Source organism: Panthera uncia (assembly GCF_023721935.1).
Source record: "Panthera uncia isolate 11264 chromosome B2 unlocalized genomic scaffold, Puncia_PCG_1.0 HiC_scaffold_24, whole genome shotgun sequence".
Lineage (NCBI taxonomy): Eukaryota > Metazoa > Chordata > Mammalia > Carnivora > Felidae > Panthera > Panthera uncia.
The window spans coordinates 64,784,919-64,857,007 of NW_026057580.1; the positions used below are offsets into that span (position 1 = coordinate 64,784,919).

Genomic DNA, 72,089 nt, shown 5'->3' on the forward strand with positions numbered 1-72,089 from the left:
TGTGAAATCAGACTAGCAAGCAGGTTTTGTAGGTTCTGTTGAAATAATAATCAGACTCTGTTTCTGAAACAGGAAATTCTATAACAGTATCAGATTGAGTATTCATCTGTATACTATTAACGTATATAATTTATTAATCATCCTTGCTGGGATTTTCATCCACCTCCTAATTGTCCTGACTCCCAATCATTGCAATATCCATGTATTTGGGACTTCCAAACACCACAAAACTGAAGTGTCAAGATGCTAATCTGTGAATGCTTCACTCACCCTTCCCAGATCCTTTTCCCCTTTGCTTCTTCCTAATTACAGCCAACAATGATTCAATCAAAAGAGGAAAGTTATTTTACCTACACAAATTGGTGCCAATTTGCTCTGAAGAGAAGGCCAACGTATGACACATACAACATGTGTTCAGCTGCCAACTGAGAGGGGACGGCAAGCCAGGTGGGAGAGGGCACGTTGAGTGGGTGTGAGATGGGTGGAAGGTAGAACAGGGGAAAGGGCTGGGGAGGCCCAGATAGCAGGAGCACTGCCATGAGCCTGTGGAACACAGATCCAGAGAGTAGCTGTGCTCCTGAGCAGGAGATGCCAAGATCTAGCTGAGAGTCTAGAGAGTGCAGAAGACAAAGATTAGCATCCAGAGGTCTGTGCAGTAGAAGTGCCTGGGACGGCAGGTTATTTGGTTCACTCTGATCTATGCCACGTTACTGAGCCAGTGTCACTACAAAGGCAAGAATATAATGTAAATTTTCTCGGGATGTTTTGGTCTTCATTTGTCAGCAAGATATAAAGCGTAAGGAAATTAGACTTAGGACTTCTCAATTTATAAGGACAAAACCATCTGTCTGAGAATTTGTACCTGTCTGGTTATTCCCCAAGACCACACCTAGAAGAAAAGAATGCAAAGCTGACAATATCAGCCACATGTCAATGTGGGGGGTGAACAGTAAATGTGTCGCTGGAGAACTTTGAGACCTCTAAAACAAGCAAGGTGATTAGGGTGTGGCCCGAGGGAAGCACGTCCAGAATGCGACTGTAATTAAGAAAGTTGATACTAAATATTGGTATAAAGAAAGTCTCCAGAAAGATTAACACAACAGAAGGAAAATTGCGTGCAAAGGGTCTGGGAAAGTAATAATAAAAATAATAATAACAATAGCTAATCATGTCTTGAGTGTAGTACTATGTGCCAGGCATTATTCTAAGTGTTCAGCATATGTTAACTCACCAATCTTTTCAATCCCCTTAGAGGTCAGCACTGTTATTATTCTCCCCATTTACAGATGAGGAAGCTAAGATTATGTATCAAGAAGGCTAAGGGGATATTCTTGTATTCTAGTGCCATACAAAGGAAAACACTAGATTATTGAGCACAGATTTTCTGCTCATTCAAGAGGTACAGTCTGCTGTTAGGCAGGGATAGTACAGGGGATTTATCACAGCTTACATGACATGTCCAGAAGGCCATCTACCTTCCATTTCTCTGATTCTGTTTCTTCCTAGAAATTATCTGAATAGAAATTCTGCTTTCCTGGGACCCTGATTAGTGAGCAGAACACCCTGGGCACCAGAAAGGACTATTTACCAACACTAACTGGTAAGTTAATATTTCAGCTTATACATCAGTCTCTTGTGAGTTTCATTAACCTAAGTTAACCCCAGAAAGTCTTCAAAGATGGAACAATGACTGAACTTCCAAGCTAAGGAACTGGGCCAAAGTGGCCTCATCTCAGAAGGTCTTATCTAGTAGGTCACTATTTCTATTCTATCTAAAGCAATGAAATACTAAGATTAATTTGCCAAATTTAGTATTAATTCAGCTCTATTCTTTCTTTGCTCACAGTTTTGGTCCATCTCAAACCTGCCTTTTCTCTGGATCTTTATAGTAATAAGTCTGTTTCTTCAGGAATGCCTGCCTATTCACTACCAACGATGAAAGGAAACCCTGTTCCCAGGTTAAGAGAAAAGTCACAGAGGGCTGTGTCTAAGAATTAGATGAACAAGCAAATAAAGGGAAATAATGGGAATTTAAGGAGCCATAAACACAGAGGAGTGTTCTGCAAATTTTTGTTTTGAGCATCTAGAACGTAGATTTATCACCAGTTTCCAAGAGCTTATTTTAACTGAAGATAGATTCAACATACAGCATACCTCCATGGCCCAAGCCATGTGCTGGGATCTATGAACATAAAAATAAAAGCAAGCTAGACCTAAAATCTACATTCTATAGACCTCAAAAAGTTCCCGTACTATAGAAAGGTTATTTCTCTTTCTTGTTCCCACAAGACTAGGAAGATGTCGTAAACAATCCATAAATTCTTCCTGAGTTGACTTGAACTTTGGTAATTTCAGTTCAGTGAGATAACCAAAGAGTTTGCAGACACACTCAACCACCTGATTCTCTAATGCATTATTTCTCCATTTATTTTGTCACCAAGTGCTAACACAAACAAACAAACAAACAAACAAACAAACAAACAAAGGTTTGGTAAGGTAATAAAGGACAAAGAAGGGAAAAAATATCCGAGAGACTTCTCTTCTGCCACATAAATGTTTTCTGCCTTAGTCTTTTGCATCTGAAAACTAGGCATGTGCAGTTACCTGCTAATAGAAAGTCTAAAGCAATTCAGGTGTTAGTGAATGCTTTTCATCTCATTACCTTTTCCTTCCTGTTTGTGTTGAACCACACAGCCTGAAACTCATTTTTTCAGAAGCTCCTAATTTTTTTTTTTTATTATTAGTCTTCAGCAGAGTTTCATTGATCATCTACCAGGAGCCAGGTACTGCCTTTAGATCTTTTAATAACAATATTTCCTACAATGTTAAGAGCATGCATTTTGGAATCCAGAGCCCCAGTCTCACCAATTAGTAGTTCTGTGAGTTTCTCATTTCTCATTTATAAAACACATTATGATCATAATAATCTCTGTCCTGACTACCTTCATGAGAGTACCATATGAATTGCTTTTGATAGATGGTAAACTATTTGTACTTCAAGATAACATTGCCGAAAGCATCTTTAAAAAAAACAAACAAACAAAAGGGAGCACCTGGGTGGCTCAGTCAGTTAAGTGTCCGACTTCAGCTCAGGTCATGATCTTGCAGTTCGTGAGTTCAAGCACCACGTTGGGCTCTGTGCTGACAGCTCAGAGCCTGGAGCCTGCTTCAGATTCTGTGTCTCCCTCTCTCTGAACCCCCCTCTTGCTCTCTTGTGCTCGCTCACTCGCTCTCTCTCTCTCACTCAAAAATAAATAAACATTAAAAAATAAAATAAAATAAAAACAAAAAACAGACAAATCACAGACATCATTATACATTCCTTTCCAGCACAGAAGCAAGGGTGACCTACGGCTTCTCAGGAGCTGAGACTTAGAGAACTTGTTGCTACATGCTGCCCTACTCCTTTGCAATGTCCTGGTCCCTGGAAAGTCTTTGTTAGAATGGGGTTGTATTATTAGAAAATGTGCTTCAAGGTAGCCAACTGCTGAAGAAACTTAGGAAGAATTGACACTTGAAAATCTCAGAGAACTTTATAACTTTGGGGAAATTCTCAAGGTTCAGATCAAACTTGGTTGCATTAAAAACCACATACTTGGGACACCTGGGTGGCTCTGTCGCTTAAGCATCCAACTCTTGATTTCAGCTCAGGCCATGATCTCACAGTTCATGAGCTGGAACTCTGCAGCATGGCATGGTGCTGACACAGAGCCTGCTTGGGATTCTCTCCCTGCCCTTCCCCATGCTCACACTCCCTCCCTCTCTCAATACATAAATACTGTTTAAAAAATTATTTTTTAAAAAATAGAAAGCACATCCTCACCACCAGGGCCATACTGTGAGCAAGTTTTATGAGCCCTGGGAAATTTTGCCTTCAGGTGAAACTTCAGAAAAAAAAAAAAAAAATTACATTTTATTACTATCTTGGCCAAAAGATGAATGTAATCCAGGCAAGATTCATTATTATATATTCACTATCATTAAACTACCTGTTTCTTTTAAAAGAAATTAAAACATTTCATGAGCCCTAAAACTACTATGGGCTCTAGGCACTGGGCCAGCTGTGTCAAAGGGACAAATCAGTCCCACTCACTGATGCAGATGTCCATTTTTGGACCCCTTCCCCCTTTCCAGCCACATCTCCCCCTGCTCTGCCCTCATTCACTCTATTCCAGTCCACCTGGCTCTCCTACCCCTCTATCATGCTCAGCAGAGTCCCATCACAGTCTCCGAGCTCCAGGATTTTGCAACTCATTCAGTTCTCAGCACACATGTCACCACCTCAGAGAGGCCTTCCCTGATCACCCTGACCATCCCAGCCACTCCCCCATCCCACTACCCTACTGCAGTGGTGATACAATATGCAAAATTTCATTTGTTTATTGTTGGCCTCTCATGCTAACATGATATAAGGAATATAAATTATATGAAGGCAGGGATTTGGTCTTAGTCATTGTCATATTACCAGTGCATCACCTACAGTAGGCTCTCAATAAACATTTATGGAATTAATAAGTGAGCGGAAAATCTACAGAAATTTCTCAGCACACTCAAAGAATATGGGTACAAAATAGTGCCTGTCATTTTATTCTTCCATTTTTATAAACAAGTCTCGCGCAGACTAAGACAAACATCTCGAGGAGTTAGTGCCCACTTTTGGAGGAAGGAGAGAGAGAAGAAGGCATGCACTTCTGCACATATAACCAGACAGACTCACATGAGAGAACAGGAAATTCTCATAGCTAAGCTCTCAGTGTCCTTTAAGAAAGTTCATTCAGCAAGCATCCATTAGATGCCTGCTATGGATCAGCCACCATCTAAGAACCGAATTATGTCTACCCTCAAAGGATACGATGAAAAGGCAATTGAATGGGAAGTTGAAGACTAGAAATCACCTTGAATGGGCATATATTCCACTCCCTAACTTTAGGCAGGACATGGGACACTGTAAAGACTCTGAGAAGAGTGGTTTTAGAGACTGGAGGGAACATTTGTTGTTGCCAGCATGCTTCCTTTGGTAATAGCACACCTATTATCTTTTGAGGAATTATCTTTCTCCGTTATGTGTGAATTTGGTGGGATTTTCATTCAAGGTTCCCAGCACTCTTCTTTGAGAGGAGTGGTCATGTGACTCAAAAAGAGCCAATCCGACTTTCTCCAGAGGCTTGAATCAGCAAAGTGACACGGGGGAGTGGGGAGAATGGGGGAGTATCCCAGTAGTGGGTTAGTTCCTACTTCCAAGAACCCAGAAATGCCCTAGTATCCTTCTTTCCTGAGCCTGGTTCTCCAATGTTCCTTGATTGTGCAAACTTCCTGTTAACCACTCTTCCATTTAAGGAAGCCAGAGCCATTCCTGTGAAGCATCCTGACTGATGCAGTGGAAGACGTGCTAGGCTGAAGTCATTAGACTGGGTCTCTAGATGCCACTAATGCAAATGGCCAACCTCTTTGTGACCTCAGCTTCCTGTGACCTCAAAGAGAGATCGTTCCTACTCAGTAAGTATCCCAAGGTTATTGGAATGTTAAAATGAGCTAGTAAGTGAGCTGGTCTATGTGTCGGGTAGGTCCCCTAGAAAGCAGATGCTGAGCCAGAGTTAGGAATGCAAGTGGTTTATTTGGGGATACCACCTCTGCAATATAAACGGGGTAAGAAGCAGAGCCAGGCAGAGTCTTTAGACCGCAATGTGTAAATCTTGTCACAACTTGATGATGATGGAAACCTACATATGCATAAACAACAAGGAATCCCTTGGGGGAAAGGAGTCCAGACCCCAATCTTTTCCCTTTCAAGGTTCAAAATTATTAGTATTTCTTTGATGAGCTGCTATAATCTCCACTGGACCACAAAGGGGAACTCACCCTAAGGGAGGGGACTCTATCCCAGGCTCACTACTTCATCTGTGGGCGTTTGAGGACAGGGTGATTCTAGCATGGCTTGAGCTACTTTTGCCGAGAGCAGAGTCTCAATTTCCAAGGCCCTGATCAGTGAATGATCTAGATACCAAATAACAGAATGTTAAATTTTCTTAATTTTTAAAAGTATATCATAAGGAATATGGTCCATAGTTTTGTAATAGCGTTGTATGGTGACGGCTGGTGACAACACTTATCGTGGTGAGCATTCAGGAACATAGAGAATTGCTGAATCAGTATCACCTAAAACTAATATAACATTATATGTCAACTATATTTCAATAATAAATTTTTTAATGTTTTTAATTCAACAAAAAAATCTTTCCAGCACCAATTCCTTTCCACCCTCAGATATGCAGAGACAACTAAAGTTAAGGACAAAATAAATTAAGAGACTAAAACACATTTAAATATTTTACCTAAAGAAAAAATAGTTTTTAAATATTACGTTAGTTTAAACCGATTTAAAGTTGATTTGCTTATGTGCTGTCGATAAAACTATTATATTTATTCCTAAAAGAAGCAAAGATCCTGGGTAGGAAGAGAAAATTGGAAGGTTATCTCCTGGCCCATGTGAACCAGGTATCACAAGAGAAAATACTGAAAAAGAGCCATGCTTCTTTTTAAAACATGATTTGTAGAGTGACAAAATAAAGGGGCAGGGGCTAGGGAAGAGAGGCATTCTTTTTCTTTCCCAAATTGCCCTAGTGTTGACATTAGGAAGATTAACATTTGATTCTGAGTGACCTTAGAATCCACTTATTTGTCATCTTGGAAACAATAGGTTAACAGTTTTCAAAATAACAGAACAATATAAACAAACAGCTGCTTTGACTAATCTGGGATCTACTGTTGCCATGAAGTCACCTCCAGGACATTTTCAAAAAAGGGGGGGTGGGGGTTAATCTCCTGACAGCATGAAAGGCCATGCCTGCAAACTGACTGGTGTGTAAAAGGAAGCCATCATTCACACTAATGGGTCCTTCATCTTGTTCTCCCTGTATTCATAGCTGCCCTAGAGCTGAAACGTGAGGCTTCTTAAACCCAGGGATAGGCAAAAGAATTTCATCACCTTTCCTGGGCACTCAATGTAGGCTTCTTCCTAAGTAGATTTTCTTCAGGTTTTCAACACAGACTACCATAATCACTAAAATAAAGCGTTGAGTTCCTAAACCCCTGAAAAGTGTTGACATGGACACACCTCCAATGAATAGAGTGTTAAATCCTCTTCCCCACATCTCTACCTCCCCACGTACACGCCCAGCAATAGCCATGAGTGGTGCGATTGACACAGTCCATATCTTATTCAAAGCGCTAGTCTCAGTTTGTTTTTTCTTTCCCCACCCCCCCCCCACCACAGACATATGTACACAACTTGAATCATGTCCCAAAGTGGAACCAATAGAGTAAGATGCTCAACATTTTTATGTTTCTACTATTATTTCTCAAGTTTGGAAAATTTCAAGTTTTCATGAATTTTCCCTGGAGAAGAAAAATTCTCCATCACCACAGACAGGTTTCATAATCACTCCAAGGAAATGACAAGTTCTTCTTGAGAACAATTCTTTTTGCTTTCTGAAATTTGAGGTGAGAAATTGCATTTATTTCTTACCCAGCCACAAAAACGGATGATGTCATTCTTATATACCACAAGAACCGGGAGGTATGCTCTCATTTCCCACACAAATTATCAAATTATGCATAGTATTAGGGAGAAAAATGACAGTAAGGGTAGGAGCCATGTTACAGTTACTGTTTATGCAGAACCATATATATCCCTACATTTCTCCCTTTGGTATTTTCTTCCTAAAAGCGTTAAGAGAATATTTGGGGCTTTTTTTCCCCCTTGTATCATTTCCCCTCAGTTGGGAGCTGCTAGCTTGTTATCTAGATTGGTAACAAACAAAAGCAATCTGCTTTCTGAAAATAAAGATTCCACCAAGATCTTCAATTGCATTTGTAACTGGGATGGGTCCACAGAGATACCATGAAAAACTGTACCAGTAGTGTAATAAAATATTTGCCTAAAGGGCCCTTGATTTTTTTAATCAATTAAGCCTTTTAGAAACTTCAAGACTTTATATAGAATTATTGAATCAGGGGGGCCTGCCTGGCACAGTCAATAGAGCATGCCACGCTTGATCTTGGGGTCATAAGTTGAAGCCCCACGTTGAGCATAGAGATTACTTAAAAATAAAATCTTGTAGGGCCGCCTGGATGGCTCAGTGGGTTAAGCGTCCAGCTTTGGCTCAGGTCATGATCTCACAGTTCGTGGGTTCGGTTCATGGTTTCGAGCCCCGCATCAGGCTCTGTGCTGACAGCTCAGAGCCTGGAGCCTGCTTCAGATTCTGTCTCCCTCTATCTCTGCCCCTCCCCCACTCACTCTGTCTCCCTCTGTCTCAAAAATAAATAAACATTAAAAAAAAATAATTAAAAAAACAAAAAAATAAAATAAATAAAATCTTTTAAGAAATTGTTGAATCATTACATTGTACACCTGAAACTAATATAACACTGTATGTTAATTATACTTCAATTAAAATAAAAGAACTTAGAGACATTATAGCCCAGCCAGACGTCTCTCTGCCAATATAAGGAAACTGAGCACCAAAATGTTGAGCTAATTTTTTCCAAGATCACGTGGCTAATTAGAGTTGGAACTGCAACCTCAATCTTCTAAATCTATCCTTACTGTGTAATTGTAATGGCAATTGAGAAATTTATATTTATAAAGTGGAATTTAAGATAGATTTTTATATTCAAAGAAATGATCAACTACTATTTTCCATTTTTAATCCTATCATCTTTTGTCTTCAGTATTAGCATGTCTATAACACTATCCAGAGTCTGTCTTCACCTTTACTGCAGAGCAAATAAATCTGAGAAATAAATTTAACTGGTATTAGACTCAAGGAAGAATCTGAAAGAAAGGGTAATTGAATATGGGCTCAACTAGGGGGGCAATAAAGCACTAAAAATTACAGACCCCTCAAGTATGTGAAGCCTAACTCTTCACCATTTCAGTGTAGATTGCACCTATAGACTTGCTTTCAAAGAGCAAAATACAGGAGGGTAAGTAATTTTACATTGGAGAAACCTGGAAAACATCACCTCACTCTGTTATCATGCTATCATGTACTGCTAATATAATGTAATGAGAATGACACTTCTTCTCTGTGGTCTTCCTCCCAAAAACCCATAACACCTGTATAATCATGAGAAAACATAAGACAAACCAAACTGAGGGCCATCCTACAAAATAACAAAACAACTCTTCAAAACTGTCAAGGTCATCAAAAACAAGGAAAATTTGGGGCGCCTGGGTGGCTCAGTCGGTTGAGCGTCCGACTTTGGCTCAGGTCATGATCTCTTGATCTGTGAGTTCGAGCCCCGTGTCAGGCTCTGTGCTGACAGCTCAGAGCCTGGAGCCTGCTTCACATTCTGTGTCTCCATCTCTCTCTGTGCCTCCCCCGCTCATGCTCTGTCTCTCTCTCTCAGTCAAAAATAAATAAAACATTTAAAAAAAAAAAAAAAAACAACAACAACAACAAAAAAAGGAAAATTTGAGAAAATGTCCCAGACCAGAGGCAGAGGAGGCTAAGGAGACAAGATGATTAAATGTAATGTGATATCATAGATGGGATCTTGGAACAGAAAAAGGGATATTAGGAAAAAATGAGTTAATTTGAATAAACTGTGTACTTTAGTTAATAGTAATTTACCAATGTTGATTTCTTAGTTGTGACAAATGTACCAGGCTAATGTAAGAAATTATGATATAGAAAACAGTGTCCAAGTTATATGGGAATTCTCTGGACTTTTACAACTTTCAAGTAAACCTAATACTATTCTAAAATTAAAGGCTTATTTAATTTTAAAAGTATAGAGCAATCTTATGCCTTGGGAATAGTCCTATATAACAGATAAATGACCTCTTGAGTTTTCTTCATCTTGGTAGTATATTTTGTCTCATTCAGAAGTAAGGCATAGGGGCACCTGGGTGGCTCAGTTGGTTGAGCGTCCAACTTCGGCTCAGGTCATGATCTCACAGTTTGTGAGTTTGAGCACTGCGTCAGGCTCTGTGCTGACAGCTCAGAGCCTGGAGCCTCCTTCGGATTCTGTGTTCCTCTCTCTCTGCTCTTCCCCTGCTCACTTGCTGTCTCTCTCTCAAAAATAAATAAAGATTAAAAAATTTAAAAAAAAAGAAAAAGAAGGCATAATGGAAAATTTTATATGCTTCTGTATTCTGTGAATATAAGAGCCATTAGCTCTCCTCATTTCTTCATTTGTGTAATCATCATCTTCAAAAGTGGTAGTTTTCAGTAATTTCTGCTACTGAAAATGCTGAATTCATTTTATCAAACCAACTATTCTGACAACCTCATGGATCAAAGTTTTAATGTGGATATATCATGGATATAATATTTTAAAAATATGTTTGAAGCCAACAGAAAGCTACTAAGACAACCAGAACTTATAAAGGCAGGATAAAGGAGAGAAGGGAAATAAATGAAATGGCCTGACATTCAGAGCAGCTTTTCTCCTCAAGGCATTTGTCAAGTTGTAAACAGCAACTGTAAAGCATAACAGCTTAGTAGAGAATTCTTCAGCTTCACTGTTGTAGGAACAAAAATACAGAAACTAGGATGTTCCAGAGAAGGGCCCTCATAAACATCCCACAATTTCAGTTAAAATTCTTCAAGGACTTCACTGTAAAATAAGAACTAAGCAGAAATAAACCAGCTCTGGTAAATATTGAAACCCAGCCTTAAATCCCTGATTGGATTAAGCTAACTAGCTTATCTACCTCCCAGAGGTAAAAAAATATATCTTCTCTGGAAGAAAATAACATCATCCAGAGCCTCAAAGTATCACTACAATTTTTCACACACTCAGGACATCCAGAAGATAAAATATAAAGGAGCCCAAATTAAGATGAAGAGAAACAGAGAGTAGAATCATACCTATAGGAAGGAGATCCATATACTCTAACAGAAATGTAGTATTCAAGAAAATAAAAGGATACTTTCAGAAGAAAATTCATAAGAAAGAATTAAGTGGAAATTCTAGAACTAAAAATATAGTAACTAAAAATAGGAAGTCAATAGATAGGCTTAAGGGAAATACAGAAAGGAGCATAAAAGGTATATGAGACACAGTTAAAAGATCTAACATATATGTAAATAGATTGCCAGAAAGTAGAGAAAGAGAGAATGGGGCAGAAGTAAAATTCAGAAACAGAATACCCAAGAAGTATCCACAATTAATAAACTACATTAGCTTATAGATTCGAGAAGCACTAGGAGCTTCAAGCAGAATAAATATGAAGAAAGACCACACCTAGGTACATCATAGTAAGATTCCTGAAAACCAGGTAGAATATCATAAAAGCAGGCAGCCAGTAAAACACATTATCTTCAAAGGAGCTGTCATGGGGCTGATGGTTGGCTTCTCAATAGAAATGATGAAAGTCCAAAGACAATGAAATGGTACTTTCAAAAAAGAGAAAGATAATTACCAACTAGAATTATATATCCAGTGAAAATATCCTTAAAAGTTAAAGATGAAATAAATACATTTTCAGATAAAATTAGACAGAATGAAAAGGTCATACATCAGCAATAACAGAATACTAAAGAAAGTTCTTTTTGTAGAAGAAATGTGACCCCAGTTGGGAACATGAAATAAAAAAAATAAATAAAGTGCATCAGAAAGAGTAAATATGCATATAAAAATAAATTAATATTGACTCTATTCAGCTTACAATAATAATAATGTCCTGTGGGACTTAAGTATAGATAAAATGAAACTATGTGAAAATAATAGCACAAAAATCAGAAGTAAACTAAGTCCAAGTGTGGTAAGACCCTTGTCTTGTCTTAGACGTGAGAAAGCTATTTATTTTGATCATATTTGAATAATATGAAGAAGTATGTTGAACTCTGAAGTAATCACTGAAAGAATAATATAAGAATATATAACTGACAAGCTAATATTGGGAAAAAATAGAATAATAAAAATAAGTAGTACAGGGGTACCTGGCTGGCTCAGTCAGAAGAGCATTTGACTCTTGACCTCAGGGTCATGAGATGAGTTGAAGCCCTACGTTGGGTGTAGAGATTAAATAAACCTTTTTAAAAAAGAACAAAAGAAGTGAAAAAAGATAGAAGGAGTAAGTGGAACAAACAAAATATAAATAGTAAAATGACAGATTAAAACCCAAATATATTGGGACAGCTGGGTGGCTCAGTCAGTTAAGCATCTGACTCTTGGTTTCGACTCAGGTCATGATCTCACAGTTTTGTGGGTTCGAGCCCCACATCAGGCTCTGCGCTGACAGTACAGAGCCTGCTTGGGATTCTCTCTCTCTCTCCCTCTCTGCCCCTCCCCCACTCATGCTGTCTCTGTCTCTCTCAAAATAAATAAATAAATTTTAAAAAGAAGCTTTAAAAAAACCCTAAATATATAAATAGTCACATTACCTAAAAATAAATGTCTTTGCAAGGGCAAAGTTGGTTAGATTTTTTAAATTATTTTTTAAAAGTAATTATATGTTGCCTATAAAAGTTATAGCTTAAATATAAGGATAAAGAAAGCTTAAAAATATGGGGTGCCTGGTGACTCAGTCAGTTGGGCCTTTGACTCTTGATTTTAGCTCAGGTCATGATCTTGCGGTTTGCGAGTATGAGCCCCACGTCCAGCTCTGTGCCGACAGTGCAGGGCCTGTTTACGATTCTATCTCTCCCTCTCTGTCTGCTCCTCCCCTGCTTGCACCCACACTCTCTCTCTCTCTCTCAAAATAAATAAATAAACATTAAAAAAAAGAAAGTTTACAAATAAAAGGATGAAAAAATATACCACACAAATATTAACCAAAAGAAACTAGTAGGACTATAATATCAGACAAAGTAAACTTTAAGACAAAAAGCATTGCTAAAGATAAAGAACATGACAAAAGAGTCAATCCACCAGGAAGATATTATAATTTCAAACTTTTATGTACCTAATAATATAGCCACAAAATGTAAAAAGGAAAAAAATGACAGAACTAAAAGGAACAATAGACAAATAACAATTATAGAGACAACTTTAACACAACATGCCCAATAAATAATAGAACAAGCAGACAAAAATAAAATCAGTAAATATATAGATTTGAATGATTTAAAAATCTTTAAGTGACAGTATAAAATACTGCACCAATAATGCAGAATGCACATACTTTCCAAATGCATAGAACAATTTCCCAAGCTGACCATGTGCTAGGTCATAAAGCAAGTCTCAACAAATCTTAAAGGATTGAAATAACATAGTGTATGTTCTCCTACTATACATGAATAATTAAGTTAGAAAGTAATAACAAGGGGTGCCTGGGTGGCTCAGTTGATTAAGCATCTGACTCTCAACTTTGGTTCAGGTCATGATCTCATAGTTGTGAGACGAAGCCCCACATCGGACTCCATGCAAATGTTTTAAAATATTAATACATATCTAAAATACCCAATAGTCAAGGAAAAATCATAATGAAAATTGTTAAATATTTCTAACTAATGATAATGAAAATATGACTTATCATAAGTTGTAGAATGCAGCTAAAAGTCATACTTAGAGATTAATGTATATAAATAAATATATGAGAAAAGAAGAAAGACTGCAAATCAATGTTTTAAGTATCTACCTCAAGAAATTCAAGGAACAAAATAGCAAGTTAAACTCAAAGAAAATAGAATAAAAACAAAAGTAGAAATTAATGAAACAGAAAACATATAATAGAGAGGATTAGGGAAAAGCAAATATTCATTCCCTGCAAAATAATATTAAAATTGCAAGATAGGGTAGCACCTGGGTGGCTCAGTGAGTTGGGCAGCCAACTTGATTTTGGCTCAGATCATGATCTCACGGTTCGTGAGTTTGAGCCCCACATTGGGTTCTGTGCTTATAGCATGGAGCCTGCTTGGGATTCTCTCTCTTCCCCCTCTCTACCCATTCCTGCTTTCTCTCTCTCTCTCTCCCTCTCTCTCTCTCAAAATTAAAAAAAAAATGCAAGACTATAGCCAGATTAATCAAGAAAATGAGAGAGAGAAGATACAAATTATCAGTATCTTAAAGAAATTTTTTTAATGTTTATTTATTTTTGAGAGAGAGACAGAGAGAGACAGATTATGAGCAGGGGAGGGGCAGAGAAAGGGAGACACAGAATCTAAAGCAGGCTCCAAGCTCTGAGCTGTCAGCACAGAGCCTGATATGGGGCTCGAACTCATAAACCATGAGATCATGACCTGAGCCAAAGTCCCGGACACTTAATCCACTGAGCCACCCAGGCGCCCCACAAATTACCAGTATCTTGTTTGAAAAAGTTGATATCACTACATGTCTTAAAGACATCTAAAAGATAGAAAGAGGACATTACAAAGAATTACATGCCAATTAATGTGAAATTCTAAACAAAATAACTTCCAAGAAAGAAAAAATTTACTAAAACTAACACACACAAAAAAATAGAAAACCAAATGGTACTTTTTGTATTAAATTAGATCTTCAGTGAATAACTCTGTGTCCTCATATATTCTTCCAAGCATTGATGGAGATAACCATTCTTTCATAAAATCTTGCAGAGAATAAAAAGGGAGGGAACAACTTCCTAACCAATTTTATAAGACTAGCATAATCTCAATACAAAAATGAGACAGTAACATTGCAGGAAAAGAAAATTATAGTCAAAGCTCTCATAAACATAAAAGCAAAATATCTTAAACAAAGTTATTACCAAATTAAGCCCAGCAATGTATACAGGAACAATAAAGTGGAATTCAAATAGATGAAGAAGAGACATTTCAAAAAATTCAACCCCCATTTATTTTTAAATAAGATAAAATCAAACCCCAGCACATTAGGAACAAAAAAGAATGTCCTTTATCTGATAAAAGTTATATATAAAAATTCTATAGCAAACATCATACCTGACAGTGAAATGTTGAAAGTTTTCCCCCTAAGAAACAAGGAGGCCAGCCATCACCACTTCTACTTGACATTGTATTTGAGATCCCAGGCAAATCAATGAGGAAAGAAAACAAAATGAAAGAAAAGAATAAGAATTGATGTACTTATATACTCATGTACAAAAGTCCAAAAGAATCCACAGATAAACTATTAGAATTCAGAAATGAATTTAGTAAGGTCATTGGATAAAATGAAAGCAACATCAACAATATTTGTAAATAAGCAGTAGTAATAGCAACCAAAGAAATAAAATACTAGAAATAAATCTATCAAACGTTGTGTAAGAGAAGTTTTATAAGGCCTAAATAAATGAAGCAATATACCATGTTCATGTGTTGGAAGGCAAAATTGTAAAGATGTTGATTCCACCTAAACAGATCTGCAGAGTCAATGCAATCCTAATCAAACTCCAGCAGGGGTTTTGTTTGTTTGTTTGTTTGTTTGTTTGTTTTCTCCCAACAAAAATCATTTCTACATATTTCCTTATATAGAAATGTAAAGTATCAAGAATAGCCAAGACAATCTTGAAGAAGAATAAAGCACGAGAACTTACTCTACTCGCTCTGATATCAGAACTTCATACTTGATCAGTGAGTTTGAGATAAGTTGCTAAGCCTGCAGCATGCAGGCTGTTCTCTCCTTGGGTGCCAGCCAACCCATAGGAACTATAGCTTCACAGAGCCAGACTGCCTCAGCAATTAGGTTCAACTGAGGCTTTCAGTGGGGACTCAATACTGCAAAGACTGCTATGTCCTATGAGTGTGTGAGGTACTGGTAGTCAGGTGTGCCCAGGAAATTAAGAAAGAACTGGGGTAATTCAAAACTATGCTTCAGTTTTATTCAGAATGGAAACAGGAGAAGAATGAAAAAAAATTAAAAGAGGGCTGGCTAGAAGAGAGAAATCACCTTAGGAAAAAAGTGAAATCTTAGAAGACTGGACAGAATGGACATATAAACAAAGAAAAAGAAGATGCACTCAGGTCTAATGGCTCTTCGAAAGGAAATTCAGGGGTGCCTGGGTGGCTCAGTCAGTTAAGTCTCCAACTTCAGCTCAGGTCATGATCTCAAGGTTCGTAAGTTCAAGCCCCGCCTCTGGCTCTGGGCTGACAGGCTTGCAGCCTGCTTCAGATTCTGTGTCTCCGTCTCTCTCTGCCCTTCCCCCGCTCGTGTTCTCTCTCTCTCTCTCTCTCTCTCTCTCTCTCTCTCTCTCTCTTTCTCTCTCTCTCAAAAATGAATAAACATCAAAAAAAAAAAAAGGAAGGAAGGAAGGAAAGACAGAAAGAAAGGAAGGAAGAAAGAAAGAAAGAAAGAAAGAAAGAAAGAAAGAAAGAAAAAGAAAATTCAAAGCAAGATGAAATTAGAAAAAACTACTAGGGTCCAATAGTCTAACAGAGGAAACAAGGCAAGATTTTGGAGGACAGACTGGAAAACTGCCTTCACGGGAGTCAGAGTTCAGGAAACTACCAGGAAACATTCTCTTAAAACTTCAGGTAGAGTGTCCATTATATGAACACATGAGTGATGATCCTTTAAATGTTATGACATCTATATCAAGTGACTGCATACAAATTGGGCATATCTGAGAGGAATATTGAGGAATATCAGAATAAAATATTCAAGAAATTATTGGGTAACTTTCAAGGTAACACAGTTATTATAGATAAGTACATAGGTTTTGTCTGCACCATAAGGAAACATGCTGAAGAAATTTGTGGAATTAGAACTCTAAGGGTAGTTGTAGCAAGGATAGGACATATTAATGGGACTCAAGAAAAATAGTAACAGATTGTATCCAGGCTTCAATTAGATATCGGTCTGATGGGTCTTCTAATCCAGAAGGTAAGGTGGTTAGGATGCCTTTGACAGACCCAAAACTCACGGATTTTATATCTCTCACTATGGGAGACACCGCAGAAGTGATCTAGATTGTAAAGGAATGTATAAGAAAAACAATCATCTGATCCATAAAGCATTGAAAAAGTGAAAGGAAGGGACAAAATTCCAACACACAGAGCTAGCCCACCTGTGCTAAAGAAGGAAAGGGACCAAATTAAAAAGTGGTTGAAGGACATGTTAGTTAACACAGCAAAGTAAGGACCTCCAAAAACTTTCTCTTCCACAAAAGCAATGAGAAAACTGGTAAAAATTATTAGAATCACCTCTGTGGTTAAATTTGTTCTTAAGTATTTTATTATTTTTTTTTTAATATTTTTAATGTTATTTACTTTTGAGAGAGAGAGAGACAGAGCGTGAGCAGGGGAGGGGCAGAGAGAGAGGGAGACACAGAATCTGAAGCAGGCTCCAGGCTCTAAGCTGTCAGCACAGAGACTGACGTGAGGCTCGAACCCACAAACCGTGGGATCACGACCTGAGCAGAATTTGAACGCTTAACCAACTGAGCCACCGAGGCACCCCAAGTATTTTATTCTTTTTGATGTTATTGTAAATGGAATTATTTCTTAATCTGCTTTTGAGATTGCTCATTGCTAGTATATAGTAACCTTACTGAACCTTACTACAACCTTACTGAACTTATTTATTAGCCCTAATAATTAATAGATTTTTTTTTGTAGATTTCTTTAGCTTTTTAGAATCATGCCATCTGCAGATAGAAATAGATTTACTTCTTCCTTTCAAATCTGGATTCCCTTTATTTATTTTTTTAAAAAAAAATGTTTGCCAAATGACTCTGGCTAGAACCTCCATTAGAATGTGAATAGCAGTGACAAAAGCAGGTATCTTTTTCTTGTTGTCATCTTATGAGAAAAGCTTTCAGGCTTTCACCATTGCATACAATGTTAGCTGTGGGTTGTTTAAAGGTTGAGAAAGTTCCTTTCTATTCATAGTTTTTTAAGTGTTTTCATCGTGAACGGTGCTGGATATTTTTCTGTACCTATTGAGATGATCATGTGGTTTCTGTCTTTTACTCTATTAATATGGTATATTACATTGACTGAACTAGTAGTCAAAAAACTTCTCATATATAAAAGCCCAGCATCAGAGAGTTTCAATGGTGAATTCTTCCAAATGTCTAAAGAAGAACTATCACCAGTTTGTCACAAACTTTTCCCAAAAATAGAATTGGAGGGGACACTTAGCAAATCATTCTATAGGGCTAGTATTACCTGATACCAAAAAAATAAAAACAACAAAAAACAAAAAAACTAGACAATGACATCACACACAAAAAAAGACAGACCAGACCCCTGATGAATATAGATGCAAAAATCTTCAACAAAATACTAGGAAGGGAGTTTAGCAACGCATAAAAATGGCTAAGCACCATGACCAAATAGGATTTATCCAAGGAATGTGAAGTCCGTTCATCGTATGAAAATCAATCAAATTACCTCTTTTACAGATTTCTCTCAATCAGGTTTATTTCAGGGGTCATGAAATAACAGCTGGCAACAAAAGACAGGGATCCTGGCAATACTGAAAACTAGAAAATTTTTTTCTACTGAGTCTCTGCCATTGCCTCTGGCAAAACTGGGTCCTGGGTTCTGGGAACATCATTTTGCTTGAAATAACTGCCCTAGGGCTGAGGATTTGCTTATTTTCTAAATTTCATGGGTGTTGGCTATTGCTGTGACAATCTTGTATATCTATTAATTCTTTGGACTCTTGAAAAAAATAAAAAGGTAGGTACATGAGAGCCTTCATGGTGAATTAACACAACTTCTGAGGCCGTGAAGGCTTCAGTTTCTGAGGAAAAAAAAACTCTTGATTTATTAACTGAGTAGAATAATAAATCAGAGAGGATAGATTTCAGATTTAATTCCTTTGTAGTTTAACCTCACTGAATTCTCACTTATTAAGGAATTTCATCTTTGGACTTGATTTCTTCTTAAAAGATTAATAACAGAGCAGATTTTTATTTAAATTTGGGGCACCTCTCTGTTGGTGGCACTTTATTATTAGAGCATCCTTATGTGGGTATTTAATTGTATTGTAGAATGTCTATATTGGATAGATGTATGTGGACATAGTTTGAGTGAGGAAATAGAATAAGGAGTGAGATTTCAGCTTAAGGTTATTTTTTAATGTTTATTTTTGAGAGGTAGAGAGACAGAGACAGAGACAGAGACAGACACAGAGAAAGCAGGGGAGGGGCAGAGAGAAAGGTGGATAGAGGATCCTCAGCAGGCTCTGTACTGACAGCCCAGTGTGGGGCTCAAACTCAGGAACCATGAGATCATGATCTGAGCTAAAGTTGGATGCTTACCCTTATTACCATTTGATGTCATAAATTTAATTTCCAAATTACAGAGTAGACCCTTCTCTGTCTATTCACTTCCTCAGGGAACTCATCTGAATTATCACTCTAAATTCCATCCTCACAGGGGTGACTCCCAGATCACATCTATTCACATTTCCACATGGACTCCTAAGAAGGATCTCAAGTTCAATATGTCCAGAGTTAAGCTTCTGATTTCCTCTTCCTTTTCTATGCTCACCCCTAAATCAACTCTCATGGCAGTCCTTCTGTGATGGTTCCAATAAACGGCAACTGCCTACTTGTCATTACTCAGGACAGAAGCCTTGGAGTCACCCTTGACTCATCAGGTTCTCTCATACCCCATGTCCACTGCAAGCTCACATCTGTGTTTTGTCTAAATTATTATATCAATGTGGGCACTTCTCACTAACTTCATCTCTAGTATCTTGCTCTAAGCACCATCTCCCTCACATGCACTGTTTTTAAAACCTTCCTATGGCACAAAAACAGAAACATAGACCAATGGCATAGAATAGAAACCCCAGAATTAGACCCACAAAAGTATGCCCAACTAATCTTTGACAAAGCAGGAAAGAATATCCAATGGAAAAAAGACAGTCTCTTTAACAAATGGTGCTGGGAGAACTGGACAGCAACACGCAGAAGGTTGAAACTAGACCACTTTCTCACACCATTCACAAAAATAAACTCAAAATGGATAAAGGACCTGAATGTGAGACAGGAAACCATCAAAACCCTAGAGGAGAAAGCAGGAAAAAAACCTCTCTGACCTCAGCCACAGCAATTTCTTACTTGACACATCCCCAAAGGGATGGGAATTAAAGGCAAAAATGAACTATTGGGACCTCATGAAGACACAAAGCTTCTGCACTGCAAAGGAAACAATCAACAAAACTAAAAGGCAACCAATGGAACGGGAAAAGATATTTACAAATGACATATCAGACAAAGGGCTAGTATCCAAAATCTATAAAGAGCTCACCAAACTCCACAACCAAAAAACAAATAATCCAGTGAAGAAATGGGCAGAAGACATGAATACATACTTCTCTAAAGAAGACATCCAGATGGCCAACAGGCACATGAAAAGATGCTCAACGTCGGTCCTTATCAGGGATATACAAATCAAAACCACACTCAGATATCACCTCACGCCAGTCAGAGTGGCCAAAATGAACAAATCAGGATGGACAAATAGATGCTGGAGAGGATGTGGAGAAACAGGAACCCTCTTGTATTGTTGGTGGGAATGCAAACTGGTGCAGCCGCTCTGGAAAACAGTGTGGAGGTTCCTCAAAAAATTAAAACTAGATCTACCCTATGACCCAGCAATAGCACTGCTAGGAATTTACCCAAGGGATACAGGAGTGCTGATGCATAGGGGCACTTGTACCCCAATGTTTATAGCGGCACTTTCAACAATAGCCAAATTATGGAAAGAGCCTAAATGTCCACCAACTGATGAATGGATAAAGAAATTGTGGTGTATATACACAATGGAGTACTACGTGGCAATGAGAAAGAATGAAATATGGCCTTTTGTAGCAACGTGGATGGAACTGGAGAGTGTTATGCTAAGTGAAATAAGTCATACAGAGAAAGACAGATACCATATGTTTTCATTCTTATGTGGATCCTGAGAAACTTACCAGAAGACCATGGGGGAGGGGAAGGAAAAAAAGAAAATAAAAAAAAGAAAGGTTAGATAGGGAGGGAGCCAAAACATAAGAGACACTTAAAAACTGAGAACAAACTGAGGGTTGATGGGGGGTGGGAGGAGGGGGAGGGTGGGTGATGGGTATTGAGGAGGGCACCTGTTGGGATGAGCACTGGGTGTTGTATGGAAACCAATTTGACAATAAATTTCATATTTAAAAAAATAAAAAATAAAAAACCCTCCTAGCTAGTTTCCCTGCCCCCACTTCAGTTTATTCTTTTTTATCTATTCAGTCTATTCTCCACAAAGTGATCCTATTCAAATAGAAATCAGATCCCGTCACTGTTTTTTTTTTAATTTTTTTAGTGTTTATTTTAGAGAGAGAGACAGCATGAGCAGGACAGGGGCAGAGAGAGAGAGAGAGGGAGACAGCACAGAGCCTGACGTGGGGCTTGAACCCACGAACTGTGAGATCATGACCTGAGCTAAAGTTGAACGCTCAACCAACTGAGCCACCCAGGTGCCCCTGGATACTGTCACTTCTTTGCTCCAAACTCTCCAAAGGCTTCTATTTCAACATGAACTCCAAGGTCCTTACATAACCTATCGCATTACTGCTGATCACCCTTGCTCCCTTGCACACTGCAAGAGACACACATAAAAGAGCTTCCTTGTTTCTGAAAGATCCAAGCATGTATCTTTGTCATGGCCTTTGCAACTTCCCTTAGCCTGGTTTCTCCAAGAGCAGTCTGAGACAAGGCTTGCTTATAGCAGTTTATGTGGACAGAAAGCAGAAAGGGACGAAACGCAGGAGGGACAGAAGCAGTGTCACAGGAGGAAGGAAGGCAGATATAAAGATGCATGATTGATGGGATCACCTCTGTGGGAGACAGGTACTCAATCCCACAGGATCATCCTTATGAAAGGCTTAGGAAATGCATTTCAACTGTCCACCAGGGAAACAAAAAAAGGAGCAGAATTTATCTATAGGCTCCAGTTTCCTGTTGGTCAAGAGTGGCCCCGTGGGCATAAACCCTCTGGCACAGCTGGGTTTTGCATGCATGACTATTGACTGGGTTTCTGCTGATACCCATGCTATTGCAACACAGAAGCCCCAGGTCAGGAGTCAAAAGTATGGGAATGTATGTGTCTCAGGCCCCAGTGAAGGCACTATCAGATTAGACTTCCATGCAGCTGTTGAAGCCTGAGGGAATGGATACAGCAGCAATAGCTGGAGTAAGTGATAGGAAGAGAGGATTTCAGGCGGCACACAAGCCATGTCCAGTTTGAGCAGGCTCCTTCCTCTGCCTAGAACACCCTACCCCCATATATCCTAATGGGACTCTCCCTCAGGGCTCAAATGTCACCTTATTAGAGAGGCCTTCCCCCAAGCATTCAATTTAAGAGAGTAACACACACACACACACACACACACACACACACACACACACACACACCAAGATCCTCCATACTTAAAATTAAAATCATAACTCTGTTATGAATTTAACTGATATTCTAATTCAAAGGAAATGGACAAAGGGAAAATAATAAAAAGATTCCTACACGTAGCCTAGAAGATTGTGAATCATTTTGAAGTTTGTGGAAAAAAACAAACAAAACAAAAAACATGGGCATATGGTTGTCTGATAAGACTTTGCTAAATCCTATTTAATATCAGCTTTAACTCTATAAAACCAGAATATTAATCAGACAGCAGAAAACTAAAACTTTCATTATACATGATTTCCTAACCTGAGTGAAGGATTTCATCACTAGGACAAATATAAGAAAAAAAATCTCTTTCCCTGAACCACCTAGGTCCTTTGTAGTTACAGATCTATCTGAAACCACTGAAATATAGTATTTAAAACATAGTAAAATAATTTCTCTTTAAGAAAAAAGTATTTGTAGAACTAATGGTCTGCAAACAGGATATGATGGATTCAGAAATAAAAAAAAACAGCATGAAAACTTAGCATATTGATTGTTAGTGAACGCAATCTGTGTAATCACACCTACCACCCCTTCACTGTAAACAGTTGTTACTCAGAAGCCATAAGTGGGAAACAGGTTCAATTCCACTTTTAGGGTCTTAGAAGGAATGCTGAGAGTATCTCTCAATATTTAGAGGTCTCATTTGAGGCAACCTGGCTGGGTGGCCATCTTACTTTAAAGCCTTCTATAGAAAAAAGGACATTCAAATGCCCCATTTAGGAGGCTGTATCCTTATTGAGAAATAATTCTATTTTATATCTAACTCAACCCTGCCAAAATGCAAGTCCACCATATGCAGACTTAAAAAGCTAACATGCATGTTTACATCACTCGGTAGTTCCCATTTTTTAAATGCTACATGATAATCATTTCTTTCATCCTTTCTTGCAAGATTAATTTCCTCTCTACTGTATCTCTGACTCAAAGTTTCCTATGTCCTTTGGTCTGAGGATTCAAGAAGCTAACCAACATGGACTTCTATAACAGCCCTGATGATTTCTATGTCTGGTATTTCTAAATTCGGTATGGTCTAGCCCCTGGCTACTACTCAAAGTCTGGTTTCCAGACCAGCAGTACCAGTAGCAACTAAGATCTTGTTAGAAACGCAGATTCTTAGACACCCCCCCACCCCGACTACTGACTCAGAATTTGCCTTTTAACAAGATTCCAGGTGATTCCTTGCACACCAAAGTCTCAGAAGCACTGTTCGAGAGAAGTACAACTTGAGAGTGCCAACATCATCCCCAATACCCTCCAAGGACCTGCTGTTTTGACCTCTTACAGTGTTGATTTTTTTCTTATAACCACATTTCTAGCATAAATTAGTAATTTGTCTGTAAAAATTAGTAAAAATACAACACTTTTTTAGAGGCTTGAAAGGATAATAGTCTTGATTTTAGGAGCGCCTGGGTGGCTCAGTCAGTTAAGCATCTGACTTCAGCTCAGGTCATGATCTCACAGTTTGTGAGTTCGAGCCCCACGTCCGGCTCTGTGCTGACAGCTCAGAGCCTGGAGCCTGCTTCGGATTTTGTGTCTCCCTCTCTCTCTATCCCTCCTCGACTAGTGCTCTGTCTCTCTCTGTCTCTCAAAAATAAATAAATGTAAAAAATAAAAATTTTTTAAATAGTCTTGATTTTAATTCTTTAAAAAAAGTTATTTCTTCATGGTGCCATTTACTATTTACCATATGAATAAAGTTCAGAATAAGATCCTCTGCACTGTTACTTGTTTATGTTGGTCTCTCACTCCCTAGATTATATAAGCCCTCTGAAGGGCAAAGACTAGGTTTTCTCTCTCACTGCAGCCCCAAATCAGCATATATTCACATTTTTATAAGCAGTTGTTAATGACTGCAAAAAGAGGGCATTCCCTTGCATCTTTTGTCCTAAACAATTAATCCATGGATGCCAAAAAGTGGGAGTCAACTGAGAAACTGAGAAACTTCTCAATTTCATTGTGGAAAAACAAAACCAAAATTCTTGTTAAAATCAATACAGATAAAATCTGTCATTTCCTTTTGTCCTACCAACTCCATTACCTACCACACTGAGAGATAAGATACTCTGAGCATACTTACAACCTGGCTATCACCACCCAGGGCTTCTTCAAACTCTTAGAAGATTAAACCCATGATGACTTTTTTCCCTAATAGCACACTTTTAAGGGTCATACTTTTTCTGAATTTTGGATCTATTTTTTATTATAGGCAAGTTCTTAAAGATAATCAGTGGCCCCACAATCTTAATTAGTGCTTGTACTACAACGTGCTAGTGTTCTTAAAGCTCTTAAATATGAGTAACCAAGATCAATTTACTTAATTTTTCAAAAGGAAAATTCCTTTCTTCATTTTGGTTCCTCTTTCTACAGAACTTCCTGCAGGAGTAGAAGATACCATTTTTTTCTAAGGAATTTATCTACATACTATGATATTGCCTTTTTCATGTCTTCTTTTGGAAGTTCCGTCTTAAAAAAGGGGGGATATATATATATATATATATACACACACACATATATATATATACACACACATATATATGTACATATATACACACATGTGTATATATATATACACACATATATATGTACATATATACACACATGTGTATATATATACACATGTGTGTATATATATACATAGATATATATGTATACGTATGTATATGTGTACATATGTATATATGTATATGTACACATATACACATGTGTGTGTGTGTATATATATATATATATATATATATATATATGTATTTTGTCTTCTTTCTGACTGGAGCTCTATGTTCCAAAGTCTTCCCTGGGAAAGGCTAGGTACAAAGTGGCCTTTTCAAAGTGCTTTTCTAAACTCTTTAAAAGCCTTCAAAGTTTATTTGTATTTCTTTATAATCTCCTCAACTATCCCACTTTTTCTGGCCAACCCATTTGCAAAAACCTTATTAAGTATGTTATGGAAGTATATAGATTTACCTGTCTTCTTTTCTTATTTTTATGTTCCTAACATAATGTAAGCTCCACTTAGCAATACACTATAAATAAGGAAGTGCTAGATTTATTACCACAGCACCTCTCCCTACCACGTACCACCTTCTCTTCGCTGATAAAAAGAATAAAATAACTCCCTGATTGAGTTAGGAAATGTGTCTTCATGCAGGTGATTTTCAAACACCCTAAGATTATAGTAGCACATCGCCATTATACTTCAGGCCACAGATGTCAAATGAACAAGTGCACCGCTGGACAAGATCCCATAAAACCTCAAACCCAGCTGCTCTGTTCTTACTGATATCGCCATAGCTCAGATCCATGGGACTTAACATGCACCACTGCATGAAATTTCTCACTGTCTTATACTGTGCCCTGATTGTTTCACACGAAACATGCGCATCAGCCTCCCATAAGCCACTTACAGGAAATTACACTCTCTTGAGTGCTTATCACCACCCTGAGCCCCTTACACAAGTCTGTGCACCTAATACAACCTTGATCACTTAAACACTTCTTTGTGGATTGATCCATTGATTGGCTTTTAATCTTTCACTCATAGATAGTCTGTATCAATACAGATAATGTAAAACTGAGGGCTGAGGTAATTACGTGGCTAATTAAAACAAAAGCCAATCATTCTCTCCAGCCTCCATTTTCCTCTCATAATAAAACTTGCAAAATCAGCAGATTGGATGCTCCCAATATGAATCTACACATAGTCACTAGAGTTACTCAGCCCTCTGTCAAAATATTTTGTTTAAAAGTTGCCAGATAGCACAGAGTTTTGTATAGCATACGGCTCGAGTCTGTAGCTATATTAGATTTTACCAAAAAAACTTTTGCGATACTTGGATGTGTGTATCCACATGGATTTGGAAATTGAGCAATTTATGTATTATTATATTTAATTTATAATCACCTCATCCCCCAAAAGTATTTAAGGCCATATACAGAAATGCAGAACTCCTGTCCACACACTTAGAAGCGCACACACACACACACACACACACACACACACACAGAGATAATGACACCTACTATGAGGCAGCCTAGGCACTACTGAGAATCAGTTTCACAGCAAAATTCAAGCTTTAGTTCCTGTTTGATAATATACATTTCATTAATAATGGAAGGCAGCATATTTAAATTTTTATTATTTATGTTATAGGTTAAACTGTACTTAGCTTCCTTTGGTTAGCTTTGAGGGAATGCAATTGCAGACTTATATTTCAGGAATGTAAGTAACAATATACTGTGTCATTAGTCATCTTCAAAGACTAGGAGTCCTCACACCTTTCTCTCAGTTTCCCTTTGCCAAGACCGAAAAAGGATACTATAAATGTCATGTTGTAAATGATAAATCACATTTTTATGGACTTGGAAGTTAACTTTGCTTGGAAGCATTTTTATGGATTTTGGAAGCTAAAAAATAAAAGCAGCTAGGTTTATAAGATCAAAAACTTTCTTTCCAGGGAGTAGCATTTGTTCTGTGTTCCAGGACATTCACCATTGGTTTCAGTTTTCTCTTGGTATTTTTTCACTACTAAGAGGTATAAGCTGAAAACAATATCTTTAATGAAGGTAGCTGTGCACTCAGCCTCACAACTAAAAGAATTTTTGTTGCTGTTGTTGTGTAGTGTATGGGAAACAATAAGACACTACTGGAAAGTCTTCCCCACTGGCCATTGCATTTTCTTCCTTGCTGATGAGACCATGATTTTGTTCAGGTATCCACACTCTTCCTAAGTATAGGCCCAGGTCTAAGGGGTGAATTTTGTTTAGTCTGTGGCATTCATAGTAATAAATGATGAGATTAGGAAAAGACACATGTCCTCATTCTGGTCAACAAGATCCCATTTCTGCCCCTACCGATTGTTGCACTCCAAAGGGACTGTGAAAGTACCCTGGCTATCTTGCTCCTGCCAAGGGAAGCTAGGCCACTTGGATGAAAATGGTGGAACAGAAACATGGAACCTGGATCTCTGGCGACACCAGTGAGCCACTGAATTAACCAACTCTGAAGTTGCCCTTCTTCTCTGAATGCTCTGTAATATCAAATAATAAATCACTGATCTTTTAAGCCAATTGAATTAGGAGTTCAAGTTATTTGCCCCTGAAAATTAATATTCTCTCTTCTATCTCATCCTGGATAGAGTAGGGGGAAATTCAAAATGTAGAGAGAACTTGTTGATATTTCACTACACAGGGAGAAAGAAGGAAGATGAATACAGGACCTGAGCATGAGCCCTCCATTTGTGTATTAACTGTCTCATCAATCCCAGTGTTTACTCCCTCATTCCATAGTCTGTCGTAGAACACGACATTCCTTGGCATTCTGCTGGGTACTAAGGATATGGGCATTAACATACCACAAATCTCACCCTCATAGACCAATGGATGATACAGATGTGTCTACCAAAATGTTTACCTCAGTATGATTGAAGTATGTATATATATCATCTGCCACCAAAACCCAGTGGCACCTAATTTAATCTGAGAAGAATTCCAAAAGAATTTGTTTTTCAAGTTATGAGAAAACCCCATTTTCCTGTAATTTATCCAAACATTTCACATGCATGAAGTCATGTATTTCAGAGCAAATCAAGTAACCCTCAGAGTTGACCCTAAAGAAAGAATCAGCCTTATCCAGGCAGAGTAGAGAAGGAACCATCGAAGAAGGGAACAGTGTGCACAAGGGCACAGAAGAAGGAGAGAGCACAGCTGGGGAACTAAAAGTAACCTAGCATAACAAGGCAAAGACACACCTGGGGAAGTGGTGAGCCATGCCCTGAGAAAAGGGCCAGATCATAAAGGTCTTTATCCTGGGAGGATTGCAAGTGACAGAGAGACATAACCCTCTATGTTTTTTAAGGAAAACCACTCTGGCAGTATGTGGGATGATAAATTTGGGAAGGGAAAAGTTAAGAGACAGAGGGATAAGACTCTGAAGCTATTGCAGAAATCCACCCCGTAACGGTAAGGACCCGAGCGAAGGCTGGGGCAGTGGGAACACAAAGAGAGGAAATGTGAGGATGATTAAAAGAAATTGATTGATGGAAGAGTGGATGGAGGAAGGGATAAGAGGTGATCTGAGCTGACTCCCAGCAGACTGGATTGGACAATCAGGAGATGACTGTGCCAAGACCAGAGACAGGACCTTCCTGGAGAGGAAAGTGTGGCACTGCATAAGCAGGAGACACTGCCCCAGCCAGTAGCCATGAGAAGGGCTGCCATGTCTCCTCATGACAAATAGTCCACCCCACTGTCACCACAGCAATCTTACTCCAGCTGAACTGAGTGCATCTCAGAAACTATGTCACCTGTAACTGTGAAATCGACGACTATGTCAATGAATTCCTATTCCTCACTCCTTTTGATTCTCAAGTAACAGAAAACCTCGGAGGTTAGGTTGATTTGATCGAATATATGGATTTGTTTTATGGTACGTGGATAAAACACAAGGAAATGGAAGAATGCGTTCAATATCTTGCTATGCCTTACAGCATAAATAAGCTCAAAATTAGAAATATTTGAAAGTGATTTTCCTTTTTTTAAATTTGGTTAGGTGGTCTGTGCCACACTGTGCAAATGCAACAGTTAATTGATCTTATTTACATTTCTTTATTCATGTATGCTGTATATGAAATAGGAAATATATAAACACATAGATATTTTTAAGGTACCTTCACATGGTATCCTTAAAGCCACAGTTGTTGCGTATGAATAAATTCACTTGCAGCCTTCAATGACATTCTATAGGAAAGGGAAATGGGCTTCTACAAATAGGAGAGAAGGTAACCACCCCCCACCCCGCCCCTGCAAAGCAGCTTCTTTTGGCCCAAGGCAGGTGTTGGGAGAGCAGTCCTGTTTCTGCCAGCTCCCCCTTAGCCCTGGCTGAGAGTCCTTAGTGCTACATTAATATCACTGTCTGACATATCTGGGTTATATAACAAATAACAGGTTGACTATTCCCCCACTGCTTACCTCAGAAAAATTCTACTGGCGGGCGCCTGGGTGGTTCAGTCCGTTAAGTATCTAACTTCAGCTTAGGTCATGATCTCACGGTTTGTGAGTTCGAGGCCCACGTTGGGCTCTGTGCTGACAGCTCAGAGCCTGGAGCCTGCTTGGGATTCTGTGTCTCCCCCTCTCTCTGTCCCTCCCCTGCTCGTGCTCTTTCTCTCTCCCTCTCAAAAATAAATAAACGTTAAAAAAATAATAACAACAGCCATACTATTAGCATATCTCACAAAATTAACAATAAACCTGGACCCTGCTTCAGATTCTGTGTCTCCCTCTCTCTCTGCCCCTCCCTCGCTTGTGCTCTCTCTCTCAAAAATAAATAAACTGTAAAAAAAAAAAAAAAAAAAGAAAGAAAGAAAAATTCTACTGGCTGTGCAGAAGTGAGGCAGCAAGAGATGTCTATTTGCCTATTAAAAAAAAAATTCATGGAGAACCTACCGTGGGTGAAGTGCCTAGGAAGACATGGTTCCTGCCTTCAAGGGGATGACAACAGTATTACCACCCATAACAAAGGTGGAAAGAATGAACTAGAGCAGCACCAGAAGTTGCAAGGCCTATTGCACAGTCGAATGAGCATTTGAGTGAGCTCTTAAAACTGGGCAAGGTTTTTACCAGGCAGAAACAGGAAGAGAAAAGCATATTCAAAGTCAAAGGAACAACTTGAGCAAAGAAGTGGAATCCAGAAAGAACATAATATATGCATATGCAACAGAGTTAAGTGCATAGTAAATGAGGCATGGCTCACACCTCTCCTGTTTGGTGACTTCCTTCAGGCCGCTGACACCACTCAGGTGCCTCTACAGCACCCACCACCTGCCTTACAGTTATTTCCTTACAGATGCCTCTCCCCACCTGGAACGCTAACTCCTAGAGAGCTGACAGGTGCTTTTTCATCTTGGCATTTACAGCACGGGATGCCACACCTGGTGCCTAATTGGTATTCAACAACATCTTGCTGAATGAATGCGGTGTGCCGGTGTGCCCCAGTGGAGGCAATCCCAGTTAGGTGGAACCAGGGTGAGTGGGAGTAATAGGACAGAAGATGAAGTAAGACGGGGAGCTTGGAGCCAGATCATGAAACACCCAAACCCCGTAATTAACGAGTGTAGACTTTATAGAGAATGTGGACTGTTTTCATGAAGGAGTGGCATTGGACAACCAGATAAGAACTATTAATGATGGGCAAGAGGCAGCGAAGATCAGAGAATAGGAGAAACCACGTGAGATACAGAGAACTCGGGAGCTCTTTAGAACTCAGGGTTTACCAGGTGCTAGGCATCCAGACACTGTGCCCAGCACTTCGCACATGCTATTTCGTTACGTCTTCACAGCACTCTGAAGCAGGTACCATTATTCCCAATCGAGAGACGATGAATCTGAGGCCAAGGAGGATCCCTATGGAACCTAAGATTCCTTCCCAACCACATCTGACCCTGAGAACAAAGCATTATTTTGAGCAAACAAGTGGGAGGAACCCCAGATGGAAGAAAATTCCAGCACTGATCAAGAAGAAACACAGGCTTCAAACAAGACTGGGGGAAGTCCTTCCCAGGCCTAAATCTCTCAAGGGAAGCCACAGCACGTGTCCACTGGCACAAACATAAAATTATAACTTTACAATGATTTAACCTTATAAGGAAAAATTTTAGTCACCAATGTGAAAATGTGCAGAGATGGATAGTTTTATTTTGCTTTATTCTTTTTAGGTGGCACGAGAGCAGAAATATTTGAAGACCTTTGCCCCGGACTACATTTCTGCATAAATTTTCCATCCAGGTATTTATGCAGGGATATTTGCTCCTTGAAAAGGCATAGACTTGCTCTTATTCATTTTTGTACTTGATTTAACACATTTTGCACATGGTTGGAGTTCTATAACGGATGCTAATCCAACCTGAACTTAATCAGTTGGGAACGAAAGAAGGTATGGCTGGCAAGGTGATCAAGATCAAGTGATAGGCTCAGAATCTGAACGTTTGTGTTATGGGTCATGACTTTTAGGAATATTTATGACAGGAAACATTTGGCAGGTGAAGAAAGAAAAGAGGTGGGGGGGGGGAGTAGAAGAGAGAAAGACCACAGTCTTCACTTTGCAGTATACGGTTATTTTCCTGGAAATAGCCTCTTACGGCAGGTTGCTGTCAGAAGGCAAAATCCTAACTGAGCATGAGTTAAGGTTTATTGCCCTGGTCAAAAAACCAAGGCAAGCATGCAAAAAGTAAAGATCTTTATTGTCTGAAATAAAAGCATGCAGCAGGGAGATGTAGAACAGAGAAGGGATGCCTACATCCTTTTTGAAAGAAAACAAATCCCCAGGCAATAAAAAAAAAAAAAAAAAAAAAAAAAAAAGGCCACTAACTTTAACACTTTAGAGAGTGAGGAAATAGGGATTGAATTAGAAGAAACACCGATATGGAAATAAGGAGATGTTTTACAAAGCAGTATTATGATTGTAAAGAAAATAATTAGAAAATACCTTCATCTCTAAAAAAGATGTGGATTTACTGATTTTCGGTGTTAAGGAACTTATTGATGACATTAAATAACAACTTAATGAATCTGTGTTCCCAGAACAGATTCATATCAAGTGTTCGTCATTTTTAAATTTGTTGCCTTTTTTTTCTTCATCCACCTGAAGAGTCAGCAAAAGTCTCTGAAAACATTCGTTTTAAAGAACCAAAATCAATTTCCTGATCCGTTCATTCTTTGTACAAATATTTTTCCTAAACATGTATTAAACACAAGCACTCAATACTAGCGTGCTGTGGGTGATGTGATGATAAATGGGACATTCCAGAATGCAAGGAGTTTTAATCTTGCAGGAGAGGTGACATCTATACAAAGAATAGAATTCAAGGTGTAAGTGTCACAACAGAGATATGAACATATGCCCCTAGGTGTTCAGTTTACATCCAGCCGAGGTGATCAGGGATAGCTCCATACATGAGGAAATGAGTAGGTTCCTGAACCTACGAACACCCCCCATCTGGCTGCAGAATGAGATTTTACCCAATGCCAAATTCTTTGCTTTCCACTCTATGCTTGCTGGTCGACCGGAAGAAGAAATCCTGACCTGTCTTCTTCAGGATTAGGAGGTTCCTACAATAAATACAAAAGCACACAAAAAGTACCCACCGAAAGAATTCCCAAACATGTCCTCAAGTTAGTGCCAATCAATAGAAGCAAAATGGGTAGTTGATACAGTTGCATGTTGTCAGATTACCCTCCCTGCCCTTCCTCTCTGCTTTCCCTCACTCCTACAAGGGAGTTGTTTTCATTCAACCTAGCAACACACCTCAAAAAGAAAAACAAATTATAACAAGCAAACCAACACCCAACACTACTGACCATAGTGATCTAAGCCTTGAATATCAGTGATGATGACACAATGTGTGGTTTTTTAACCCCCCGGCTTTTCTGTCTTAGCTAGAAGCCCTCCTGGCAAGGGGAGAGGGAAAGAGGGAAAATATTCCCTTCCTACTCCCTACCTCCAAATATCTGCCTGGCTCTGTCCCTTTGTATTCTTCACGTTTTAGTGGAGTAGGGTATGACAGCTTTCTCATAATGAGAGCATTACACATAAAAATAACATAGGAAGCTTTTCAATGACAAAGACGAGGTATCTAAATTTTATGTCATCTATATTTTACCACATTAAAAAAAGTAATGGGGGTGCCTGGGTGGCTCAGTCCATTAAGTGTCCAACTCTTGATTTTGGCTCAGGTCATGATCTCACTGTTTGTTAGATCGAGCCCTGCAATGGGCTCTGTGCTAACAGTGCATATGCTTCTTGGGATTCTCTCTCTCCCTTTCTCTCTCTCTACCCCCTTATGTCTCTCTCTTTCTAAAAATAAATAAAAGTTAAAAAATTTTAAGCAATGTATCTACATATTATCTCTTTTTAAAAAGAAAAAAGACAGAGTTGGGGTGCCTGGGTGGCTCAGTCGATTAAGTGTCCGACTTCGGCTCAGGTCACGATCTCACGGTTCATGTGTTCAAGCCCCACGTCAGGCTCTGTGCTGACAGCTCAGAGCCTGGAGCCTGCTTCAGATTCTTGTCTCCCTCTCTCTCAGCCCCTCCCCTGCTCATGCTCTCTCTCTGTCTCTCACAAATAAACATTAAAAAAAATTAAAAGAAAAGAAAAAAGAGAGAGAATCTTAAAAAAGATTCTAAATTTCCCACCATTTTCTAAATCTATTCACTTCCCCCCAGACACCAACGTTCCGTTCAATTTCTGGTATATCGTTTTCTTCATTTTTTTTTTGTAAGCAATATGTGGTGTCATTTTCTTTGCTTTTTGAATTTCTAAAAATGGTATCACAGTTTTTCAATGTTAATTCATTTTTTGAAAGAGAGCGAGTGAGTGTGAGCTGGGGGGGGGGGGGGGGCGCGGCACAGAGAGCGAGGGAGACACAGAACCCAAAGCAGTTTCCAGGCTCCGAGCTGTCAGCACAGAGCCTGACCCAGGGTTCAAACCCACAGACTGAGATCATGACCTGAGCCAAAGGTGGCTGCTTAACAAACTGAGCCACCATCACATTTTTCATGTCATTCTGCAACTTGCTATCTTTCCTCTTAATATTGTGTTTTTAAGATCTAGCCATGTTTGTTTTGCATATAAAATCGGATTCATTATTTTTAAGGCTTTGTATAACTCTCTGGGCCCATTTCCTACTGATGGGCAGTTAGGATGTTTCCTGTTGTTCACTACTGTAGTGCTGCAAAGATCCTCCTCTGTCCCTGTGCAGTGTGAAACAGTGTGACGTTGGTACCACAGCAGCTTGGCTAAGCGAGGACTACGTTTCCCAGAATTCCCTCTCTGCACTTCCCCAGGTTAGCATGTGCCACGAGAGGTTTGGGAAGCAGGTGTCAATGGTGGCAGGGCCTGTGGCTCCTCCAGCTCCTCATCTCCTTCAGCCTCTCTGACTCCTGAGCCAGGTGCAGGTTGAGTTCTGAGACGAACAGCACCGGTTTCTCTTGCAGGTCACTCCTGTTGTCAAAGCTGAAAGCTTGGAGGTGATGAGAGACCTATGCAAGTTCCAGTCCATCATCATCAGTTCCACGTTGTCCCTGCTCTTCCCCACATCGTGTCCCTCATTCCTTCTCAACTGTCTGGCCTGTTCTCTTTAGGCTCTAGCACCAGACACAGAAGCAACACCTCACGTAGCCTGTTTGTATCAACTCTGTAATAAAGCCCTTGCTCTATACCAGACCTAGTGGTTCAGCTTCTCCGGATCCAACCCTGCCCGGTGTCTTTAGAAACAGACACCCTAAGCTGCCCTCTCCTGCAATCACCTCACTCTCTCCTGCTTCTCCTGGACGTGCAGATGGACAGCAGGCGCCTCATATTTAGGAAAGAAAAAGCTGTTCATACTAGAACAAGATTGCCTCCTACCTCCTCTGATAACCTTCTTTCTTCCCTTTTATGGGCGCTGTCTCCTCCTTACTCAGAAATTAACTGATTAGTGGAACATACAATCTCTTCATGCTTTCTTACAAAACTAAACATACTCTTTCCATATGATCTAGCAATCGTGGTCCTTGGTATTTACCCAAAGGTATTGAATACTTATATCCACTAAAACCTGCACACAGATGTTTATAGCAGCTTTATTCATAGTTGCGAAAATTTGGAAGCAAGCAAGGTGTCCTGTAATAGGTGAATGGATAAAGAAATCTATGGTACATCCAGACAATGGAATATTATTCAGAATTTAAAAGAAATGCACTATCTAGCCCTGAGAAGACAAAAACATTTAAGAGCAACCTTAAATGTCTATGACCAAGTGAAAGAAGTCAATCTGAAAGGGCTACCCACTGTATGAGTTCAACTATATCACGTTCTGGCAAAGGCAAAACTATGGGAGACAGTAAAAATATCAGTGGTTGCCAGGGATTGGGGGTGAAGTAGGATGACAATTAAGAGGATTTTTAGGGCAGTGAAACTACTCTACCCTGTATATTATAACAATGGATACATGTCATACGTTTTTCCAAACCCATAGAATGTACAACACCAGGAGTGAACTATTACTTAAACTATGGGCTCTGGGTGATTACGATGTGTCAGTGTAGGTTCATCAATTATAAAAAAAAAAAAAATGTACCACTCTCACGGGGGATGTTGACAATGGAGGAGGCTATGCATGTGTGGGGAAGGGAGTATATAGGAAATCTCTGTACCTTCCCCTCAATTTTGCTGTGAACCTAAAACTGATCTTAAAAAATTGTCTTAATAAAAAAAAATAAATTCTTCCTTGCTAAGGACCCACGAAGAAGATAACTGCCTCATTTTTGACTTTTTAAAGGAAATTCACTTTCTGATTTTAAATATGAAACGTGTCATTTGAGACAAATGAGTAAGTCGACATGGCATTTCACCAGGGGCTTCCCCTTTATTGGGATTTCATCGATATGGAAACAGACGAGGCTTGAGAAGAACAAAATTGTACTTATTTTTTAAAGCTGAAGAGCATAGGTGAGACAGGAAAAAAAAAAGCCATGGGTAGAAATCCAACACATTCACTTATCCAAAGGAGAAATGGGGGATACCCAACTCTGTTACCCTCTGAGCAGTACTGTAGGCAGGGCTAACTTGAATGTCCTTTTCCAGAGGATGCCACCAGTGCTACCAGCAACATAGCAGTGAAGAGAGAATGTGATTATGGAAATTCAATCTCATAAAAGAATGTCTCGCCTCTTTGAGACAACAAGGAGCTGAAAGCTGGGTACTTGAAGAGACTAAAGCACAAGAAAACTGAAACACTCTCTGCCACTTGTTTCAGTTAGATTACTTCATCTTGACAACACTAACACTTTCCCCTCAAGTTTAGAATTGACTAGGAATTGGGGGTGGGGAGAATTCATCCTTCATCACTTTTCATCTTGAGAGAAAGAGAGAGAGAGATGAGAAAGAGAGAGAGAGAGAGAACCTCTTGAATAAGTGGGATGCCTCTCTCTCATGTAACTATTATCAAATTGAGGTTATAAAACAGATATGTGAAATCATTTTTTTTAAAGAGCACAAGGTAGGACGAGGTATTTTTGGCAAACTAAGTAGCGGAACAGTAGGTAGTCAGAGTTCTTATTTTACCTAAGACTCTACCTGTTACATGCACTCCTAACGTTCTGCATGTGTCATGGTAAGGACTCTAACTTTATATATTAATCTACTTTTAGAGTGTAGGGTGAGTGCACTTACAGTATTGCCTAAGTTCATCCACTGTTAAAGACTCAAACCCAAGTTTAAAAAACAAAAAAAAGAGGCTGAAGACAACCATGAGTAACTCTTTGTTTCCAATAGGATGCCTTCATCAGTGAGTAACTGAAGACCCAACTAAAGGTGGATTAAGCTTGGGAAATTTATTTCCTTGCATAACAAAAGTCCAGAAGAAGATCAGTTCCAGACTTCATTAATTCAATGGCTCAGCAACACAGCCACAGACCCAGGGTCTTTCCATCTCCCTGCCTCATTACTGGCATGTCAGCTAGGTTTTCTCATAATCACAGGACAGTTACAGCATCACATCCTCAAACACCAATGTCCAGAGGTCTGTGTCTCATTTTTAGAGCCAAGATGCCTCTCTCAGAAACTCCTTCCCACCTCCTTGTCAAGAACTAGATCATGGGACCGTCCCTGAGGCATTCACTAGGGAGAAGAACGAGACTTCTGTGATCTGCTTAGACACAGTCGGAGTTGAGAGGAGCCTCTGTGTGGACGTGTGGCAGTCACGGCTTTGGGGTGAGCCACTGACAGTACATGCTATGCTGCTGTGAAGCTGGAGCTTGATTCTACCTCTACATAAGAATAAAATACTTGCTGTCAGGTTCAAAATGGGCAGTTTCTATAAATGCTTTTAGTTTAATATTTTGCCCATTGAGAAGCCTAACGAATAGAATGTTAGCAGGTGCTAACCCTATCTGAAACCTATTTATGCTAGTAGTCTGAGCTTGTTCTAAGAGAGAAATTTGAAGCCACTTTCCAGGTAACATCCCTCCTAAATATCTGCAAATGACCAAACATCACCTAACTTCCTTATTGAGGAAATACTGTTCTATGAACAAGATTAAAAAAAAAAAACGGGTGTGTACAAGACAGCCACCTTGTTTTATGTACCCCCCAGTCTTCTTTCTGTTGGAAAATATGAACCCCCACTACCCAGGATTCCTACATGACTCTGGTACACTCGCCAACCACAGTACCCACTGCAGAGGTAGACGTGTGGCCCAGGCCTTGGCATGCAGGGCACTCCAGTACCCTCACCACAGCAATGGACCCTCAACTAGACTCCACCTTAGCCTGGGCAGGCACCACACCAAAAAGTCTTTCCTTCCCTGAGATTTATTAGATGAAAACCAAAAGCATAAGTATCACTTTTTTCTTTTTTTTTTTTTCTTTTTTGGATCCTAGGTGTAATAGGAGAAAATGTGGCTGAGAAAATGTGGCTAAGAAAACACAAAAAAGAAACAAAGACTAGTGGCCATGAGAGAGAGACAGAAAGAGAGAAAAGGAAATAAAGAGGTGCATCCAGCTGGCCCGAAGCTGTGAACGTCCCAGTGTGACAGATTGCATAATTGACCCTAATTTCTACCCCTCCCTCTATCCACAACTTTTGCCATGAGACTTTGCAGTTCCACTTCCACGGGGAGAGTATATTCCCCCACTCCCTGATTTTGAGCTTGGCCAGGGGATTTACTTTGGCCCATGGGATGTCAGCAGACACATCTTCAACAAGGGTTTTACTATGTCTTTGCCCTCACCAGGCGAAGAACCCACCTCCGCTCACCTGCTGTCCGAGGAAGCTGTGAGAGACACACATGAGCAGAACCACAGCTCAGTATAGCAGCTCCTTACCCTAAATCTGCTGACATAGGAGCAAGCTCAGCAGACATCAGCAGAGCCGTCCAGCCACCCACAGATGTGTGAGCTAAATAAACGCTGGCCGTCACGTGCCGCTGAGATTTGCATGGTTGTTTATTACACAGAAATGGCTGACCAATACCCCAGCTGTGTGAGCCAGTGTATCACCCCATCCTTTCTTCGCCTAATATTTGTCAGTTTGTTTTTAATCACCAAAATGGAGGCTTCCAAAGGGGCTTCTTGCCTGTTTTGTTCTCTGTTTGATCTCCAGTATCAACAAAATGGACTGGCACACTGTAGGCACTCAATAAATATTTGATGAATAAAGAAAGTTTGAGCTGAATTTCTGTCACTTCAAACACAAACCCTGACTAATACAAGCCACACATCAAATGAGATTTTTTTCTCCTCTGATTTTACAACAGATATTTACGTCACAAAAATCACATCGATAGAATTTAGTCTAGTGGCTTTCTCTTATATTAGGAGGATTTTCACTGTTAAACCATGAACGTATCAAGGGGCCAACACAAAAGTACAGACTAGTCCTTAATGAAGTCAATTTGCAATTGTTTCTTGGCAGAGAAACTGTAAGTCATAAAGTGTGAAACTCACCCAGCAAATCCACACTAGGGCATTAGATCACATGTTAATCCTTTGTTATCTACACCTCCACTGATCACTGAGACAATAGTGGCTGGATATTACATGATTGGCATTTGATTTTTCTTGCTTTTTACTTCATACAGGAAAGTTTCAAGAATAGTGCGCAGAACTATATGCCTTTTACCCAGATTCATCAATTCTTAGCATTTTGCTCCATTTGCTTTATCATCTGCTCACTCTCTGTATATTTTCCCCTTAAGCATTTCAGAGTGAAGCATTTCAGAGTTATTGCAGATACAATACCCCTTTATCAATAGATATTTCTGGTATATTTCCCAAGAAATATGTGGCTTTAACATAACCACAGCACACTTACCAAATCAACAAACCTTAGTCCTGATATCCAAACTACCATTCATATTCAGATTTTCTAATTGTCCCAATAATGTCATTTATAGCTCTTTTTCTTTCCAGTTCTGAGACCCAATCCAGGATCACACAACTCCAATTAATTGTCCTGTCTAATCGAGGATATTTTCTCAGTCCTTTGTTGTTTTCATGATTTTGACATTTTTAAAAAATTTGTAATTGAACCTAAATTTATTTAATGGGATTATGCTTTGCAGAGTATTACACTAAATTGTATATTTAAGTTCTCTAAATCTCTGTCTCCCATTATATGACTAAGTATATAGTAACAAGGAATTTTATTTATCCTAAGATTGTTTAATTGTAGTAAAATGTGTGCAACATAAAATGTATCATCATAACTATTTTAGTTATTATCATGACTATTTAAAAAAATTTTAATGTTTTATTTACTTTTTTGGGGGGGGGGAAGGGGCATAGACAGAGAGGGAAACATAGACTCTGAAACAGGCTCCAGGCTCTGAGCTGTCAGCACAGAGCCCAACACAGGACTCAAACTCAGGAACGGTGAGATCATGACCTGAGCCGAAGTCAGACGCTTAGCCAACTGAGCCACCCAGATGCCTCAATTTTTTAACATAACTATTTTAAAGTGTACAGTTCAGTAATGTTAAATACTTTCACATTGTTGTACAACCATCACCATCATCCATCTCCAGAACTCTTTTCCTCTTGCAAAACTGAAGCTCTGCGCCTATTAAACAATAACTCCCCCTTTCTCCCTTTCCCCAGACCCTGGCAACAACCATTCTATTTCTGTACCAATGAATTTGACTACTCTAGATTCCTAGTATAAGTGGAATCATTCAGGGTTTGTCTTTTTGTGACTGGCTTATTTCACTTAACATAATGTCTTTGAGGTTCATCCATGTTGTATCACATGAAGGATTTCCTTCCTTTGTAAGGCTGAATAATATGCTGTTGTATGTATATACCACCTTTTGCTTATCTATTCATCCTTCCATAGACATTTGGGTTACTTCCACCTTTTGCTAATAATTCTGCTATGAACATGGGTGTCCAGTATCTCCTGGAGACCTGGTTTCATTTCTTTTGGGGATACACCCACAAGTGGAATTGCTGGATCATATGGTCATTTTATTTTTAGTTTTTTGAGGAAGTGCCATACTGTTTTACATAATGGAAAACATTCCCATCAACAGTGTACAAGAGTTCCAATTTGTGTACATCCTCACCAACACTTGTTATTTTCTGGGGTTTTTTCCCTCTTTTCTTTTCCTTTTTTAAAATATTAGCCACACTGGATGGCTCACTCGGTTAAGTGTCCAACTGCGGCTCAGGTCATAATCTCACCGTTCCAGGTTTAAGCCCTGCGTTGGACTCTGTGCTGACAGCTCAGAGCCTGGAGCCTATTTCTGATTCTGTGTCTCCTTCTCTCTCTGCCCCTCCCCTGCTCACACTGTGTGTCTCTCTCTCAAAAATAAATAAACATCACCAAAAAAAATTTTTTTTAATATTAGCCACACTAATTGGTATAAAATGGTATCTCATCATTTTGAGTTGCATTTTCCTAATGATTAGTGATGTGAAACATCTTTTCATGTGCTTCTTGGATGTTTGTCTATCTTCTTTGGAGAAATGTTTATTCAAGTCTTTTGCCCCTGTTTGAATTGGGTTATTTATTTTCTTATTGATGAGTTATAGGAGTTCTTTTTATATTCTGGATATTAACTTATCAGATAATCAATTTACAAATATTTTCTTCCATTCTGTGGGTTTTCTTTTCACTCCGTTGATTATGTCCTTTCATGCACAGATGTTGTTAATTTTGATGTAGTCAAATTTATCTATTTTTTGTTGTGGTTGCCTGATTTTGGAGTTATAGTCAAGAAGTCATTGTCAGATCTAAGGTCATGAAGGTTTTACATCGTTGATCTGTTGTGAGTTAATTTTTGCATACAATGTAAGGAAAAGGCCCACCTTTATTCTTTTTTGCATGTGGATATCCAGGCTTTCCAGCATCATTTGTTGAACAGGCTGTCCTTTCTCCATTGAATGGATGTGGCACCCTTATCAAAAATCATCTGACCACGTATGTGAGGTTTCACTACTGCATTCTCCATTCTATTCCATTGGTCTATAAGTCTATCTTTATGCCAGTACCACACTGTTTTGATTTACTGTAGCTTTGTAATACATTTTGAAATCAGGAAGTGTGGGGTATCCAACATTCTTCTTTTTCATATTGTCTTGGCTATTCAGGCCTCTTGAGAATCCATATGAATTTTAGCACGGATTTTTTTTAATTTATGCAAAATTTTTTTATGCAGCATTTTTTAATTTATACAAAAATGCATTTGGGATTTTGACATATTGTGTTGAATCTAGAGATCACTTTGGGTAGTTTTGACATCTTTACAATATTAAGGCTTCCAATTCATAAATACAGGATGTCTTTTCATTTATTTGTGTCTTTAATTTCCTTCGGCCACACTTTGTAGTTTTCAGTGTACAAATCATTCACCTACTTGGTTATGTTTATTCCTAGGTATTTTATTCTTTTTTTATGCTATTGTAAATAGGGTTGTCTTCTTAATTCTCTTTTCATATTGTTCATCGTTAATGTATAGAAATACAACTGATTTTTGTGACTTGACTTTGTATCCTGCAATGGTCTAATGGCTTTTTTTGTGGAATTGGGTTTTCTACATAGAAGATTATGAAATAGAGGTAATTTTACTTTTTCCTTTCCAATTTGAATGCTTTTTATTTCTTTTTCTTTCCTAATAGCTCTGACTAGAATTTCCAGTACTGTGTTGAACAAAAGTGGTGAGAGCGGGCACCCTTGTCTGGTTCCAAATCTTAAAGGAAAAGTTTTCTTTTACCACTGAGTGTGATGTTAGCTGTGGGCTTTTCATATACAACTTTTATTATGTTGAGGTAGTTTCCTTCTGTTTCTAGTTTGAGTGTTTTATCAGTGAAAGTTATCGGATTCTGTTACATGCTTTTTATACATCAGTTGAGAGGGTCATTTGCTTTTCTCCCTTCATTCTGTTGAAAAATAAAGAATAAATAGCCCGTACTTTTGTTCTTTGGTCAAGGAGGTAAAACAAGCTACTCTGACAGAAAAAAAAAAAAACATATACTGCCCTCAAAGAAAGTTCCCATTAATGCATTCATTTAGTCAACAAATACTGAAAAAATGTTCAGTAGGTAGCAAGTGACTTTCTTGGCACTGGAGTTTCAAAGGAAGGAAAACCTAGATCCTTCCTCCACCACTAGCGTCACAATGTACTAAGAGAGGCCAGCCCCTCCCCAGGAGGTCCCTGCGTTCTGTGCACTACTCACAGCAGTTTATCGACTGCATCCTCTGGTTTGCTCCTGAAGTTCCCTCAGACCACGATCCTCTGACTCCCCACCCTTCTTTGCCGGTCAAAATTTGAGACATTTTTCCAGTCCTAGCTCAAATTCCATCTCTTCTGAGAGAGACTTTCTGATCACCTTGCCCAGAATTATTGACTCTGCCATCTCTATTACACCCTACCCATCACCCTAGAATCTAAAAGGTAATGAGGAAGCATCAAGCATTTATCCTATCTTTCCTTGTACTATAGTACTTCAAGGGAGCCAGAGAGCAGATGGGAGGAAAATTATTTAAGAAGTATTCCAGGGGCACCTGGGTGGCTCAGTCAGTTAAGCCTCTAACTTCAGCTCAGGCCATGATCTCACAGTTTGTGAACCTGAGCCCCACATCAGGCTCTCTGCTGTCAGGGCAGAGCCCACTTCGGATCCTGTCTCCCTCTCTCTCTGTACCTCCCCCACATGTGCATGCACCCCCCCCCAAAATAAACATTAAAAAAAAATAAACAAGTATCCCAGTTAATAAATGCAGATGAATGGTAGAATGAGAAAATCACCATTTAAACAAGTTTTTTTAGTGGTTATTTATTTTTGAGAGAGAGAGAGAGACAGAGCGTGAGAAGGGAGGGACAGAGAGAGGGAGACACAGAATTCAAAGCTGGCTCCAGGATCTGAGCTGTCAGCACAGAGCTAGATGTGGGGCTTGAACTCACCAACCCACAAGATCATGATCTGGGCTGCAGTCAGACACTTAGCTGACTGAGCCACCCAGGCACCCCAATAACAAAACTTCTAAGCAACAATCATCAATGGATCCCAAAATCATTCCATGAAAAGCTGATGGAGAGATTAGGCTGACACCCCATGAAGCACTGGCCGATATTAGCATTACTGAAGTCAGGATAAGCAGACATTATGTGCTTCCAGAAATGACATCAGAGCGAGGACACAATACTTTACAGAAATTCCTGCCAAGAAAAATGAAGCCCGCCTAAATAAGTTGAACCTATACCTAATCAAGCTTCTAGGTCTAATCACCAAGCTGTAGGAAATACATACTCTAGAGAAACAAGATGAACACCACACCATAAGGAAAGCAATCTGCCAAATTCACACATTCCACAAGGAAAAGTGGCCTGGTTTCACCAACAAAACCATTAACAAAAAAGGAGGAGAGACACTTATAGAATAAAAGAGGCTTATAAGCCTGCATAACAATAACATGCAATGTGTGAACCTTATTTGGATGCCAATTCAAATAAACCAACAGCAAAAAAGATATCTTTGAGACTATTAGAGAAACGTGAATAAAAAGTATTAGATAGTATGAAGGTTTATTGTTAATTCTGTGAGGTATGCTAATAGCATGGTTGTTATTATTTTTTAAATATTTTTGAGAGAGAGAGAGACAGAGCATGAGCAGGGGAGGAGCAGAGAGAGAGGGAGACACAAAATCCCAAGCAAGCTCCAGGCTCTGAGCTGTCAGCACAGAAACCAATGTGGGGCTTGAACCCACAAATGCAAGATCATGACCTGAGTTGAAGTTGGACACTTAACCAACTGAGCCACCCAGGTGCCCCAGTTGTTATAGTTTTTAAAAGGCTTATCACTTAGAGTTGCACACCGAAGTATTTACTGGTGAAACAATATGGATGCTGAAATTTGCTTTAAAATACTCCAGGGGCACCTGGGTGGCTCAGCTGGTTGGGCATCTGACTCTTGATTCCACCTCAGGTGGTGATCCCAGTACCTGGAATCGAGCCCCACATCGGGCTCCTTGCTGTACGTGGAACCTGCTTAAGATTCTCTCTCTCTTTCTCTCTCTCTCTCTCTCTCTCTCTGCCCCTCTCCCCTGCTCACACCGTCTCTAAAATTAAAAAACCAAAACCAAAACAAAGAAACTCCAGAAAAGAATAAAAATAAAAACAAGGGAAAAGATGAAATAAGAATGGCATAAAGCTAGGCAATATAATATGGAGCTTCAATGTAGATATGGAGGTTCCCTTGCCATCATCTATGGAGGTGTGATACACATTCTATTTTTGTATAACTTGAAAATCTCCATAATAAAAAATAATATAAAACTTAAAACAAACAACATCAAGAAAAACCCTTTGACATGGACAAGCACTAGACCATCAGAAGGTGGGCATCTGCATTAGAGCTCTACATCTGCTATGAACTAGCCAGTCCAGGGCTCTGGTCCTGTGCATAAAGCAAAGAGTTGGATTTGAACTTCTCAAGTCTCTTCCAATTCTAACATATTCTGACTCTTACTCTGAAATCCCCGTTTCTGTTTCCTTCTCAAGAATCCTTTCCCAACTAAGTAACTGTAAGCCAGACAGGAGTTTCCTCTAATTCTCCCAAGACTACTTTCTCTGAATGTACGACTTGCATGTCTCACTTTCTATTCTCTCCTGTGTAGAAAGTACCACAACTGACTCCTGTGTATCTAAATCATTCAACACACGCTGCACTCCATATATACATCTGCTTCTGTTATATGTGTGTGTGTCAGTGTCGTACGTCTGATACCATAAACTAGGACACTGTCAATTCAGCATATGGGTGTTCACTTTAATCATGCTGATGACTTAGCACGTTGTCAGCAAGAGCAAATGTATAATACCATAATACTATAGTGTAAATAGTAAACTCTCTAAGCAATCTGTTGGCAGCTGGCCTGTCTGCAACAGAATACAAAAACCTGCACTTTCTGGCTTAATTTGCTTCTCTCCTGTCCAACATTATGGGTTGGCATTTGGTAGATATTTCCAGGGATAGATGAAGGATCTTTCTTTGTGTCTCATGCAAAACAGGCTTAATCCACAAGGTTTCTCTTTTCTCTAACTCAGGATACATGGCCCCCTTTCTTGTGAGCTGAATATAAACTCCAATTTTGTCTTTTAGATAACTTCCAAAAACTAGGTAGAGACTGCATGAAAGTTTATGTGTTCTTTTTTTTCTTTTCTTTTTGGCAGTGATGGATGGGTGGGTAGAGGGATGCTTGCTGTGCTTTTGAGCATTTGGCCAATTCCGATTGAGTCATCATATTTTGCCTATATGTAAATTTGCTTATTGTAAATTTTCTCTAATATCCTCTCAACTCCTGGATGACCTGGTCTAAGGATGTTAAACACTGTATATAGCTAAATTTCATACCTGCTGAGGCAGTGTTGGCAAAATCTTAAAAAAAAAATGGGACCAGGGTTGCCTGGATGTCTCAGTTGGGTGAGCGTCTGACTCTTGATTTCAGCTCAGGTCATGATCCCAGGGTGGTGGGATCGAGCCCCACATCGGCTTGGAGCCTGCTTAAGATTCTCTCTCTCTTTTCCTCTGCCCCTCTTCCCTGAGCTCTCATTCATTCTCTCTCCCAAATAAAATTAATTAAATTTAAAAAAACCTTTTTTTAATTTTTTTTAACACTTATTTATTTTTGAGACAGAGAGAGACAGAGCATGAACAGGGGAGGGGCAGAGAGAGAAGGAGACACAGAATCTGAAACAGGCTCCAAGCTCTGAGCTGTCAGCACAGAGCCCGACGTGGGGCTCGAACTCACGGACCATGAGATCATGACCTGAGCCGAAGCTGGACGCTTAACCGACGGTGCCACCCAGGCGCCCCCCAAAAAAATTTTTTTAATGTGACCATAAATTTCTATCAGTGGTTTCAACAAAAGTAGCCCTTTACTTTTGCAAATGACTTCACAGAACTGAGCTGCTCTGGCTGTACCTGGTTTACTGAATTATGGGGAAACTCTGAATTCAGTTTGCATTCTATACCCAGGGTGAGAAGAGACTGCATTTCAGGAAGCTGTGACCAGGATTAAATGAGATTATGTATACAAAGTGTTTACCATAGCGTGTGGGAACAGCAGGCACACAAGACAGTTCTTTTTAGCACTCCTTGTACCCCCGTACAGTCCCTAGAAAGAGTACATTTTCAGTACACATTTGTTGAATAAATAAGTTGAATCGGCGTAATGAGAAAGATAAGTTACTCAATATCTCTGAACAAATACAGGTTCTCTCTCAACTGGGTAATATAACTTGTCAAGGATTTTTATAGAGTGTGAATCTATAGAATGCCCCAACATAGAATTTTTAAATCAACTCAATTTTGAAAACTTAATAGGAAGAGTTAATAAAGGAAAGGTCGATTTATTCAGATGAATCAAAGATGAATCTTGAGATGTAATCATGTTTTATTTGTACAGGTCCTTTACCCTAGAATCAAAGCATTCACCACATATCTCATTAACCCTTACAACACCCTCAGGAGGCAGGTAGATGTCTAAGATGATCCCCTTGTTACTGATGGAGAGAGAGCCTGAGGCCCAAGACAGTGAAGGGACTTGTCAGAGGCCACATCAAGTGAGTGAGTAATGAAGCAAGAAACCAAACTAAATTCTAGTCTTTATCCTGGGGCACACTATTATGTTTTACCATGAGGCTGCCAAACATCTCAATTACTTTTTACTCTAAATTCATTTTAAAATAAGCACCCCCCCCCTTTTTTTAATCGGCCAAGAGTACAAGATGGCAATAACTAAGACAGAAAGACACAAATCAGTTGGGTTTTTTGTTTAATAGTTCCATGATATCAGCTAACACCGTCTAGGGAAGAAAACTGAAGCAAATCTTGGTTCAAAAACAAACTTCTGCATAAGGCAAATTGCTACATTTTAGGGCAATTAATGTGATTTCTAATTTGCAACTGAAAACACGGGGAGGAGGGTTTGAGTTTCCAAACAGAACTGGAGAGACTGAGCATACTTCTCCATTGACTTTCCTGTGATTCTACCTGGGGGTGTGGGTAAACAAATTCTTTTTAATTGACTCACTTGAACAGGGATTACCAGAATTTTCAGGTATTTCAATCTCCAAAATTTCCCAGAAACCCTCAGGATGAGTAGTTATGATTTTAGTATCTTTGGACTAAAAACAACACACATAACCACAAAATGACCCATGGCTCCAATGAATTCGGTGACTGGCAATGAATCTGTGTTCAATATGCTCTGTATCTCCCTACACTTAAAGTCTGTTGGCGCCGCGAAGGCCCAGTGGGTGGATGGGTTCCCGGGCACATGCAAGCAGCTCCGGGACAAGAACCCGAATCCGGGGGCGCAGGGCTGGTTTCCACATCCGCTCCATCTCCGCAAGGATTGAGAAAACCCGGCTCACAGAGCGAACTTCTCGGGCTCCAAGTCATTTCCTGGTGTTTTAATCACAGACACAAGGAGACCGCGGAACGAGAGACGCCAGTGCCCTAAGCGCGGGACTCGCGGCGGCCCCTGCGCCTCGCCCTCCTGGGGCCGGTCGCGCGCGTCCCCCGCCCCGGCTTGGGGCCCAACTGCCCGGCGCAGACCCGCGCGCCCCGCCCGTCGCAGTCAGGTTCTGTCTTCCCAGAGTCAGAGTTCCAGTTTCTACTTTCCTTCCCGACATTTCTCCTTCGGGGTCTTCCAAGGATCGGAAGGTGGCGGAGCCCCTGGCTGGGGAAACCCGCGACAGCTCAGGGCTCAATCTGTCGGGCCTTTGGTGGCTCATCTACATCCCACTGGACCCTTATTTCCACGCGGAAAAGTAGAGATGTTTGGCCACCAGCAGGTACTTTGAAGGGAGGGCATTTTTGAAGAGGCTTCTCTGCTTAACCTCCTGGGCACACTGATGGTCGCATGTGAGGCCTCAGGACCCACCCAGCAGCCACAGAAGCTCGGAAGGGACGATTTTGATGGCGGTGACCTCTGGCCTCCTCCTTTCAACCTTAAGACCTCTCTGGTTCCAGGCTTATTGAACCTGATGCTGCGATCAGTCCTCTTCATCTTCTAACCAAAGATGGTTGGGACTCAGGTCCCAGACCCAGACTGTGTGGTTTCTGTCATTAGCTCCCCTATTTATCAGCTGCTGCATGACCCTGGGCAAGTTACTTAACCTCACTGGTCTTCACTTTCTCTCTTTGTAAAATGGGAATTCTAACAGCACCAACCTGAGTTCTGTTGTGAGAATAATATGAGATAATGCATTTAAAGTGTTCTGGCATAAGGACTGGTTCAATTAATGTCAGGGGCTGCTTGGTGGAATTAAATAAGCTTTGTAGGAGAGCTCATTCAATCAACAAGAATTTATTGACAGTGCCCCTGTGTGCCAGGACCTGTCCTAGGAACAAGAAAGAAAGCAGGGAATGTAAGAGACAACAAGTGCTGTCCCCTTGGAGCTCACTTGGGTGGAGGAGGGGGGGCGGGGAGTTACACAGCAAACACAGTAGTGCTTCTCATAGTGAGAAGAGGCATAGGTGCCAGTCTAAACAGAGTGGACAGCTGCTGGAACAAAGGGAGGGAGGAGCCACTGGAGAAGCTGGGCCAGCCAGAGAGAGGTGAGAGCAGGATGGACCTACCGGCCAATTTCCCTTACTAAATCCTATCATCCACCCTCCAACCCCCACCCAGTGAGCTCTCCCTTGGGAGATCTGCCTAAGGAAACAGGTTAGGGACCTGAAGGGAAACACGATTCTAGTCAAGTGCCTCTTCCTCCATTCCACCCCATACGTGGCAGCCTATCCTTTTACACCTTCAGAAGAATTTCCATAATAGAATCATAAAAGGGGATAACTCACATTCTCTCAAGGAATCGAATTTCCCCTTCCTCCTTTCCATGGAAGATGACCGGGATGGTACGTGATGATGCTGATGCAAACTAAGCAAAAGATGGACTTTTCTCCCTCAGCTGTCAGCAGTTAACAGTGACCACACACTTCCAAGGCACTATACAAAGAAATACCCATAACAAATGATTTCAGGATGCTACATTCTAATTTACATAGCACCACTACAAATAGGAAAACTTCTAAATGTAAGGTAGAATACTGATATATATGCTCACTTAGAAGTCTGACTTGCTTACATGCTATAAATATTACATATCAGTAACAATCACTACCACTTACTGTGTTCTTCTGTGTTTAGTGTTCTTTGTGTATTTACTTATTTAATAACATTGGGAACCCTATAAGGAAGTATCTACCATCATTTTACAGATGAGAAAATGGAGTTAAATAACTTGCCCAAGATCATAGAGCTAGTATATGCTGGAGCTACTCCCTTCCTCCCATTTTATTGTGGGTTCACTCATAAATAAATATTTATTGAGTGCCTTCCATGTGCCAGGCACTGTTCTATGCATTTGCGGATACAACTTTTAAAAATCCTTACCCTCATATATGTTATTTACATTCTTGTAGAAGGACAGAAGCAACAAGAGGGGGCAAAGGTAAATGGGAGTATAAAAGTTAGGTACCAGGGAGAAAAATTAAGCAGAGAAAAAGGAAAAGGCAGGGATTGGGTTACAGGGCTAAACAGGGGGGGGGGGGGGAGGGAACTTTACCTAGAGGATGGTATTCAGCAAAAACTGGAAGAAAACTATGCTAATGGGAGTGGGGCACTGACAGCCCAGTCAGAGGGAACAGCAAAGACTAAGGCAAGACTCACAGTGTGGCTGGATGGGTGTGGGCTTGGGCAAGGAGAAGGGGAGTAGAAGGGTCAGAGGGGGCGGAGTGGTCACTCAGGAGCCTAGACGGAAGGATTTAAACTATGATCCTCAGTAAGGTGGGCAGTGACCGGAAGTTCTGAGTTCTCTGATAGAACAGGATTACTCTGGCTAGAACAGGATCCGGGATCGAAGAGTACACTAGCAGGGGGCAAAGTAGAAACAAGGAGACTGATTAAGAGGCTGCCATAATAACCTAGGGGAGAATGATGAGATTGGTGTAGGCCCAAGTAGTAGTACCAGATGCCATAAAGAATGGTCAGATTCTGGATATACACAGAAGCATTTTCTGGTAGGCACCATTTGGAGTGTGCAAGTAAGAGGAGTCAAGGATGGCTCCAAGGTTATTGACCTGAGCACCTCCTGAAAAAAATGGTTTGTTCTTCATGGAAAGGGGAAAGAGGAACGCTATGGATGGAGCAGGTTTGGGGGCAAAGCTTCAAACAAGTTAAATTTCAGCATCTTTTAGACATTCGGCTGGAGACAGATATCCAGTAGGCAACTGAATAAACAAAACTGGAGGTTGGAGTGTGGAGAAGTTCAGGCTGGAAATACATATATTTTTATGGAGGGGCGGAACGCGGGGGAACTGCCAGGCTCTAGCGCTGGTGACTGCAAGAGATCACTTAGGAGGTGAGGGCAGGAGGCGGTAAGAGGTCGCGACCCCGCCCCAGGTGCTCCAACTTTTCCCACTTCATCAGGACTGAAGGAGAGCACAGCCTGGGCACTTGGGTTACTCGTTCCTTACACGGTTAAACCGCTGCCCACACTCCTGGGCGGAGGTAAGCCTTTTCACCCGAGGAGCTGGGATGAGGCAGAAGTTTGGTGTGCCACGTTTGGCATTAAATGGTCCCAGGGAAGCCATTTGATCTCTCTGTCGTTCCGTAAAATGGGCATACTGGCACCCCCAGTAATCTGTAGCAATCTGGGGTCAGTGAGAGAAAGGAGCCCAGAAAACTAACTCTTTTGCCCCTTCCTGCTTCTTAGAGCTCCCCCCAGCATTTTGCGTCGCATTTACCTCCACACGTTGCCCTGTCTCCACAAATGCTTCCCCAGCGCCACGCTGGTACAAGCTAGGTGTTCAGGGAAGGCGAGACGGAAGCCAAGGATCGGGAGTGGGCTCCCGGGACAGCAGTGAGCCCGGGCAGTCGTCCCGCCAAGGAGTGGAAGGGATGGGGCGCGCCCGCTGCCCTGATACCCCCGCCCTGGCCAGCGCGCCGGCTCCTAACTGCGGACGGGGCGGGGAGGGGCCTCGGCCGGCGCTTCCTCGCAGGGGCTAGCGGATGGAGCGGGCCGCCGCGCTCCAAGACGCACGCAGGGAAGCTGGCAGGCGCCGCGCTGCGCTGAGCCTGTGCGGCGGGGACGCGGGCCTCCGCGCTGGGGGGGCGAGCAGGGCGCCGCCCGCCGGATAGCGAAGCGTCTGGACCACGGTACAGCCGCCGCGCCCGGCCGGCCTCGGAAACGCTCCGGGGCACGGCGCCCGGACTGTTTTTTGTTTGTTTGTTTGTTTGTTTGTTTGTTTCTAAGAGCGATTCCTTTTTCCCTCTACTGTCGTCCTTCAGCTGTCCGAAGGAAAGGGGAATCCAAGGTTCCCGCAGACGGGCCATCCACGGAAGATTGTGTAGGGCCCTCTCGGATCTGGAGAGGGCTGGTTGTTCTGGTGAAGACAAACCGGACGCCCAGAACCTGGCGGCGCCGGGTCTCCCCGGGACGAGGACGCCCCGCGGAGAACCCAAGTATTGGGACCAATTTCCTATGAACGCAGGTGAAATCCTGAGGGCCCTTGCTGAGGATTTCACAGGTTGTTGTAGAAATTCATTAAACCAAATTTACAAAGCATCTTTTCAATACCTTCCAGCAAACAGGGCCTAGCAAGAATGGAGGAATTAATCTGGATGTTATGGGCAGTGGTTCCTAACCTTGGGGGGGGGTAGGGGTGGCGGGGGGTGGGGGTGGGGTCGTCGATCTCTTTAGAATTGAACGCAAGCTATAGACACAGGCCCCCAGCACACACTTTGATGCTTGTTTGACGTTTCGGGAACACACACACCCACACCCACACACACGCGCGCGCGCGCGCGCACACACACACACACACACACACACACACACCTTCTCTATTCCACCTGGAGCCCTGAATGAAAAAGGATGCCTGACGAGAATATGCACAAGCTTTGTGATCTCTGAAGGGGAAAAACAAAAACAAAACATCCAGTTAATTTCACAGGGCTTGTTTGGGTGTTTTGTTGTTGTTGTTTTCTCTCTGTGACAAGTGGACCACGGTTAATCAAGTGATCGAGTGAGTTTGGTGGATATGAAAGGATGCAGGCCTCCTGGGAAGGGAAAGATGCAATTAGAATGGAATCATTCCCTTGGGTTGTCCTGGCCTTTCTAAACCACCAACAAAAATGTAATCAGGGCAAAAATGTTTGGGAAGAAAGCTAGCAAACTGGGAAAGGTTTCCTTAAACATAATGATGACAGTTCTGTAATTTTGTTAATTCTGTTCACCAAGAAACTTCTCTGTTTTAAGTCTGAAACTTTTGATGGCCTCAGAGAAGCAGTACATGGCCCTGGGTTTTTTTTGGGGGGGAGGGGGCAAGAATGCCATACATACTGTTCTAGGACAGCAGCTCTCCACCATCTAACTGGCCTGCTGGTGGTGGTTTTGTGTAACTGTGGAGGATTACATATCTGTCTTATTTTATTTCACCAGATGGAGTAAATGCAACAATATTTGGGGGGGAAAAACATTTCCTGTCTTTTTGTTCTTAACATAAAAAATACTTTATTGCTATTTTTTTTTTTTTTCAGAATATTTTCTCCTCCTCTGGGACACTTTTTGAAGCCTCTAAGCACATTATTTGCCAGGACCCTTTGGATTCTCACAATCTTCCTAACTCTGTCTATAACCAAGACTTGCTGGACCTGCTCCATTAGGGAAACTTGTGTTTTACAAGCTGTAGAAGATAACTACAATAACTAGGGTTTTCTTTTTCCTTTTCTTTTCTTTTTAGAGAAAATTTCAAACTTAAAACACTTAGTATTTATGGGCAATTGATTTTTCTTTTATTACCCATTTAACCATGGCTTTTCTTTGACGCTCATCCAGAGGGACTCTCATCATCCATGGCTAGATCAGAGAAGCCAAAAGGAAAGGTCTTCATCATCTCTAATCTCCATCTCTCACCTCCCTCCAAAGCAGTTTGCAATAAAGAGAACTCACTCCCACATCCTGATCCCTGTTCTTCTTTGATCTTCCCCATCATTTTCTTATTAAAAACAACTGCTCTGTTGCCACCACCACCAGTTGCAAGTTGTCTGAATAACTATATTCATCCTTAAAATTTTAATTTTGAAAATCAAGTCATATTAGAGTTATTATGCCAAGTTTATCCCCACTTGAAAAACAAGGGGAAATCTATAGAGAACAACCCATTAATTTTCCATCGGTTTAAAAGCACTAAAATGCTACTTTCTGAGTATGGGTCTCTGGTTTTCCAGCCTGGCTTCTTCCTGTCTCGGTCACACCACCTGTCATGGTTTCCTGGATTATCTCATCCATTGAACAGTAATTAAAAGTGAGCAAATATTAAATTTAATTTCCACGAACGTAATAAAAAAATTTGCATTCTGTAGCAAGTTCCCAAACTCCAGCCAATGATGCAATATACCACCAAGTTCCAATGGAACAAAATAATTTGCATAAACCCTCAGATTCCATAGTTGTGGAATTTATAGCTGCTAAAACACATTGCATTAACTCTTCACAAACTAATGGGTCAAACAACTTACCAAATAAAAACATTCATACAAAGTTAAAAAGTTTATGCTTTAGGTTTTATACTTAAAGATTGTAATCAAATTTGGGAGAAGGGCATTAACATTAGCCACAGTTGAAAAAAGAATGAATACAACAAAATTCTTCCGGGTTTTGTATAATACCTAGTATCTTATACGAGTCCATAAGGGATTCTTTTATTCACAGCTAAATGTACCTCCGCTTTCTGAATTTCAGTGTCCCTAAGGCCAATGGTACATTCCACTTGGAATTGTCTCCTCCAGGAAATCTGCTCTCATTCTACAGCTTTCTCCAGCCTGGGTGGCTGGGTCAGAAGCTGCTGCTACAGTTCCCTGTGGCACTTTGTCCTTCCTCCATCAGAACACTGCCCTTGCTTAAATTGTGAGCCTTCTCTGCTATAGTATAAACTGCACAAGGGAAGGGACCACATGTTTTGTTCAGTATTGTATTTCAAGTACCTGGCACGCAATAGATACTTATTAAATATTTAATGAATTAGTACATAGACAGTAAAATTGGTCATTTGTTTAAACTTAGGAAAGCCAAATGCAAGAAACAAAACCAGAGATGTATTCCCTCCATCTCTTTCATTCACTCAAGTTAGGAAGCCTCAGGAGTGAAAAGAACACAGTGTAGCAATTGGCCAGTAGCTAAAACCTAGCTCAGATATTTACCAGTGTTGGGACTTTGGGTAAGTTACTTAACCTCTCTGAAACTCATTTCCTCTTCTGTAAAGTAAGTATAATAAAGCCCACCGTGTAGGGTTGTCTTAAGAACTTATAAACATATAAAACACCCAACATATATAGCAATCTGTAAACAATTATAATCATTATTTATTCATTAAACGTTTACGTGCCTGCTAATGAGCGCTGAGGATACAAAGATAAATAAACCAAAATCCTCCCTCAAGACCTCAGTCTTATAAGTAATATGGCAAATGCAGTAACAGAGACAATCAAAAAGAATTACAAGACCAATTCAGCTGGAGAGAGGGGTACAATCAAAACAGAAGGGAGCATATGATTAGAACACAAGGTCTAAACACTATGGCTTGTGGGGGTGACCACAAGTGGTTGGCTTCCCATTTAAAGCAAAGACTCCAACTTACTACAATGGCTGATGAGAACCCATCTAAGAGAGCACTCACACACCCTATTTTCTCTCTGACCTCATCTGCTACTACTCCCTCTGCTCTCTCCTCTTCTTGATGTGCTAAGCACACTCCTACCTTAGGACTTTGCACTGGCTGTTCCCTCCACCTAGATTGTCTTCCTGTTTATTCATGTAGCTGCCTTACCTCCTTTCTTGTTTGCTCAAATGTCACCTTTTCAATAGACAACCTTCATCAGACGATCTAAAATTAGACTCTCCACCCAGATCCTATAAAATGTGCTAATTTGTGTTGTTTACTGACACCACCCATCCCTTTCCATATAAGCTCTATGAAGGCAAAGCTAAGAGTTTTGTTTCCCAAGGTATGCTGAGTGCCTAGGACAGTGGCTGGCACTTAGCACTGTCAAACAAATGAATGAATGAAGTGTAGTTGGAATGTGAAGTCAGGGCAGGAAGGGGAGAGAAGCAAAGCTAGTGAGATGTACAGAGGCTTTGAATGCTGTGGTGAAGAGCTTAGATTTTTATCTGATAAGTAAGGGGAAGCCATTAAAGGTGAATGGCATGTCCAGATCTGCTTTTTAGATAAGTCACTCAGGGAAAGGGTTTGAAGGGAATGATAAGGATTTGAAGGCAGAACTTCACAGTTAAGAGGCTGCAGCAGCAAGTAAGCTAGAGAGCAAGACAAGAAAGGCCTAAACCAAAAGAACGGAAATAAGAAAGGAAGGGAGGGGACATATCTGAGGTATAATTAGGAGGTGAAGTCAAGCAGGACTTGATAACTGACTTCAAATGGAAGGAGATAGAAAGAGAAAATGATAGAAAGAAACAGAAGATGATAGAAAGAGAAAACCTGAGTAGGTTTGGAGAATGGGTAACTGGGAGGTTGAACTACGTGAGGTCTAGAATATGGAGACCGAGAGGGGCATGAAGGGATGAATTCAGCTCCATATAAACCCATAAACAGCAGATCCAGTGTCATTTGTGGAAGAGGAAATTTGGAGCTCCGGATGGAGGTTTCGACCAGAGATATTCTTGCTACCTAGTGATAATTACATTAATTTTAAAAGGAAAACTAATTTCAAACGTCCAAATTGACTTCCCCAAAGAGCAGAAATTAAAATGCAGCAACATTTCTTGTAAGATTTTATATATGTGTGTGATTTCCCCCCAGAGAGAATAAAAAAAAAAAAGTGTTTGTTTTTTTTCCCATTATTTAATTGATTCTTACTCCAGACTTCACTTTTTGTTAGGAGATTTTCAGCTAAACTCTCCAGAGAAAATAATAATCTCTTCCCCCCGCCCCCCACAAAAAAGTGACCATGTTGGGTTGTGAAATAACTAGTGGTAAAGTACAAAGAATATACCCTTTCATTTTGTAAAAGTATAAGGGGGAAGTTAAAGAAATTCAAAGGCAATATTATATATTCAAAACAAATTTGAGGAAATACTTTCAAAATGACATATAATTAGTTAGTGGAAGTTACTATCACAACATAGGATTGAAGCAAATTGCTTTATGAGCTTTCCCTTCTCCCTAATCAAACCTCTATATAAATATAAAGCATGGAAAAATGGACAACACTGTATTGTCACTTAAAATTACAGGTAGGAAGAAGTGTACATTGTTTGACTGCAATAATAATAATAATAATAATAATAATAATAATAATGCAGCACCAGCCACAGTGCTAGGCAGTTGTCCAAGCCTTACCTGGTTTGCTCTTGACTTTTAAAAGGAACGGATGATACTTTTAAAAGGAACAGATGATAAAACAAAAAACAGGGCTTAGACAAATGAGCAACTTGCTAAAGGTCACTTTGCTATCAAGTGATGCAGACATATTTTAAGGGAAGGGAAATTTTTTTTTTTTTTTAGAAATCCAATTACTGTAGCAACTTGCCCTGACCTGATGGGCACTATGAGGGCCCAGTATGTGGGACCGTCTGACTGGTTCACAGATTGCTGCTATACCCAGAACCTAGCAGCCCGGGCATTTGGAAATATGTAATATGCATAGTAATTTTTTTTTTTTTAATAAATAAAGACCAAAGGAATGGGCCATTAGTTGATCTGAGGACCGTCTCCACAGTGTTAGTAATAACAGTTTTCAATATCCTGAAATATTTTCTTTCTAAAGGTGGACTTATTATTTAGAACTACCGGAGAATGTTTTAAACCCAATAGACAGTAACTGACCATGATAACAATCAGTGAGCCTAGAAGGCAGGTGCCCATTAGCTGGGCCTAGGTTTCACCGACTCACTAGCTCATCCCCTAGTTAGCACAGAGCCCTCTCTTTAACACTTGTGCTGAACTGATTCCAGTCAAGTTACCACGGATTGGAGATGACACGGAAGCCGTCGTCAGTTTTTTCAAACTAGCGCAGTTCCCTAGGTTGCACAACGAGCTAGTTTGGGTGGCCCTTTACCTAAGCTAACGTAATAAACTACGTAGAAGACTTCCCTCCTCAAAGCCAAATGACCAAGTCAGTGCTGAGAAGATGAAGCGCCGACTGCTTTCTACTTTTGATCGCGATTCTAGCTGTTCTTGTAAATCTCAACGTTTTGTGGCTCTGCAAACACAGTTCCACCCTTGTGAAGCGGGAAACGCCCGTTTCCCAGGCCCTCTCCGGAATTCCCGACGAGCAGCCCCCCACCATAAGCAAGTGCAACACTTATTTCTTTAGAATGCCTCTTTTTGTTCCTCAAAATCCTAAAGGAAAAAAAAAAAAAAAACCCACGCCACCGCTCGGCTGTGAATCCCCAGCGCAAAAAGTGAAAGTGGGCGCGGGGCCCGGCCGCCGCTGCGGGGCGCGCGCCAGGGATGGGGGCGGGTCCCCAGGATGTGGCGCGCGTCACGTGACCCGAGGCGGCCCAATCCGAGCCGTGCCGCGCCGAGCGCGCTGCGACTGGGTCTGGGAAGCACTTCTCTGTCAATCAAAGTTGTCATTTGGGCTGGTGCCGCTTAAATGCAAAGTAAAAAGGGCTTTTCACCTCCTTTCGCTAAATGTCGCCCCTGCCTGCAGACATCCAGAGTCACACATCCCTCCCTAGGGACTCCTGGGCACTGTGCACAATCACTTTCATCAGCCGCTACCTACTTAATGGGCGGGAAAGAGCATTTCCTCTTAGGTGTGTTTCCAGGTGGGCTCGGGAAAGGTCGGGGCCTGTTGTCTCCTGCTAGTTTGCTGGGGAGGGAGCGAGGACTGTTTGCCTCCTTTCTCCAAAGCCGAAGTGCAAAGTGATGGTTAGAGGAAGTCTGAAGCGTTGGGGGCCCAAAGTGCGACCGGCGGAGCCCGGCTATCCCCACCTTTCCCACTTTGACAGAGGGGACCCGTGAGCCCCTGAAAACAGGGCACATAGATGCAGACGTCAGGTCTTCTCTTTTACAATATTTCAAATGACTCTAAGTCTTTCCCCCCTTGAGTCTTAATGTTTAATTCAGTATCTTAAACAATTTAAAAGACCCGAGTTCCTACGTTACATAAAGTTCTGCTCTGTCACAGACTTCTGGGAGGCTTAACCGTAGCTCCTCGGTTTTTACCCCCAATATCCACCGCGAAACAAAAGCTAGCTTTCCTAAACTCAATAACAATAGAACTGGTTTAATCCACCTCTAGGTTGGCAACCCCCACCCCGAAGCCCTCCTTCACTCTCCAACCTGCCCCTAGGTATGTTTGTGTAATCAGAGACTGATTGTAGCTGCCTCGCCATTTCTCCCTGGGAAAGCTTAGTTTGCATTCATTGAAGTTGCTTGTTTTTTAGGTTCACGTAGGCGAGCAGAGAAGATGCCACTCGGGAAAGAGCTGGGTTTCCTGCTCGACGTCTTCAGGAGCGGGCTGAGCTGCGCAGGTGTGCGGGTTACGATGGCAATGAGGAGGGTGACGTTGGAAGGTCTCTAAAACGTTAAGTTTGCGATTTGGGGAAATAAATTTTCAGAGAACCAACACTACGGTGGCAAGAAAAAAAAATGGGGAGGGAGGCTAGGATTTTAGTGAAGAGATCAAGACCAGGGTTAGGGATAGTAAGAAGAGTGGCGATTTGGTGCTCTGCTATTGCTTAAACTGTAAATAAACACTGGCAATGCTGATAGTTACCTCTCCGGCAGTAATTATTCGGTATATTAAAACCGGGGAGAAAGAGGGACGTTAGGACCGGTCATTACGGTTTGAAGGATAGAATTGCGTGTCACCGACTTGTAAGGGTAAATGAAACGCAGACTCGGATACACCTTATTTTTGGAATGTTAGCTTTATATATTCTCGTAATTCATGAAATGTGAAGGGGACGCAAGGGTGTCTATGTTGGTTGAACAAGGGCAGGAGCATTTATGACTCTCCAGTCACGTAAAAGCTGCGCTCAAAGTTTTAAAAAGCGCTGGGACTGTAGCGAGGGAGGCGAGGGGCGGGAGCGGCTCTGGAGATGCGCCGCTCAGCTGGCCGGTGGGGGACGTCTTTAGGAGTACACGGTCCACTGGAGACGCCGTGGGAGGCCAGGGGGTCGAGGTAAGAGGCCGCTACGGGGGGTCCGGCTCCAGACAGGCTCTCTCCCACCCAAGGTCACTGTTGAAGAAGCAATTCCAACAGCGAATGCCACCGAGGTCTGCGTGCATGCAACTGACGGCTCTCGATTGGACTCCATTAGCCTAAATTGCGTAATTAAAGGGGAAAAAAAAAAAAACACCAACAACTCTGCTCTGGCGCTTCCGCTGGAAGGCTAGCGGGGACGCATGACAGCGAAGATAGCTTCTCCATTACGCACCTTTTCCTCCGAGCTCCTTTATGTAAAGTCACCCTTAAAAAGGGGGGAGGGGGGAGGAAAATTATCAAAATGTTATGTTCTTTTGGACAAGAGGAGAAGAAAAGAATCGGGGGTCCTGACATCAGGTCGAGGGGATTCTCGAAATAGGTTTAGAGCTCGTCATTGTGTCTTAAGGTCCGCTGGGTTCCAGAAGGGGCTCGTGCAGGGCGAGCTTCCTGGGAAATCTTTTCTCCAACGCTCCTGCGGTCACAAGCACCGTCCTGCTCGTAACTGCCTAATCGCTGCTTTCTCTGAGCAGCCCTGGCGGCACGGGCAGCCGGGGGTAGGAGCTGCAAGACAACCTCCGCGCGCGGGGCTGCGGACGCGGCCCGCAGGGCGCAGGGCTGGCGGCGAGCGAGCCCCGGGGAGTCCGGGTCGCGCCGTCCGCCCCAGTCGGGTGCCAGTGGACGCGTCGCAGAAGCCTCTGCAGACCTTGGAGCATCCCGAAGGCTTGCGCTTTTTTTGGCCCCGAGAGAGGAGGGCCCCTTGTAGAAAGGATTAGAGTGCGCTTCTTTTCCCGCCTAGCACACTGCTTAACTCCTGGCAGACGCGCACTTCCCCTCCCAGGTTTTGAAAACCAGAGAGATGACTCAAACTCGAAAGCGGCGGAATGGCCATCTGAGCTACTCGCACAGTCTCATCCTCTTTCCTCCCACCTCCCTGCCCCACCTTCTTTCAGGTCCTTGGTTCCCGGCTATATAGGTTAGGTTTGGGCGGAAGAGGGTCTGGGCAGGTGCCATCTGGGGGTACTTACCTGGTGTTGTCAAGTTCTCCTTGGGGTCAGGGAGTTACGAACTGCCTCTCCCCCCCCCCCCCCCCCCCCCCGGGGGGGGTTTTTAAACGGGGGGTCCCGGCCCCCCGGGGGCGGTCCCGGAGGGGTTTTTTTTCCTTTTTTCTTTTTTTTTCTAGGGGGGCCTGGGGGGGGGGGGGGGAGATTATTTTTTTTTTAAGTTTTAAACATTTTGATGTATATAGAAACGAAAAACAAAATTTCAAAACGGGAGGAGGGACCAAAAGGAGAAAGTCTGACTTGGAGTTGTTCTTAGCAGTCTGCTGAAACCACACCACTGTGCAGGATAGAGAGGAAGAGCGTTTCAAGGGAATTGGTTGAGTAAAACCTTTAGCTGTAACGTTATAAGAAACACAAGTGGGGGAAATAATAAAATGCACAGTAGATACACCATACAGATGATTTGGGAAGCTCTGCTCCCACTGAAAGCCCGGTGGAGAAAAATTATTTGCTTATTCTCACAGTATTACATTTCCCTTTGAATTAAACTATTTTTCCTTCCCATCAGCCAGCTAGACTTGGTTTCTTAATTAGGAAGCACAATGAAGTTTCTCACAGATGTAGTCAGCCACAGACTCTGATCCAAAATAATAAGTATAATTAATTTTAGAGGACATCTTTAGTTTATAAGGCCTGAAATTAAAATATGATGTTTTTTAACATTGTGGTACAAAAACACAGGGAAACATATTTGCTTCACAGTCTTATAGTGACACCATTTCCTTCCTCTGTGTTGAAAAAGGCTTTCAGTCTGATATGGCCCCCATCCTCTCTCACTCCAATGCCTCTTTATTCAAACTCGATTTCTTTCTAATCAAAAAATATCTTAGGAAATTCTACTTTAAAAATATTTCCTAATTTTAAAAAGTCAGCAAGACAGGTTGAAATCATTTAAATACCACATTGTCTTGGACAGATCACACAAATCTTTTTCTTATAATCTCAGTCTTATAAAGAATATACTTAAGCAGCTGTTCATTTAAATACAGTTTTTAAATATGCATAATTTAACCTGAATAAATATTGCTAAACTTCCGATGCACTGAAATATAAGCACAAAGGTCAACTTCTCTATAATAGCTGTCAAATAATCTCTGGTTCTGCTTGGTGAAGTGAAAGTTATTTAGTGATTGATCATTTCTGAATTGAATACACAACATCAAGACAAGTTTTTAAGTCAGAAGTCCAAATATACCCACTTCCTAATTCTTATGGTATCATGCCTTTTAAGTTCTCTATGGTAGATTAAAATTTTGTCATTGTAAAGCACTGGAAAGAAGTGTAAACTTAACATGTTTTCTACAGCATTCAACTACTCCACTGACAAAAACCAAAAACAAAACCTATATGGTATGGACTGTATTTTGATGTATGCGATGATTTCGAAATTTGGTTTTGAACAAACTTCAGCCTCTGTGCAAGAATAACTTACCTTTTAGTAGATCTTTATGGCTATCTTAAATAAAAGTTTTTAAAAAGTAAACACGAAGAGGGAATATTACAACATGAAGTCTATCTTCTTGGGAGTCTGTACCCATTAGAGTCTTTGGGCTCATAAGTACATTTTGTTTCATAGTGATAACATCTCTAACGGGCACTTAGGGCTGATATTATCATCTTCTTTCGACAGAGAGGGGACTAGACGCCTCTGCTTCTGACACAAATTAAATGTTGTTTCTGTTAAATAGGCTGTCTCTTGGGTTGGAGTCACATCAGGATTTTGGGTTGCCACATTCAAGTAACTAAGAAAACAAACGCTGGCCTTGCCAATGCTGCTCCTAATTTCTCTGGCTCTTTGATGACTCTATGGTCCCATCTCTTACCTGCATTGTGCTATACGCTCTCATTACACATATATAGGTTGCTGCAGAGTTCTAAGCAGTAAAAATCTTCTTGATGGACAGTCTAATTTAAATGACATGTACTGAACACATACCATAAGGGGTAAGGTAAGAAGAGGAAAATGAGGAACCCAGTCTTTACAAATAAAAATGACTCACAAATAAACGTAAGGTACTGGGATAGGTCACATTACTTTCTTGGCAAATTATTTTAATAGCAGTATTTAAAATTTTGTACCAAGTAACTTCTAACCGTCTAAATGTTTGTGAGTTTTGTCGTATATCATAGAAAGCCTTAAAGTGTGGGCCAGAATTACATATGTTTAAAAATCATTTCTGTCAGTTTATTCTCTCTCTTTTTAATATTAGGTTATTTGCTTAATTGTCAGTATAATTTTAATCCTTTCTAAACAAAATTACTTATTTGCTCTTTGCAGCTAATGACATTTCTTGATTGAACTTGATTAAGAGTCTCATCCTGTTTGGGAAACTGTCTAGTCTTGCCTCCTTAACTGGTTATAGGATATGATACTGCATTTAGGACTAAAGGTTCCCTAAGTACCACTGTCAATCCACTTAGAAGCCTTTTTTAATGGAAGTAGGTTGGAGAGGTTGTCTTTAGAAAGCTTGTCCTCTTAGATTCACAAAAGGGATTTTGAAGTATTTCTTTACTATTGGAAATTATAAAATAATTCAAGGCAGTACGCATTATTGGACAATACTGGAAAATAAAAGGAGAGGTCTCTGGGCTTTGTAATGTGTATCTAGAGGAGAGCTTCCAGAATATGTAAAAAAAAAAAAAAAAAAAAAAGGGGGGGTACCCATACTGTCTAATTCAGTAGTACTTCATTGTTCGGCAGTTAAATGTGTTGGTTTCTTGCCCTTTAGAAATGTACCTTAATTCCAAGGAGATTTTTCTTTCAAGATTTTAGCCACTTTTGCTCCTTTAAATAGTTCTGTAAACAAAGTTGCTTGTGTAAGCAATAGAAGGCTTTGTACACCAAGTGGAATGTCTTTCAACAGTTGCCTGAGTAAAATACGTATGGAGTTTTCCCTAATGAAATTTTAAATATGGTTCTATGAACTCTAATACAATCTGTGGATAGTATATGAACAAAAGCATGTGTGTTAAACATTACCACTGCAGAAGAAAAGTATTTTCTTTTGACTGGAAAACTTTAAACTTTAGTAATGGTGAGGATTTGCTTTACAGAAAAGATCACTGCATGTAGTATTTACTCACATCTGACAATGAAAGTCAGTGTTTTGTAACTAATTTACTTAGTAAAATGGTACTGTATACTCAACCAGAATTAAAAAGTAAACTGGTTGTTAGAGTTTAGAAATACTCTATGAGAAAACTATATGCTTTGGTTGATTTCTATTTTACATTAACATATGTAATTATATACCCAAAGAGTTTGAATATATTAATGTTAAGTATTTTCATTGCAAATTTAATTTGCATCTGGTTGTGGTTTTCTAACAAGTTTGTTTTTGCAGATTAACATTGCTGCCTCTCACAGCATTTCACACTTGAAATATCTGTGAATTGTGTTTTGGGTCCATCAAACTGGAAGTGTGTGGTTAAATATTAACCCTTTCTTCATTTTTTAAATTAAAAGTGTTCTTTCAATATAAGAGAAGAGACATACTTAAAGAAATAGAAAACTTTTATTCGATGATAAATATTTTCTGTTTCAAAAATAAATTAATCTAAAAAGGCAACATTTTGGTTGGTAAGACATTGAGACTGTTAACAAATCCGTGAGTCAAATGGATATGCGGAGCAGTTTCCTTCTGTACTTTTGACAGTTAGTTTGATTTCATTTAGATTTTTGACCTCTCCTAGGATTACCACTTAATAAGTCAAACTCAGGGAAACCAATCCACCTAGTTTAAAATAAAATGACATTAATTCCCAATTTTTCTAAGAACTTCATTCCTTCTCACATCTTTTCTTTGTCAGCCCCAGGACTGTTAGCCAATGCTCATTGAAAGGAAATTTTTATCATTTATGGCTGGCAGTATCTATCTCTCTTTATTGGGTTATAACAAATCAACCTGGCTACAGTTTTGCATTGGGATTTTTTAAAAGATAATACACACGTACTTTTTCATCCAAATGTAGAAATTACATTTGATCAATTAGAACAAAATTTGTAGACAAAGTTGATACCATAATGCTTTTGTTTGCATTAAACTAGAGCAAGACCCCAGCATCCAGAAAGTTTCTGGTCAGTGATAAAGTAGAGCACTGTACCTTGGAACCAGAGAAAATTGATGTCCCAAGTATACAGCAGACCCAAGGCCCTTCCAAACACTTCCCCATTTGGAATTTTCTCCTCTGGTCTCTCTTCCCAGCTCTGCTCATGAAGGTACTGTCTGTTCCTGACAGTCCCATGTAGACTTGATTCCTAGGGAATCTTTTGTTCAGCCGATGGCAATCCTTCTGTGGACTTTATTACTTATGTTGGCCCTTCTGTTATTTGCCTAGTATTCAGCTCTCTCAAGCTTGAGTGCCATTGTGTAATAGATTCAAGTATACCAAAGCAGGTCTCCAATCCTCTGGCCTCATGTAATATGGCTCAGCTAAGGGCCTTCAGTGCAGTAGCCACAACTTTTATAACCTTTGGAGTTACTTAATTGCAATGCTTTGGTTCCCCTATTGGTTAAATATGGAGAGTTGAAATGAAATTATATTTGAAAAATGTCCAGCTTAAATCTAAGAGTTTCAGAGTATTTTCAGAGTACAGTATTTTGTTTTCACTGATGTCATTTTTAAGGTAAAGTAAAATATGTGAACTCCTTCACTTACATATTTCCACTGTACCAAAAAACAGAGAGAATAATATAACCAACACCTATCTCCAGTGTACTTCTCTCTATGTACCTGTCTCCAAGACACGTCAAAGCTATCTTTGCTTCAGCTTTTAAAAATATGTTTTTATGTTAAAACTTCCTACCCTTCCATCTCTTTCTTTTTCCTCCCTCCATAACCAAATTCCCATGCACGAGTTTTAGACTTACTACATTTGTATGTATTCATAGTATTGCTTTGCTTATTTAAAAATCTGTCATAAATAGCATCATTTTTTTTTTTTTTTAAGTAAGCTCCATGTCCAATGTTGGGCTTCACTTCACAACCTAGAGATCAAGAGTCACATGCTCTACTGACTGAGTCAGCCAGGCACCCTGTATGTATTCTTTTTAACTAAAACTTTATGGGTTTTTTGAGATTTACTCACACTAATATATGTTGCTTTGGTCCATTCCATTCCTTTGGTCCAATACTACAATGCTGTAGTATTCCATTAATGGATATACCATCACAAACTTCCTTTTTTTATATTTGCTATTTCAAATTATGCGCTGTGAAACCCTCATACATGTCTCCTTGTGCACAGGCTGTCTCTCTTGAGTACTGCATGGAATTGGAGTTGTGAGATCATAGCTATGCCTATTTCCAGCTTTAATAAATGTCACTAAATTGCTCTTTTAAATGGTTACCCCAATTTACACAGGTACTAGCAGTATGTGAGAGTTTCTGTTGCAACTGTATTATCACCAACACTTGATATAGTCAGACTTTCAGATATTTTCCTACTTCACCTGGGTATAAAGTGGGGACTCGTTGTTTTAAATTAGATTTCCCTGGGGCTCCTGGGTGACTCAGTGGGTTAAGATTCTGACTTTGGCTCAGGTCATGATCTCATGGTTTGTGAATTCTAGCCCACATTGGGCTCTCTGCTGGCAGCTCAGAGCCTGGAGCCTGCTTGGGATTCTATGTCTCCCCCTCTCATGCTCATGCTCTGTTTCTCTCTGTCTCTCAATAATAAACAAATGTTAAAAAAAAAAAATTAAATTAGATTTCCCTAACGGCTAGTGAAACTGAACATCTTTTCACTGTTAAATGTCTGACTTTCCTTTTGCTATGAATTGTGTGTCCTTATATTTTGCTTGTTTTTTATTTGGAGTCGCTTGTTTTTCTTACTGATTTATCATTCTTTTTCTGAGTTCTAATTCCTTATCGGTTATGTTTGCTGTAAAAATATTTTCCTGATCTGTGGCTTCGCCAGGCATTGTTTATGGCACCTTTAAAAATGTGTAAGTTTTATTTTGTTTTCTTTAACTGAGATATAATTGACATATAATATTGTATTAGTTTTAAGTGTCCAGCATGATGATTTGATACATGCATATATTTTCAAATGATCACCACAATAAGCTTAGTTAACGTCCATCACCACATATAGTTAACAAATTTTTTTTTCTTATGATGAGAACGTCTAAGATTTACTCTCAGCAACTTACAAATATAGAATACAGTATTATTAACTAGAGTCACCATGTTGTACATTACATTACATTTCCAGGACTTACTTATCTTATAATTGGAAGTTTGTACCTTCGACTCCCTTCACACATTTTGCCCAATCCAACCCCCCCCCCCCCCGCCCCCAAACCCACCCCAACCCACTCTGTTCTCTATACCCATGAATTTGGATTTTTTCAGATACCCATATAAGCAAGAGTGTTTCTTTTTAATAGAGTGAAAAATGTATTTATCTTTTTCTTTAAAGTTTGTGCTTTTGTCTCTTGTTTAAGAAGTTATTCCTAAGCCTTAAGTCATGGGTATATTTACCAATACTCTCTTTTAAGTTTCATAAAGTTTTTCTTTGTCTTTAATATATCTAAAATATATTTTTGTTTTTGGCAAGATGTAGAAATCTATTTTTTCTCCCAGATGAATATCTAATTGTCCAAGACCCATTTATTAAATTGCTCATCCTTTCCTTATACTTTTAAAATGCTATCTCCTTCATTTATGAGATCCATAGGTACATCTGTGAGTCTCTTTTCTTTTCATTGGGCTATTCTTGTACCATTGCAATGGAGTGAAATGCTTTATGTCTTGACATCTGGCAGGGTGAGTAGTCTGTAGTCTTCAAAATTGTTTTTGTTATTTTTGGCCTTTTGCTCTTCCATATGGATTTTGATGTCAATATATGTACTCTCTACAAACTAGAAAAACAGTTTATAAAAAAAATAACTTTTTTGGATGCTAATATCCTCAAATAACTTTTTTTGGAATTTTAAGCTGGAAATATTTATTTGACATTTTCTCTATTTAATCTTTGGGTCTTCATTGAAATGCATGATGCAATTGATCCTATCCTAACTTCAAATCTGCTGCTGAATTTGGCTGCCCTGAATTTTGGTGCTCAGAGTTAGAAAAGTTAATTTTGTTTTTAAAAAACTCAGTTTCACCAAGCTGAAGAGCGTTCGGTTGCAAAAAATGAGGGTTTGTTTTCTTAAGTAGCATTTGAATTGAGATGTTGAGGTAAGGCCAGGTAATCGCTTTCTTTTCTCCTTTTGTCATTAAGTAGAGTTAGAACAATGGGTGTTATTTGAGAGCTGCCCTTCTAACCTTTACTGCTCTTAAAATGCCTTCAGGTCATCACAAGTTTCTTAGTGGTGTTTTAATTTTTAATTTAATGTTTAACTTCAGAGAGAATTGCTTAGAAACATTTACCTTGTTGAGCTACAGGGAAATGGTTAGATAATGGTGTCTATTGGTGCTGATAAGTATTTATTTTGGGGACTGAGTAAAAAAAATAGGATTGTCAAAGTTTTATGTAATTGGAAATTTACTTTGGATTATTTCATCCTTAAGACATTAAAAAGTAGGAAGATGTCTGGTCCTTTGATTTTTAAAATGTATTCTCCATTATACAAGCTTCCAGAGTACTTCAGTGAATGTGAATTTACATCATAGCTGTTTCATAAATATTTTGAGGGATTTTTTTCTCTTATCTCATTGCCTTTGTCCAATGGGAGAAGAAATGGTACTCAATTCATTCCCTTCTGAGATTTACCATAAATTGGCCCTAGATGCTTCTTTTATACCTAAAGAGTATACAGTTTCTGTTTCAAAGTCCTGATTTTTCTCAGTTTCTCATCCATTTTCTGGAATGAACCTTACTTGGCCAGGTTCCTCAACTGTGTGTGATTGAGAGAGAGAGAGAGAGAGAGAGAGAGAGAAATGGAAGTGGAGGGGGGGGGCGGGGGGGGGGGGGGTAAGTTAGTCATTCTCCTTTGAAGCATTCAGCAGGATTACTTATTATGGTGTATGAGAGTTTTTCCTTTATTATAAGGCAGTGGTCTTAGACTGGTTGGTTTTTGTTCTTTTTCTTTTTATAGTAGTTGTTTTTCGTCCAAGTTCAGTAAAGACCAAGATATGCCCACTCAGGGAATTCCTCTACAGGTACATGTAGGAACATACAGTTGGAATTGAAGATAGTTGCTTATTTATTCATTCACTCATCATATATATATATATATATATATATATATACCCACAGGACAAATAGAGTGACCATAAAATTTATGATCCATAGCAGGACACTTTTGAGAGTGAAAGGAGGCTTTAGGAACAAGGAACACAAACCAGGGTCTTCCCTGGTAAGCCATCCAGCCCTGACCACTGTGTGTCACGCTTCCTATAACCAGGAAGTTTTTTAATAACCTAGTTTACTCGTTCAGGCTGCAAAAGGAAGGGAAAGAGTTGATTAGAGGGAAAGAGGAGGCGTCTGTATAGTCACTGCACCCTTTAATAGAAAACAAACACCCGGAGACTGCAGGTTTATTGGGTGCTAAGTGTGCCTGGCTGTAATCTGCTGGTTTCATTGAATTCATATACCCTTTCTTGGTGCTGCTTTTCTAGAAATTGTGTCTCTACTTTGCTTCCTTATTACCCTTAGACATTTTTGGTGTGTGTGGGTGTGTGTGTGTGTGGGGGGGAGATATAACTAACATATAACATTGTATTAGTTTTAGGTGTACCTTAGATACTTTAAAAAATTATTGTTACCTTCTGCATTTCTTTTATTTTGGACTGGCAATATTTCTGGCCCTAGTCTTTGTTACTATTTTTCTTATTTTACAGTTACAGTAATTAGATTTCCAGATCGTTCTCTAGGCAAAATCGGTTAGCCTTTTTTTTTTTTTTTTTTTTGACCATTTGAAAAGAAGGTCTAGTAGCCACGTGCTTTTCATTCCTATCCAATGGCTAAAGTCATAGGTTTTGTAGGTGGGTTTTTGTTTCTGTTTTTGTCTTTTTTTGGATTCAAAAAAGACTCACCTCAGATCCGAACCTTGCTAATTTTTGACACAGCAGAACAGCTTGGTGTGCCTGTATCCCAGCACACTGCAAAGCAGGCTCCAAAAGGAGAAGGAGTGGGGACAGAGGGTGATGGATGGTGGAAGGGAGGAGTGGGGGACACTTTCCTTGTGTTGGCTGTATGGACTGTTTTGGAAAGAGTCATTTTGTTTTTGTGGGTAATGTCACCCCTCCCCTTTTCTGAAATCTATCCCTAAAAGTACAAAATATGGGAGTGTGTGTTTGCTGATGGTCAGATCAAAGGTTCTCAGGGGGCTGGACTACCTGAAAAGGGAAAGGGGCTAGGGTAGCTCTCTGCAGCCTGACCTCTCCACTCTCTTTGTGAGGGAGTATTTGATGGGCAACTGGAGACAGAGCTGCTGGCATGACCTTCCCAGGTGCTGCTGAGATGGAATGTGTGTATCCGTGTATGGATATGGTCACTTTGAGCTATTTGAGGTAGAAAAAAGACAGTAACATATATACTAACACAAATATTGAAACAGAGTGTTCATCTTTCATCAGAACCCCTTGGTTTAGAATCCTTTTGTTCAGCAGCAGTGAATTGTAACTATTAACTAATATTGTTTAAAAGATTGGCATTTGTGGCACAAAGGTAAGTGTAACTTACCTGAGTAACTTCTTCACCCTTTGCAAATATTTACAGGTTGAAGGAATATAGTTTAACAAAAGAGCCAAGTGATTTTGTAGTGTTTTACTTTCTGGTTTTCCTACAGTTCAGAAGATAACTTATCTGGAAAAAAAGGGAAGGTTTTGCTTGTGGAGAGTAATGGATTATTTTAAACCTTATTCCTTTCCCTTAAGGGTTGTTGCTGCATTGTTTTTAAGCTTTTGGAAACACAAAATCTGGATGACTTTTTTTTTTTTTTTTTTGAGGGATGCTGCCGATAATGGTTAATAGCATAACATGTTGTGCTTTTATGAACATATTAAAGCACTTTAAAATATTCTATATGTTCTGGCATTATGATTTAAAAATAATATGGTCTGTATAAAACCTTCTTAGAATAGATGTTTATGTCCTTATGAACTTATGAAAACAACTTTTAGAAATGCTGTGTTTGTGAAAAAGAGAACAGCCTCCCCAAAATAAATGTTTTTATGGAAACAACAAACTCCTTGCTAGATTTCCTCTTCTGGTTTATGGTTCTTCTAATAATGTCATTAGTTAACAACAGGACTGATACCTTTAATTCTCCAGTCCCTTTGTACAGTTAAGTGCTGGCTGGAATCTTCTCCGGGCTGAAAGAATGACACATTCAAGAAGTCTCTGACAGTGTTTAAACACCTCTTATCAAAACTTAATTTCCATGAATGATTGATTTTGGCACTTGATGGAAGGCTGAAGAATGTTCAATTACCCCATTTTCATGTGCTAATGAAGCCGAAAGTGACTTAAGGGGATTTCTTTACACTGTGGCAGCCTGTTTGGATATGCACATGACTTCTTAGGTTTCTCTCCCAGGGTTTGTCTCTACTAAATAGTTGTCTTATTGAGTAACTGTGGCTAATCTGTCTGCTTGGCCACAGGCCTTGGCCTTACTCTGTAGAGCGGACTGTAATTAGCAAAGCTGTCAAACCAGGTGTTTAATTTCAAGAGAACTCATTTTATAAAAGTCTTCCAGTAACTTGCAGAATCAATGAGGTTTAGGTTTTCTGTTTGTTCACAGGCACTCCTTGGATATTAGGTTTTGAGTAAAATCGATATGGAAAACATTTTAAAGTGGGGGGAAAAAAGCAACTTTCAATTCCAAACTTTGGCTTCAAAAGTTTGACCGTTGAATTCAATTTTTTACACACCGAACTCGAATTTTTTTTTTTTTATTAAAACACTCCAACCTTGGCTGGAAATACAAAATTTAAGGATTTCCTGCCCCTTTCTTTTGGGGGGGGGAGGGGATTGAATGAGGGAGAAGAAAAATAGGAAAATACTTAAGATTCTCTCTACTAAAACATATGCTGTTTGTGGATTTAAATATTGATGATTATGCTACATGTTCTTTTATAATCATCTTCAATATCATTTTGATAACAGAAACCCCAAAACTTCACCTATACATATCCTTCTGGGTTGAGACTCCCTTGGTGTTTATAACTCTGTGGATTCCAGAGAGGTTACTTCTCTGGCTTCCCAAGACTTCTGAAGACTGAAGTAAGTCACAGGCTGGTTTTGTGACCCCAGATGAGCCACTTCTAGCCTCTTAAGTTCGAAACAACAACAGTCCTCATCCAAACTGCTTATTACTTCCTTACAGGTTCCGCTTCCTTCTAATGAAGGTGTATGACTCCTTGGAACATGGAAAGTGCTGTGTTCCCCGGAGATGAGATCCTTGTTTAGATTGAGATGAACGTGCTGTGTGTAAACACTTAAGCCTCTCCTTATGGGTGTGTTCAGGCTCAGCCAAAACCAATGGTGTGACTTCTCTACCCGGTTGGTTACCGACTCCTGGCATAATCTTTACTTTTGTAGGAAGAGGAAAGCATGTCGGGGAAAA

General features: G+C 40.1%; 2 long non-coding RNA genes across 3 annotated transcripts; both read left to right on the plus strand.

The window, feature by feature from the left end:
- The first annotated feature begins 27,962 nt into the window (after positions 1 to 27,962).
- LOC125938757 (uncharacterized) lies at positions 27,963 to 38,367 on the plus strand. 2 transcript variants are annotated; one of them, XR_007462805.1, is made up of 3 exons: positions 27,963 to 28,259; positions 31,010 to 31,079; positions 37,714 to 38,367. It is a non-coding gene; the product is annotated as an uncharacterized LOC125938757 (long non-coding RNA). The 2 variants fall into 2 exon arrangements; XR_007462804.1 differs by lacking the exon at positions 37,714 to 38,367 and adding an exon at positions 34,287 to 34,490.
- A 9,589-nt stretch (positions 38,368 to 47,956) lies between these two features.
- LOC125938758 (uncharacterized) lies at positions 47,957 to 53,368 on the plus strand. Its single transcript, XR_007462806.1, has 3 exons — positions 47,957 to 48,128; positions 51,626 to 51,828; positions 52,877 to 53,368. It is a non-coding gene; the product is annotated as an uncharacterized LOC125938758 (long non-coding RNA).
- The last annotated feature ends 18,721 nt before the right edge of the window (positions 53,369 to 72,089 follow it).